Consider the following 72,089-nt stretch of genomic DNA (forward strand, 5'->3'; position numbering starts at 1 on the left):
GAAACGGAATCTAAAGGTGAATGCAGGGAAGAGTAAAGTGATGGTCTTTGAGAGAGGTGAAGGCAGTGAATGTACAGTGAGGTTGGATGGTGAGGAAATGGAAAATGTGAGTACGTTTAAGTACTTGGGTAGTGTGATGAGTAAAGATGGAAGTTTGGAGGGTGAAGTGCTTGAAAAGGTACAACTAGGAAGAAAGGTTGCTGGTTCCTTGAAAGCAGTGATAAGAAACAGGGAAGTGAGCATGAAAGTGAAAAATTTACTACATGACAGTATTGTGATACCAACTCTAACGTATGGAAGTGAAGCTTGGACGTTGTTGGAAGGACACAAGTCAAGAGTGAGAGCAGTGGAAATGAGTAATTTAAGAGGAGCCTGTGGAGTCACGTGGGGAGACAGGCTGACAAATGAGGATATAAAGGAGCGTTGTGGTGTGGATGTGGATGTGATAGGAAGCATTAGGAGGAACACACTAAGGTGGTTTGGCCATGTGGAGAGGATGAAGGGTGAGAGACTGATGAGGAGAGTGTATGTGAGTGAGGTGGAGGGGGGGAGAGGGAGGGAGAGGCCGAGGATGAGATGGAGGAATGGTGTGAATAGGTATATGAGAGAGGGGGGTGTGAGTTGGGAGCAGGGGAGTGAAATGGCGGGGGACAGGACGACGTGGAGGCGATTTGTTTGTGGCCATCCCGTACGGGATTGAGGCGTCTGGCAATATATATATATATATATATATATATATATATATATATATATATATATATATATATATATACACACACACATTCTCCACAACAGAGGTTCCTGTGGGGAATCTTATAATGCAGAGCCAGCCAAGAAGAGGAAAAACAATGAAAAGCTTCATAATATATTAAAGGTGACTAGTTTCAGGAAAAGGATCCCTTCTTGAGACCTTAAAGTTAAAATAAATCACTAAAATTATACCAGAAGCCAAATATTAACGTGGATAGAACATCACGCTATCATTTACGAAAGAAAAGGTATGTTACGAAAGTGAGTCTCCAGCGAGGACTGAATTCAGTGAACAAAAAGTCTTTAGCAAAAGTAAGACATGGAATCAAAAAGCTTGAAAAGAATCGTATATTGGTTAATTTCAAACAGTAAAACTAAGTATCTGTTAGCTATTATGAGAACAAAGAATAATGAATAGCTATGCAGATGATTCGTAGTTATTTAATGAAGGATTAATTTTATGGATGTACAACGTCTCTGATATTCGCAGATCCTTTCATTGTTGCTGTTTATAAAGCTGAATTCGTCCACACTGCGAGTATAACCTATATAAGAAGAGAGATTCCTGATCTCTGACATGGTTTGATTTCTATCTGTCTATTGCCAGACGCCCATATCCCGTAAGGGGTGGCCACAAACAAATCGTCTCCATGTCGCCCTGCCCCCCGCCATTTCACTGCCAAGCTCCCAACTCACACTCCTACCTTTCTCATATACCTCTCCACTCCATCCCTCCATCTCATCCTTGGCCTCCCCCTCCCTCTTCCCCTTCCATCTCACTCACATACACTCTCCTTGTCAGTTTCTTGCTCTCCATCCTCTCCACATGGCCAAACCACCTTAGTGTGTTTCTCCTAACGATTCCTATCACATTCACATCCAGACCGCAACGCTCCTTTGCTTCCTCATTTGTCAGTCTGTCTCTCCATGTCACTGCACATGCTCCTCTCAAATCACTCATTTCCACTGCTCTCACTCTTAACTTGTGTCCCTTCAACAAGGTCCAATCTTCACTTCCATACATAGGAGTTAGTATCACAATACACTCATTCAGTAACTTTTTCACTTCCATGCACACTTCCCTGTTTCTTAACACTGATTTCAAAGAACCAGCAACCTTACTTCCTTGTTGTACCCTTTCAAGCACTTCACCCTCTAAACAATCATCCTTACTCATCACACTACCCAAGCACTTAAACGCACTCACATTTTACATTTCCTCCTCATCCAACCTCACTGTACATTCAGTGACTTCATTTCTCTCGAAGACCATAACTTTACTCTTCCCTACATTCGCCTTTAGATTGCGTTCCCTACACACTCTCCCGGACTCATTCATCAAGCCTTGGAACTCCTTTTCATCTTCAGTTAAAAAAACAGTATCATCTGCAAACAACAGTACAGGGAGTTTCCAAACACTGTCCTCTCTCATTAGGGCCACTCCAACATCCACTGCCCTATCTTGTATCTCTTTTATAACCCTGTCCATATACAGATTGAACAACCATGGAGACATGTCAGATCCGTTTCATTCCAACCTTCAAATAGAAAAATTCACTCAGTTCACCATCCACACGCACTGCAGCCTTAGCACCCTCATACATACTCTTCACGGTATTCAACAACTTCCCATCAACTCCATATACTCTTAATACTTTCCACAATCCTTGTCTATCCACCCTGTCATATGCTTTCTCCAAATCCATGAAAGCTGCATACAATTTCTTTTCCATCTCTAGAAACTATTTCACTAAAGACCTAAGAATGAATATCTGATCTACACAACCTCATCCCTTCCTAAATCGTTCCTGTTCTTCTCCAACTAATTCATTTGTTATTTTTCTAACTCTGTCAATAAGTATCCTACCATATACTTTTCCCTATGATTAAAATACATTTCTTTTTCCCCTTTTCCTTTGTACAGGGGAATAATTATACCTGACTTCCAATCCTCTGGGACTTTACCTTCCTTCCAGGCCAATCTGCAAATCTGCCATGTCCATTCTATTATTTCTCCCCCATGCTTCAGTATTTCACCACAGACTCCATCAATTCCTGGGGCATTCCCCATTTTGACTTTCTTCATTGCTTCCACAACTTCCATCCTACTGATTTCTTCCTCTCTTCTCACATCCCTTCTTCTCCCAGCCATTCCCCAGCCACATGTACTCGCATTGCTTTCATTCTCTATGTTCAACAATTTCTTAAAGTGTTCTCTCCATCTTCTCACATTTTCTCCCTTATTCACTAGTAATCTACCATTTTTATCTTTCACTCCCAGACTAGCTTCTTTAATACCGTGTTTAACTCTCTTTACCTAATTCCAGAACATATTCTTACATTCCCTTCACTTTACACTCAATATCCTTCCAAATTCCTCATCAACTCTCTTCTTATTAATTTTTTCACTTCCCCCTTCCTCACTACATGTAACTCTTTCTTCTGTCCCTCAACTTCCTTCACACCTCTGTTTCTCATCCACTCACTATATGCTTTCTTCATATTTGCTACAGCCTGTCTCCTCTCCATTCCACCATGCTGTTCCTTGCATCCCCTTTCATCTTCTCTTCATCCACTCACCACCTCACATGCTGCACAGTTTTCTTCCTTGAGTATCTTGCACAAACTTCCCACGCCCCCCATCTGCTCCAAATTATATTTACCCAATCGCTCCTCCACTTCTATCTTATATTCTGCCTTTTTTTCCCATCCTCCTATAACCTTTCCACCCTCCTACCCTTCCCTTCTTTTTTTCCTCCACTTCATTTGAACCACCAAGTTGTGGTCAGAGAGTCAACTCCCTCAACCTCTATAAGCTCTTGCATCCATTACACTCCTTCTCATTCTTTCACTCATACACACATAATCAATCACTGCTTTCCGTTCATTCATTTCACCACCTACCCTTCTCATCACTTGCCACGTATACCTGTGGATCATTTATTGGTTGACGATGGTATTGGCTATCATCAACCCTCTCTCGGCACAAATATCCACTAGAGCACTGCCATTCTCATCTACTTCTGCAGACACACCCCACTCACCCACTACTCCATCCATCTTCACATTTCCGACTTTTCTATTCATATCCCCAATCAAAAACAGTCTCTCATTCCTTTCAAACTTTTCCATGCACTTTTCCACATTTGTCCAGAATTCTTCTTTCAGAGCATGCACAATATTGCATTACACACACACACACACACACACAATCGCCCACATTTGTAGTCCAACTTTCAATCTTACCCACACAATTCTTGAGCCAGCTGATCACTATTCTCTTATATTCTCCTTCCATCTCTTGCACACAACAATACACACTCCTTCTTTTGCCCTCTCATTCTCACCTACTCCCACGCACATACCCCATCCATACTCCCATTCTCTCACACTGTCACCTCTCCATTTAGTATCAGTTAATCCACATACTTCCACTTTTGGACCCTAAAGCACGTGGACAATCTCTCTCTCTCTCTTTCACCTCATCATTTGCATTCTGACATTCCATGTCGCAATCCTTGCCATGTCCCTTGTTCCGTCCGTAGTCGTCACCTGTTGGTCAGTCTTGGTCCGAGGTTTCTTGCTCGTATTTTTAGTCAGTTGTTTTCCGGGGAGGGACACTAACCCTCCGCCAATCCACTTGTCACATAGGGAACACGTATTGGTTAATTATAAGGTTACCACCCGGCGTTGTAAATGATTTCCTGGTTTACAGGAAATCATTTGGCTTGCCACACAGTGTAGACTTACCCTTAAAACAGAGTATTGTACCGCAACACTAATTGGGTGGATGGTAGGCGTGCCCACCTACCAATTAAAAGCCAAATAGTTGGTAGTGCCCTTGTGTTCGGACACTTGAATTTTGAGGTACCTAACTGACCTCCTAATGAATCCAGCTGTACAGCGAGAACAATGGAACAAATATACAATGGTCAAACACGGCGGCTTTTATATTTCATCATTTCATTGAAGAAATTAACCAACAGCAATAAATTATTAACAAGGTCAAACTTAAGACATGAGGGTAGACTTAGTTCATTATTTTCAAAAGACGACTTTATCATTATAATTAACACGACCACAGAAGGGGAACCTAATGTATTAACTGTTCTTAGCTACAGTTGCCATTTGTCTTGAGCATCAAAACTTCTGGTTTAAGATTTCTTTCACCATCATATGAAACAACATACTAGGATAATTGTTACTAGCAAAAAAATCTATTGTGGAAGCAAATTTCACCATGAAGAGATCTCCACGTTAAATAAAAAGCACAAATAGACAAATGGAAATTGAACTCAGTGAAGACTTTACATCGATGACATGCTGCTGTTTACCATGGATAATATTTATCGCAATATACCGTAATCTAAAGTACAGTTGTTTCTATGAAATTACATAAATCTAGGCTTACAAAGTCATTCAAGAATATAGACATTTTTCTAGCAAAATCTGTAATTTTTGTGGCCTCACTGTTTATGAGATATATGAGATATCATATTATTCATATTCCTCACTGCCGCTAAATATAACCTATACTGCATTTTTCCAAGTATTTATTTTTTAAAGGTGTAAATAATGAAATGATGCCTGAATTCAAATTTTTGTTCATTAGATGAACAGTAAAAATTGACCATTAAGTCTTAATGTAATAATGATTAATGATAATAAACGAAAAACAAGTCATGGCAGTAAATGTTTCTGGAACCATGAATAGTACTCAAACAACAAACAGGGTAAAATTCTTAAGCAATTAAATAAACGGCCTTTTTGGATTTTGCGATGCTGGGGGGAGAGAAGGACAGTGTCACGGGAATACTGAGTAAGTGAAAAAGTTAAATGTTGAAGCCACCGCGGTTTTTTCAACAGGCAACACAGTCTCCTCCCAATTGTTTATTTTTATTTATTTTTTTTTTTTTTACTATCTACAACCTTACCTGTTGATTAGACCACTACAAAGCCTCCTGTACCATTCTTGCATATTTTGTCCATGAAACCATCAGCTCTTTCGCCGCCATCATTGATAACCACTCTTCTCCCTGGCTTATCTTCTGCTGTATACCAGCAGCTTTTGAGTTTACTGCAAATCTTCTGGCCTCACTCCAAGTACCTAAACAGTTAATGGAGACTGGCGCAGTAGGCAAACACCAATCTGTTTTTGGTAGAAGAACCATCTCCTACTACCATTTAATCACTGTTGGTGCCCTTGATAATAATGTCAGAGCCAGAGAAGATACAGCATCAAAGAAACGTTGGGTGCGATAATTTAGCTGTGTTCTTAAGATTAACTGTGTCCTTAAGAGGTGACACAAGCATCTCTTGCACTGACAGAAGCAGGAACACCTCACTTGAGACAGTCTTAAGAACTAAAGTTAAAAAGGATGTTTGCATTCCTATCACACAAGGAGCTTTCTCAGTGGGGCTTTTGCTATGCTGCAAACCACATGCTAAAACAAAGAAACATCCTTTGTGTATCCAACCCTTCAGTAAATGATGTTGGTTTTCATTAAAATGACAACCTATCAAAAGGCAGGATAATAGCTTCCAGCAACAGGTATGTCTGTCAAATCTCAACTATCATTAGGATCAACTTCAGTAATTCTTTGGGTTAAGAATAGTCAGGAAAGTACAAGTACCAGGTTCTTGTCTGATATTCTTTAGGGCATATTAACATGGTTCCGGACATTCTCAGGGTAAGAAACCTATGCCCGTGCTTACTGGTATTGCCTGGACTGTGGGAGGCTACCCACCTGTGGGAGACAACATCTGAGGTCCTATTTTACCCATTGCACCTATGTTCCCCTGTGGGCTCATTTCATTAGGGATATCTTCACCTGGACCTATTATTACCAAGGACCTATTTATCCCATGGAACTAATCATCATGGACCAATTTTCCCATTACCTAACTCACCCATCCACACTGCACCATCATACCCAACCACAGCCACCCACCACATTCACTATCTCGTTTCCTTGTCCTCTCAGCCCAACCCATCTGCTTACCAAGCTTCATCATGTTAACTTCATACAGCTGCTTTTAAGTTCAAATCAGTGGTATAGTTTTAGAAGGAAATCAGAAACTCAGTAGCAATTGGCCACCAACTCTACCATGTTGGCCAGATTAATTCTACTCTTGGCAAGCAGAGCTACCACTTAAGCAGCTTTAATTCACACCATTAATTATTTCGTAAAAAGTTACCTCAGTAAAACTGCATTATAGCCCTCTAGATGGTTCCCCTTTAATTTATGTAAAGGTCAAGCAACAAAGACACAATAAAAAATATACGTTAGACGAGAAGAGGATGCACTTTCAGTCAGTTAATATATGACTCCTCAGAAAGTCCCCTATCAGCAGTAAGAGTGGATGAGCAGTACTTAGTCACAGCATTCAGAGAACAAAATACACAACCACCCATTGAGCCGTCATTAACCCATTCATTGTACTGACGCATTGTATTTTGCTTTCCTTGCCACCACCAATTTACTTTACTTACTATAAAAAAAGACGTTTCCATATAAAGAGGTTTAACAAAATCTTCATTAACTCCTACAGTGTAATGTTCCACCACAACTGCTGAATTACATTAGATATCGTTGTAGAAGTAAGTATGTAATAGATATGACGGACTCTGGCTCAAGAGCCGATCCCCTGTCCATGAATGTAAGACACAATTAGGATGATCGACAGTGCAAGCACCACGCGGTACAAACGCTCTGAAGGATGAACTGAAGCACCTTCCCTTAATCTGATCAACTGTTTATGGCGTGATTCGTCACCATGCTCCAAAACTTATAAACGGAGTGTGCAGACACGACAGGTGTGTTTGACTGTTGGGGTCATAAGGCTGACCATTTGATCATTCCCTGTGCCCTGATTTCTGAGAGATTTCTATCAAAATCACTTCATCCATATTAAATTCTTATTCATCCACCAAGTTTGGGCTGAGTTGAATCAAGACTGCTGAAGTTGACCTTACCCTATGACCTATATACCCTCTAACTTATTATTCTGAAACTTGAATACTTCATCCTCGATATCAAAACCTTCTACTAAGATTTATCCAAGTGAATTAAACACCGACTTTTTTACCTTTCTTTCGGCCTTTACTTTCCACCAATTGTTTTCAAAACTAGAGCATTTAATTCTCGCTAACCTGCCAAGCCTTTAAACAAATTTGGTGAAAACCAGATCAAATCTCTTAAGTTGATCTGATCCTTGGCCAATGACCTATCACTCTTTTCACCCAGTAATCAGCCACCCTTTCCTGTGATGGTCCTCAGCTGCTATTCCATTCAATAGCTAACAGAAGACAAACAGGCAAACAGAACCAAACACAAAATCCCCTCGTGCTGGATGCTGGAGTGTAATAATCTGTTATGATATACAGACATAAACTACAGCAGCTGCTCTTCAATTTGACCTGCTGTAAGTTGTCAGTGCAGTTGAAGCGTCTTAATGTAAAGAAATCGCAGTCCCTTCATTATCAGATGATATGCCATCTAGCTGCAACTGAATAATGTAGCTGATATATGAATAGAAAGGCTTAAGTCGTTTCGTTCTCGTTTCGTTTCGTTTTTAAAGGCTCCAACATGCTTGCATGTGTCGGCCTTGGTCACCTAATGGCGGCTCTCCACGCTGCACGATCCATTGCAGCCTCCCTGTTCAGTCCCTTAACCCTAAGGTCACACTTAATGACCTCGTCCCATGTCTTTCTCGGTCTACCCCTCATAACCCCACCCCCAATATTAACACTTCTCACCTTCCTCACCCAATTATCATCCCCCATCCTCTCCACATGTCCAAACCACCTCAATCTACCTCTCCTCATCACAACACCAATACACTCCAGTCCAATCCTACCTCTCAACTCTTCCATTGTAAACCCAGCCCCTCCAGGCCTTGGATGCAGGGACGCACTGCACATCCACCTAATCATTGTCATTTCTGTACGTCTGAGCTGGCGAATGTCTTCCTCCTTCACTGACCAGGTCTCACTGCCATACAGCATTACACTCCTAACACATGCTGCATACAAAGACCCCTTAGCACGTAGGGAGAGCCCTCTCAATGTCAGGAGAGGCAAGAGCTCCCTGAACTTCTTCCAACCACTTCTCACCCTAGCCACAGAGCTAGCTCCAGCCCCACCTCAGGCACACAACATGTCTCCCAAATAACAAAACTCTTCCACACACTCAAGAGATTCACCAGCAAGTTCAATCCCTTCACGTCTGACGATCTCCACCTGCTCACCCCGGCACGCCATACATATAAAATCAGCATTATCTCGCAGTCTACCTCTGATACCACTACATCTCTTATGCACCCATTTATCACACACACCGCACAAGATGGAATTACTTCCCACGCCCTTGTGGCAAACTGCACATGGCCACTCTCCCTCGTCTTTGACAGTACCGCCACCAACCCTAGATATCATCACTTTTGTTTTATCTGCATTTACCCATAAACCCTTTTGCCCCATACCATCTCTCCACTTCCTAAACCTTTCCTCCGCCTCCCTTTCATTCTCTGCAATCAACACCAAATCATCAGCATACAACAACTCCCACGGGAGTCCGTTTCTAAAGTCACGTGAAAGGGCTTCAAGTACCATGATAAACAACATGGGACTCAAGACTGACCCCTGATGCACACCAACATTCACGGAAAACTCATCACTCAAATCTCCATTCACTCTCACCTGGGTGTGAGCACCCACATACATGGCCATAACCACCCTAACCAGCCACTCCTCCAAGCCAAGCTTTCTCATTGCCCACTTCACCACCTCTCTAGGGACTCTGTCAAAGGCCTTTTCCAAATCAACAAAAACAAAATAAAGATCCCTTCTCCTACCAATATATTTTTCCTGAAGCTGTCGAATAATGAATATGGCATCAGTGGTCCCCCTACCTGGCATAAACCCAAACTGCATCTCATCAATATTCACTCTTTCTCTAATCATACCTTCTAAAACTCTCTCCATTACCTTCATTATCTGATCTAAAAGCTTTATACCACTATAATTTCCTCTTTCCAGGGCATCACCCTTCCCTTTATACACATTTACAATTACACTCTTCAGCCAATCATCTGGGACAACACACTCATAAATAATCCTATTTATCAGGTCAGTGGCTAAACTCACTCCTATATCGCCTGAGGCTTTCAACATTTCGGCAGTCAACCCAGACACACCTGCTGCCTTCCCCACCCTCATCCTGCCTATTGCCTCACTCACAGCAGCAGTATCAATCAAAGGCCAAGGGCCAGACACTGGATCTGCTGGCTCCAAACCTTCCCTGTCCCAGTCAAACTCCTCATTCAACAACTGATTATAATATTCTCTCCATGCATCTTTAATATCCTCACTGTTCACCACTACCCTTCCTTCATCATCCTTCACACACTGCTTACCTATGATATCCCGATTATCCCTCTTCACCTGACCTGCCACCCTAAATATATTTTTCCTTTCCCCATGATTTAGGTTATCAAGTAATTGTCTCTGTGACTCAGACTTTGCCCAGTATACCTCTCTCCTAGCCCTACGCTTGGCAGCCAAATATTCCTCTTTGCTACCACCCTTCTTCCATTCCCGGAGAAGCCTTCTTTTCTCCTTAATTGCAGCTTCTACACCCTCATCCCACCACCAAGTTACTTTATGTCTTGGTGGTCCTCTTGTCCAGCCGCATGTTACATCAGTAACTCCCAAGAAATTGTTCTTGAGGGCTCTGTACTGTTCATTAACGCCTCTGTCTACAGCTCCTTGTTCAGCCAACACTCTCCTCAACTCGTTATAGAAGGCATCCCTTACTACTTGGTTTTTCAGCTTCCATATTTTCCTCCTAGGTACATAAGTCCTCTTTTTCATCACTTGTTCTTTAAGCACCATATCACAAATCAATAGTTTGTGCTGCTGCACACACTCCTCACTTCCTATAACTTTAACATCCCTCACTAACCTCCTATCGGCCCTCCTAACCAGAAAATAATCTATCTGACTGCTATTTCCCCCAGACTCATACGTAATTAACCTACTGTCTCTTTTCCCAAAATATGTGTTGCACACAATCATGTCCGTTGCCTCCCCAAACTCGAGTATCCTTTCCCCTTCTGCATTCCTTAGACCATATGCACATCCCCCATGCACTCCTTCATAACCTTGTGCTGCTTCACCTACATGACCATTTAAGTCCCCTCCCAAAATCACTATCTCATCATCCCGCATATCACCCACTACACGTATTAAATCATCCCAAAATCTATCTTTCTCTGATTCATCCAATCCTGCCTGTGGAGCATATGCCAATATAATCACAGCTATCTTTCTTCCCAACAGAATTTTCACTACCAATATCCTATCGCTTACTCTCAAAACATTCATAACATATTCCACCCATTTCTCCCCAACCATCACACCAACACCTCCATATCCGTCTGTCCCCCCCCTGCCAAAACAACTTATAGCAACAGTTCTTCCCAACAATCTTTCTGGCTGATCCACCCCTGTACCGGACTTCCTGCAAACACGCCACATCCACCCACCTCCTACTGAATGCCTCAACGACTTCCCCTGCTCTTCCCCTCAAACTTCCCACATTCCATGAACCCACCCTCATCCCCATGGGTGATTTACTGTCCTCAGGCTTGCTTTGAAACCTTTTTTGTTTTGTCATCTTCAGTATTAATAAAAGGGGGCAGACACAGCACAGGTCCCACTCACTGCACAATCCCAGGTCCAGGCAATGGATCTGGGACCCCTAGCCCACCAGCTTACCAGTGGCTGTGGTAGTGGCCTCGGGGCACCCTGCCAGGACAGCTGCAGGGACACCCTCCAAGCGCGTCTTGGCACTGCAACTATCCCGCCATTATACACCCACTGATAGGGCAGCCTCCTGGGGCGCTACTCCGAGGTTCGGGCCCCTCTCTATTGGGCGGAAGCGGCAGCCTGGGAACCGCAATGCCCTGTACCCTCTAGCACAGGCACGAGCCCCATCTCGCCCTGGACCCATGATCTATGCCGGCGGAACCCCCGCCACGCCTCCCCCCAGAAGTCCGCCACTAGGTAGCAGGCGCAAAGATTTCTGGCCGCATGCCCTTGCTGGCGCCAACCCCTGTAACGTAGTGGGATACGTTGTGTGAAATATAAAGTGCATGTGGTGTAGTCCATAGATGGTTAGAGGAAATGTTTGGGAGAGTATGCTGGTCTACTCTCCATGTTACTGTCACACTGAAAAGGTCAGCAAAGGGGGATGGTTAGACTAGTGAAACAGGAGCTCCAGCTCTCCCTATCACCAGCATTCCCATTCCCCTCGGGAGTACTACCCTGTTCGGCCCGTGCTACGGCCTCCTCCTATGAGGAGTGCAGTGCAGCAGTTAGCTGCTGCTACAGCTAAAGTCAGATGATCATGCTGAGCTGCGAAAACCCGTTTACCCAAAATAATTAATGTTATTATCTAATATGAAACTATTAATATTTTAATGATATGTATCAGAATATCATGCTGTTATAACGGCAACATTATGTGAAATAACTGAACCTCCTTGGTAAATTCATCATTTACCCCCAGTTTCATCCACCGTCTAACCATTGTTTTTTCCATATCGCCACCCTCTTTTCACTCTCCCTCCCCAGCTGTAACTTGTCCATATGAAACGGTGTGGGTCATGCAGGTAGATTTCACCACAGTCTCATCGCTTCATTTGTCTGCAAGGTAACTAGCCACAGAACGGTGTGAACATCAGATGTCCTTGCTCCATTACGAACACAAAACACAGCTCAAACAACATATCCATATGCCTTTATTGTTATGCATCCCCCACCGCCAGTACACACTTTCCTCGTGCACCTTAATATTACAGAACAAATTTGAATATAACTTCTGCATAGAACGTTTTGGAATTCCCATCTGAAGAGGCCGGTTTTATTCAGTCGAGTAGGTTGACATCCAGATGAGTCCAAGGCCATAGCAAAAATGTCAGCAGCAAAAGCAACAGCAGCGACAGCATTAACCCCTACACCGCGGGCTTGTTTACCAATGACTTGCGTGTCCCGTGGGGTTATTTGGGCTCCGACAGACTCTCAAAAAATATTTGCCAAAAATCAGTTATTAGTCCTAGAATAATAAAATTATATATGCTTATTACACATACCTTCAGCTATCTCCTGGAATGATTGTTGAGCCTTCGTCAGCTTCCATAGGACTTGTGGAGACCTCTGAAGTAGGGTAACTAAGTCTCCACTTTACACTTCCCGACAACCAGTAATATGATTACCACAGCCAGATACAAACACTATAAACACTATTCTACCATTTTCAAGTAGTTTGGGATCCATACTAAAAAAAAAAACACTGTGAAAGCAATGGAAATTACGAGCGCGTCTGATCGCCGCACTTGCGCTAGTTCGCTCTAGGCACTCTGTCATTTATTATTCATAAGACTCCTCACACTTTATATTTCTATTACTATATCACTCTTATATATATCTGGAGTCTTTCTCCATAAGTTACCTTCAGTCGTATTATTTTATTGTCACTGAAGTCATTCAATTTTTCAGTCAGTAAAATACGTAGAGAGCCACGGATTCACTCTCACTGTTATAACATAAATTATTTGTACTCATATTCTTATATTACTAATTACTTACATTACTATTTACATTTTCTATTCTATTTTCAATATTTACCCTTCTATTTTACTTACAATATGTTATTCACTGTCACTTTCAGTAAGATAAAACTATAATACACTGTTCAATCATATGAACTGAAAATCCATTGCTTTCACCTGCTATTTACACATTATTTACACATTATTTCCAAACAATTCTGCTTCCACACTTGCACAGTTAGAACTGCTTCTGGCTGTGATAATCGAAGAAGCAGGTTACACAGAGGGGAACCTGGCATTCAGCGTACTGCCAAGAGGTGCGTTTATGCTCAGGTGTGCGGCGTGTGGTATGCGCACATACCTGACACCTGCGAATTGCAGCCTTCCATTTCCCTGTGGCAGGCATTAGCTCAAGTCTGTGCCGATCCATATACGCCCTCTGCTCAAGTCGGTCGGGAAGTGTAACTGGATGGCGCCTTGGAGTTGCTGCTTGCACCCTACCATATTTTTCCAGCAGCTGCTGGACACAAGTCCTGGCAAACAACCTCAGGGAGAAGGACTTGGGTGGCTTTACCTTCATCTTGTACAGGATGAAGGCGTTCAGCATCGTCATATCTATGAGATGCAGAAAAACTTTCCTGTACCACCTAGTATTCTTCCTGAGGCAGTCGATCTCACCAATCATCATGTCGGACTTGTCCACCAGCCACATGTTGATATTATAGTCCAACACAGCATCAGGTTTCATCACAGGTTCGCCTGTCCTACGGTCGACCTTCCCACTGTCTTTCATTTCCCCCTTATGTACGGTGGTGAGCATGTGCACGACTCTCTTGTCATGCCACCGTATTGCCAGCATCTTCTCACACTTGCATAGGTGCACGTCTCCTCGCTGCAAGTTTCCCGCCTCTGGGAATTTGGGGAAGTTGGCACGATTACTTTTCACAGTGCCACAGGAGCCAATGCCGTGCTCAGAAAGGTATTTGGCAAATTTCGGTGCTGTATAGTAGTTGTCTGTATACAGCACATGATTCCCACCAAAATACTTTTCTACGAGCACTTTCACTACAGAGCCTGAGAAGCCAAGGGGGTGAGTTTTATCGAGATCGACAGTGCTGGCTGAATATATGACGAAGTCAAGGATGTACCCCGTCTTACAGTCGCACAGTACAAAGAACTTAATTCCAAAGCGATGGCGTTTGCTTGGAATGTACTGAACAAACCGAAGACGTCCTCTGAACAAAACCAAGGATTCATCAATGACAACCTTCTGAAATAGGTGGAAGAATGACATGAACTTATCCTTCATTCTGTTCAGAATCTCCCGGATCTTCCAGAGTGGGTCGGTTTGGGAAGGTACATCATTATCGGCAAAGTGCAGGTTTCCCATGATGTTCCGGAAGCGATCTCTGGCCATGTACTTATTGAAGGTCGGTGAGGGTAGTAAGGGGTCCATGGACCAATATTCTTCCAACTCATGCTTCTTGGAGTGTGGCATAAGAAGCATGAGGGCAAAGAACACATACAGCTCCTGCACTCCCAGCATGGTCCACTGTTGCATCTTGGCTGCACCTGTACCACTAGCAGCACGTTGTGATTCATACCTGTTGGTCTCATCACATATGTGCTGCATGACTTCGTCATCTAGGAAGGCCAAAAGGTAGTCGACACACTCAGCATTTTCGTCCATAGTGAAGGCAGGCTGAACTCCTGACGAGCTCTCATCGAAAACCAGGTTTTCGGGGACAAAATCTGACCCTTCCGTCCGCGCGAAGGCGTCCAGGATTCCCTGGCGTGGTGGTGGAGGGATGGTGGTGGTGGTGGTGGTGGTGGAGGTTGGCTGAGAGGGAGGCTTATCTCTGTCAAGGTCACTCTCACTGACCCTAGGTTGCCGTACAGCACTAGCAGCCCTTACCCTACTAGCTACACTACTTTTCACTCTCTTAGATCTACCTCTACCTCTACGGCCGGCCTTCACTGTTGATGCTGGTGGTGACTCCGACGACGAAGACTCCGGAGATAACTCAGCCGACGATGATGACGAGATGAGTAAAGCGGGGCTTGGGGAACAGGGAGGTGAATGCACTCGTGACTCATGGCGGTCTGGGTCACATGGGGGCATTGTTCTAGGGCTAACACGCCGCCTTTTCACTCCCTTCCCAAATTCTTGTCCTTCCTGCACTAAAGGCTCCTTTCCCTTGGAGCTAGACACTAATTCACTGGTAGAAGCACTTGTTGTCGCTGTTTCTGGCGCGATAACCTCACCCGGCTCATCACACGATTCACCCAAATCGTCAAAGTCACTGTCCATCATTATCATGGACAATTCTGCAAGTTCTCGTGCCACTGCAGAGTCACTGAGGCCTTTCCTGCTTGCCTCAACAGTTTTCTTTGGCGTAGAGGTCACGGGGCCCTTTGCAATGGGAGCAGAAGCGGCAGGAATGGCGGGGCGCGAGTGCGACATGTTGTCTCTGCAGTGGAGGACAAGGAACTAAATGCCGCGGCTTATCTGAGAAGGGAAGGGTTGACAATGACACTTTAGGCTGACTGCTGCTAACTTACAGGCTAATTTTTTATAGGTAGAAAATCTCAGCAATAAATAAAGAAATAGGTAGTTCCAGGTGAATGTAAATGTCAATTAGGAATCTCCCTTCCTTTCTGATATATATTTTTATTACAGACATCGATTACAAGGCATAAATCAAAGGGGATTTTTTTTTTTTTATGCGAGGAAGAAGGAACCAAAGGCCATGAGCCCGCAGTAACAGTTCCCTCCAAGAGAAAAACAAAATACAATAGAGAGCCAAATTCAAGATCCGATCATTTTAAGATGCCTGGACACACTACGTTTGAAAGACTGGAGATCATAGGCAGCAGGAAATACAGACAGAGGGAGACAGTTCCAGAGCTGACCTGTTGCATAAATGAAAGACTGGGAGTAACGGTTAACTCTTGCATTAGAGAGTTGGACAGAAAAGGGATGAGAATTTGCTGCCAGACGGGTGCTACATGCCCGTTGTAGAGGTGGAGGAATGCAAGCAGACAGTTCAGAGGAGCAGTGACCATTAAAGTAGCGATAGAAAAGAGATAAAGATGCAACAGTGCGGCGAAGAGACAGAGGTTGAAGGGAGTCAGTAAGAAGAGGAGAGTTAATGAGATAAAAAGCCTTTGACTCCACCCTATTGAGAAGAGCTGTATGTGGGGAGCCTCCCCACACATGAGAGTTGTACTCCACACAGGGGCGGATAAAACCCCTGTATAGAGTCAACAATTGTGCAGGGGTAAAGAAAGAGCGGAGTCGGCTTAGCACACCCAATCTCTTGGAACCAGATTTTACAAGAGATGTAATATGATCTTTCCAAGACAAGTCCCGAGTAAATGAAACCCCAAGCATGTTCAAGGATGATGCAGGATTAAGCTGAATATTATTAAACATTAGTGGGTATACCTTTGGAAGATTTTGTCGGGTTGATAGGTGTAGGAACTGAGTCTTAGATGCATTAAAGACAACCATATTATTTTTACCCCAGTCAGAGATATGAGCCAAGTCAGACATTAGGTGTGCCATAGCCTCATCCCTTGTTTCTTGAAGTAAATGTTGAAATGGGCGTTGCACGAACTGAATGGAAAGGTGAAGGGTGGAGTCATCAGCGTATGAGTGGATAGGGTTAGATGTACAACTTAGCTCATTGATGAATAAAAGGAAGAGAGTTGGTGATAGGACAGAGCCCTGAGGAACACCACTGTTGATAGATCTAGGAGAAGAACGATGGCCGTCTACAACAGCGGCTATAGAACGACCAGAAAGGAAGCTAGCGATGAAGGCACAGATAGAAGGATAGAAACCATAGGAGGGCAGTTTAGAAATTAAAGATTTATGCCAGACTCGATCGAAAGCCTTTGAGATGTCAAGTGCAATGGCAAAGCTTTCACCAAAGTCCCGAAAGGAGGATGACCAGGAGTCTGAAAGGTAGGCGAGAAGATCGCCAGTGGAGCGTCCCTGACGGAACCCATACTGACGATCGGAAAGAAGGTTGTGATAGGAAAGATGCCTTAAAATTTTTCTATTAAGAATTGACTCGAAAACTTTTGAAATACAGGACGTTAAAGCAATTGGACGATAGTTGGAGGGTTGGGAGTGGTCACCCTTCTTTGGGACTGGCTGAATGAGAGCAAACTTCCAGCAAGAAGGAAAGGTACAAGTTGACAGACAAAGGCGAAAATAGTTTGCCTAGGCAGGGTGTAAGCACAGAAGCAGAGTTCTTGAGAACAACAGGAGGGACCCCATCAGGCCCATATGCCTTGTTAGTACTGAGGCCAGTGATGGCAGAAAATACATCAACTGAAGAAATTTTAATGTCAGCCATGAGGAAGTCAGAGGGGGGGAAGTGATGGAGGAACAGCACCGGAATCGTCTAAGGTGGAATTGTAGGAGAAAGTCTGTGCGAAGAGATCTGCTTTATCAGTAGAAGAAATAGCTACAGAACCATCAGAGCAGAAAAGAGGAGGGAAGGATGATGAGGTAAAGTTGTTAGAAAGATTTTTGGCAAGGTGCCAGGAGGAGCGGGAAGAATTCGAGTTGGAGAGTTGAGAGCATTTAGTATGGATGAAATTATTTTTAGTAGAGCGAAGAGCAGACTTAGCATGATTCCGGGCAGAAACGTAAAGATGATGTGATTCAGGGGTGGGTTGGCTCCGGTACCTTTTGTAGGCCTTCTCCTTGTTGCGGACAGCATTAGAACAAGCGTGATTAAACCAAGGCTTTCTTGCGTTAGTCAAAGGATATGAGAAAGGAATGTATGCTTCCATGCCCGAGAGTGGTAATGTAGCGAATGAATGCACATGAGGTTTTGTCAGGTGATAATTAGCCAATTTCTGGAGTATAACACTATCACTTACCTGTTTTTTTTTTTGGTATATATTATTGGGTAAAAATATAGGGCATAGGGCTTATTTCAATGGATGAAGTCTGTGGAAAAAGAAGGGGGAAATTTCCGTAGCGCAGCGCGGCGTGGGAGGTGAGAGGAGAGGGTAATGGAGGGCAGGTAGGGAGGGGAGTCACGAAGGGGGTAAATTATCTGAGGAGGGAAGGGTTGACAATGACACTTTAGGCTTACTGCTGCTAACTTAGAGGCTAATTTTTTATTGGTAGAAAATCTCGGCAATAAATAAAGAAATAGGTTGTTCCAAGTGAATGTAAATGTCAATTAGGATTCTCCCTTCCTTTCTGATATATATTTTTATTACAGACATCGATTACAAGGCATAAATCAAAGGGGAAATTACCGTGGTAATGTAGCGAATGAATGCATGTGAGGTGTTGTCAGGTGATAATTAGCCAATTTCTGGAGTATAACACTATCACTTACCTGTTTTTTTTTGGTATATATTATTGGGTAAAAATATAGGGCATAGGGCTTATTTCAATGGATGAAATCTGTGGAAAAAGAAGGGGGAAATTTCCGTAGCGCAGTGCGGCGTGGGAGGTGAGAGGAGAGGGTAATGGAGGGCAGGTAGGGAGGGGAGTCACGAAGGGGGTAAAATAGCTAAAATGTCAACAATGGATGGGAGTACAGATGGGATTTGGAGTGCTGACTAGTGTTGGACATTGGCAGTACTGATAGATGATACAAGCCACCACTTGAGAGCCCGGGATAATTCAAAATAACACAGAATCACAAAAGTGACGCCCCGCGGTATGATCCATTGTAGCCGAGCGTCACGAAAGTGACGCCCCGCGGTTAAGGGGTTAAAGAAGCTGCATCAGCAGCAGCGACAACACCAGCTGCAGACACAGCGAGAAAAGTAGCTGCAGCATCAGTGAGAACAGCAGCCACAGCAACAGCTACAGCAGAAGCGACAGTAATACCTGCAGCAGCAGCAGCAACAACAACAGCAGAAACAGAAGCAGCAGCACAAGCAGCAGAAGCAGCAGCAGCAACAACATCAACAAACAACAAGAACAATAAAATGCAGCAGCAGCAACAACATCAACAAACAACAAGAACAATAAAATGCAGCAGCAGCAACAATAGCATGAGGAACAGCTGCTGCAGCAGCAGCACAAGCACCAGTAACTGATGCAGTAGCAGAAAAAGCAGGAATAGCAATAGCAGCAGCGACAGCAGCAACAACATGAAAAGCAACAGCTAAAACAGCAGCAATAGTTGCACCAGAATCATCATCATCATCATCATCATCAGCAGCAGCAGCAGCAGCAGCATCACTTGCAACATCAGCTGCAAGAGTATCAGCTTCAGCAGCAGCAACAGACACTGCAGCAGCAGCAACAGCAGCTGCAGCAATTACATCAAAAGGAGCTATTATGTCAATAACAGCATCAAGAGCAGGAACAGCAGCTGCTGCACCAGCAGCAAGTGAAGCAACATCAACAGTAGCAGTTGTGGCAGCAGCAACTGCAGCAGAAGCAACAGCAGCAGCTGCAGCAATGGTAATAGCAGGAGCTGCAATAAAAGCAGCAGCTACAGGAGAAGCTACAGAAGCAGCTGCAACAGCAGCAAAAGCAGTAGAAGTAGTTGCAGAAATAGCAGCAACAGCAGCAGCTGCCGCACCAACATCAGCACCTGCAGTACCAACAGCACGAACAACAACAGCAGCAGCAGCAGCAGCAGCAGCAGCAGCAGTTGCAGCAGCAGTAGCAGTTTCAACAGCAGCAGCAGCAGTTGCAGCAACTGCTGCAGCTGAAGCAACAACACCTGCTGCAGCACCACCTGCAACATGAGCAACAACAGTGGCAACTGCAATAACAGAACCAACAGCATTAGCTTCAGCAACAGCAGCAGCACCAAAACCAGTAGCGGCAGCAGCAGTACCAGTTGCAGTGGCAGAACCTGCAGCTACACCATCAGGTTTAGCAGCAACAGCAGCAGGAGCTGCAGCAGAAACATCAGTAGTTGCTGCGGTAGTCACAACAGGTGCAGAGGCAACAGTTATAGCAGCAGCAAATGCATCAGCAACAGCACTAGGTCCAGCAGCAGCTGTAGTAAGAGCAACAGCAGGAGAAGTAACGGCAGCAGCAACAACAAAGGCAGCATCATCAGCAATAGTACCAGTAGCAGCAGCCAACAGTTTGAAGCAACAACAACATCAACAGCAGCAGCAGTAACATCATGAGCAGAAGCAGCCATCACAGCAGCAACAGCATCAGCTACAGCAACAGCACCAGCAGTAGCAATAGCAGCATAAGAAGCAGCAACAGCAAGAACATCAACAGTAGCAGCAAATCAGCAACTACAGGAGCAACAGCAACAACAGCAGAAGCAATAGCAATTGCAACGGCAACCGAAACAGAAACTGGAACAGCAACAGAAACAGAAACAGGCACAACGGTAATAGGCACTGCAACAGCATTAGCAGCAGCAACATAAACACCGGCAGCAGAGCAGCACCAGTGGCAGTAACAGCAACAGAAGTAGCAATGGCAACTACAGCATAAACAGCTACTGCAGCAGCAACAGCAACAGAAGCAGCAGCAGCAGCAGCAACTCTAACAACAGCAGCAGCAGCTGCAGCAGCAGGAATAGCAACAACTGCAGCAGCAGCAGCAACAGCATTACATCCAAAAGGAGCAACAGCAGCACCTGCAAAATCCGCCACAGTAACTCCTCCAAAAGAAGCAACAGCGACACTAGCAAAAGCAGAAACAGCACCTGCAACATTAGCAGCTACTGCAGTAGTAACAATAGCAACAGCTGCAACAGCAGCAGTAAAAACGTAAGCAGGAAGAGTTGCAGCAACAGCAGTAGCAACAACAGCAGCAAAACTAAGAGCAACAACAGAATCAATTGCAGCAGCAGTAGAAACAGCAGCAACAGCAGCAGCAGCAGGTGGAGTAGAACAAGAACAACAGCAACTGCAGCAACACCTACACCATCAGCAAATACAGCAAGAGCAGCACTACCAGCAACAACAGTAGTAGCACCTACAACACCATCAACAACGGCAGCAGTCGCAGTGGTTGCAACAGCAGCAGTAGGTCCAGCAGCAACAGCAGCAAAGCAACAGCTGCTGCAAGAACAGTGGCAGCAGCAGCAACAAAAACAGCAGCAGCAATAGCAATATCAGGAGCAGCAGCAGCAGCAGCAGTGTTAGCAGTACTAGCAACAGCAGCAACAGCTGCAGCAGCAATAACAGCAACACCTGCAGCGGCAATAACAGCAACACCTACAGCGGCAACAACAACAGCAGCTGCAGCAGTTACAAAAGCTGCTCCTCCAGCAATAGCAACTGCAACAGATGCAGCATCAGCAACAACAGAAGCAGGAACATCAGCAGCAGCAGTAGCAACACCAGCAGCAGTAGCAGCAGCAGCAGCAGCAGCAGCAGCAGCAGCAATAACAGCAGCAGTAGCAGCAACAGCAGCAGTAGCAGCAGCAGCAACAGCAGCAGCAGCAACAGCAAAAGCAAAAAATGCAGCAATAGTAGCAGTAACAGCAGCAGCTGAAGAGGTAGCTGCAATAACAGGAACAGCAGCAGCTATCACAGCAGCAGCAGATGCAGCAGGACCAACAGCAGCAGCAGTAGTACAAACAACAACTGCAGCATAAGCAACAGCAGCAATAACAACAACAACTCCAACAGCAGCAACAATAGCAGCTGCACAGAAACAACAAGATCATCAACAGCAGCAAAAACAGTAACAAGAGCAGAAATGGCAACAGCAACAGCAGCAAAAAAGGCATGAGAAAAAGAAGCACCAACAGCAACAGCAGTGGCAGCAGTAACGGCAGCAGCTGCAACAGCTGTAACAGCAGCAGGTGAAGCAGTAGTAAGACCAGCAGCAACGGCAGCAATAACTGCAGCAACATCTAAGGCAGCAATAACAGCAGCAGCAGCAGTGGCAGCAACTACAGCAACATCAGCACTAGTAGCAACAGCAGTAGCAATACCAGAAAAAGCAGCAGCAGCAGCAGCAGCTGCTGCAGCAGTTGATGCAGCCATAGGAGCAGCAACAATAGTAGTAAGAGCAGATGCAACAGCAGCAGCAACAGCAGCAGCAACAACAGCAGCTGCCGTTGCAACTCCAACAGCAGCAGCAGGAGCAACACCAACAGCAGTCACAGCAGCAGGATCAACAACAGAAACAGCAGAAGTTAAAACAGAATCTACAGCAGCAACTGCAACACTACTGCAGCAGCAACAGAAGCAGGAAAAGCAGCAGCAGCAGCAACCACAACGGTAGCAGGAGTACCACCAGCAGCAACAGAATCAACTGCAACAGGAGCAATAGCAGCAGCAGTAATAGCAGCACATCAGCACCATCAACTTCAGCAGCCACAGCAGCAATTGCAGGAGCCACAATAGCAAGAGCAGCAGCTACCGAAGCAGCAGCACATACAGCACAAGCAGAAGCTGCATAAAAAGCAACTGCATCAGCAACAGCAGCAACAATAGCAGCAGCAGCAACAACAGCAGCTTCTGAAGCAGCAACAACAGCAGCTGCTGCATAATCAGGTACACGCGGAAACCACGATCTCAAGCAACCGCGTCGGGGCCGGAGATTACAACAGGGGCCTTTCTGGGTGGGCGGCGCACTCTATCACGGGGCAACACACGCACGTACACACTTTATGAACCAATCGAGGCTCTGACTCTCAGACTGTCATGTTTATCTTGCAAGAGTCAATGCTAAGGAATCATATAATGGCTGCATAGATGACAGTTATGTCTTAGTTTATTGCATTTATTCCTTGCAATATCTTCATGAAACATGGACACGCCAGAAGAATCCCATAGCTTTTAAGAAAATAGGAATCAAACGAAGTACTTCCCAACCACCCAGTGAATCCACAGAATGGTTTCAGTATGTGTGTGTGTGTGTGTGTGTGTGTGTGTGTACTAGCCAGATAAGTTACTTGTAATCTTGTGTGTGCTTGAATCACCATGCATCATCCGAAGAAGTTGTGATTAGATGCATATTATACCTTATTTAATTGACTTATGCACCCGAGCTGCATGGGAGAGTAGGGTGTGCTTGATTCGTGGCTGCTGATTGCCCGCCGATGACGTCACTGAAACAGATGCCATATGATCGATAATATTTAGTTTTAACTACTTTCCTCTTCTGTCCCTGGGAGTAAAATACTCAAATGTTTATCAAAACACGAAAAATATATTTAATATGTTCTGTTAAGCAAGATAATGGCCTGTACGCTTTAACTGTTATATATACAGGGTGTAACGCGACGTATGACAAAAACCTACACCAATGATCGGTCATGTAATTTTGAGTATATTTTGTTCTATAACATATACTCTCTGCGACCCCAGTTCAATACCCAGCATTCGGCTGTTTAGCCTAAGTGTAAAAGCTTCTTGGCTGGCAAGTGCCATTGGGTGAGCGCTTCGCAAGGCGACGGAGACGAGTATTATTAGCTTATACTGTACTGGACATGAAAATCCCATATCCTATCAGTGCATTCAAGTTTTAAGAAGAAACTTTACGTAGTCTATATTTTATTCTTTAACATCAGGTCATGCATTCATGCAATTCTTTTGCACGAATCGACTGTAATTAAGGATTAAATTCAAATTTTATGGATTCCAAGGGAGTAGGGAGGGAGGGAAGGAGGGAGGAGAGGCTGGTGTGTTGTTGCCAGTTATGAAGTGTTTGGTTTGTAGGATATTGCTACCAGCATTATCATAACACCCACAGCTCATTCAGTGAAAAAAAAAATTACCGTACTGAGTGACTAGCATCCCTTTAAGTCAAGAATATTATTATTCATTAAAATTTTTCTGCTGCAAGTAAACGTGGTACCATTTTTTTCATATGATGTTGACTTAAGAACAGTGACACAGGATTGCCAATGTGGCGACTATGCAGGTAGACCTATTTTTTGCTTCTACCTACCGGCACTATTTAACATCTGGCAACATGATATCTAGCTACATTCTGGATATTTTTGTCATTTTTAGGTGATATTCTAGAGATTGAATAACATTTTCTAGCGATGTTTTGCATTGTTTACTATCTAGTGCCATTCTAGCAAGTTTTCAGGACTAAACTAGCGATATTGATGATAAGGACTTTGCAACCCTGCGTCCACTGTCATTTGAACATGAACATTTGTAAGGGAGAGTCACACACTTCAAATACTGTTCTCCACGTTCAGTTGTTCACTGGGTTCAGCTTCACATGTTCATGAAACAGCATGCCAGTACGTACAGCAATGAAGAATATACAGATATTGTCTATTTTTTTACGGATTCTGCGATGGTAATGCCAGTGCTGCAGAGAGGAATATAGGTGGAAATACCCTATGGCACCACGTTTACTTGCAGCAGAAAAATTGTAATAAATAATATTCTTCCTGACTTAAAGTGAGACTAATCTCCCTTTAGAATAACGTTTTTTCACTGAATGAGCTGTGGGTGTTATGATAATGCTGGTTGTAATAGCCTACAAACCAAACACTTCATAACTGGCAACAACACACCAGCCTCTCCTCCCTCCCTCCCTACTCCCTTGCAAGCTATAAAATTTGAATTTAATCCTTAATTACAGTCGATTTGTGCAAAAGAATTGCATGAATGCATGACCTGATGTTAAAGAATAAAATATAGACTACGTAAAGTTTCTTCTTAAAACTCAAATGTACTGATAGGATATGGGATTTTCATGTCCAGTACAGTATAAGCCAATAATACTCGTCTCCGTCGCCCTGCGAAGCGCTCACCCAATGGCACTTGCCAGCCAAGAAGCTTTTACACGTACAGTAAACAGCCGAATGCTGGGTACTGAACTGGGGTCACAGAGAGTATATGTTTATGGAACAAAATATACTCATAATTACATGATGGATCGTTGGTGTAAGCTTTTGTCATGCTTCGCGTTACCCCCTGTAAAAGGAAAGAGCGCTTGCCTAGACGGTAAGTGGCTAAGTGTTCACATTTTTATGTCGATGGTAATGCTCAAATCCCTGTGAAGGATAATAAGAACACGACTTCCCCCCCCCCTCTCTCTCTCTCTGGGAAGCGTTTGGTAATATGGCAAGATTAAGGAAATAATAAAAGAAAAAATATCCCTAGGGCAGGGGCGCAGCCAGAAATATAATTCGTGGGGGAGGGGCACAATGACGAACCATGAGAAATATAAAAACTGATTCTCCTGAAATGGCCACCTGCTGCCGAGTGCTGGACGACCAGCCGACAAATACGAGATATGAATCGCAGAAAAGGTGCTGTTAAATAGCCAGTTAAATCTAACTCCTGGCACTGGCACTCCCCTACTTACTATTTTTAAAAAGTTAATATTGAACGGGGTGAGTTGGGACAGGTAAGTATATATTTTGTTCCCCAGCAAAAACTATAAAATATATTTGTTTCATATTGCAGTATGAGTACCTCCATATAACACAGATTTATCATACCAAGTTTCAATGTTTCAGGCTGAACATATTTTGTACACTGTTAGCGACAGTACTTTTGGCTCACCCCTGACATGATGGGGTGAGTTGAGACAGTTTTGGGATATAGTTGGCTGCGCTGGGACACCACTTTTTACCTTACTGTTTCATTTAAAGTAAAGAGCCACTAATTTCAGTGTATTAGCTGATATATAATGTAGCACAAAAGTTAATTTCTATTATCTTGTATAAAATCCAATATCATAATTAAATGAGCATTATTGCTCAAAAAATGTAAATAGAAACTTACATTCATCCAGTTAATGAATTTGAAATTCGTTTAGTTTTAGTTTCTTTTTTAAAGGCTCCAACATGCTTGATCCGTCGGCCTTGGTCACCTAATGGCGGCTCTCCATGCTGCTCGATCTCTGGCAGCTTACCTATTTAGTCCCTTCTCCCTAAGGTTACACTCAGTGACCCTGTCCCGGGTCCCTTTCGGTCAAATTCTTCCAACCCTGCCCGTAACATTAGCACTTATCAATTTCTGCACCCCATTATCATCCCTCATCCTCTCCACATGCTCAGAGCATCTCAATCTACCGCTCCTCATCACAACACCAATGCATTCCAATCCCATCCTACCTCACAACTCTTCCTTCATAAACCTAGCCCCCCCCCAGACACACCTCGCACTTGGACGCACTGCACTATACATATTTCGTAGTTAAGAGTTCCTCTAAGTTGCCTGTAGCTATTTATGCTGAAAAATTTCATAGAGAAATATATTTTTTATAATCACGAAAGGCTTTGTCCACCTCTTGCATCGTAAAAAGTACAGTTCCTACTAATAAGACAGGTCCAGCAATGATATACTGTACTGTAGAAAACCATCATCAGTATATCATCACAAACAGGCCAGTTGCACTTTTCAATTCCTCTCCTTTCCAAAAATTTCATTGTACAACTCTTTTTCCCTACTTTTAACACTATACCAATATATGCTTTTTTGCCATAATCGTACATTACAGTATTTTCTCTCTTTAGGGCATGCATGCAACCTGAAATGAGAAATATCTACTTGTTGACACCCCAAACCACCATAAATACAACAAACTATAATTTACAGTCGTATATAATGCATGAAAAGTAGGTTTTTCCTTGCAAAAGTCACAAATGAAATTGTCCCAACTCACCATGGGTAAAAAAAAAAAAAAAATGGTGGACGAGTCGGGACAATTGCCTATTAATCCTTCAGCACTGCTCTGCTGTAAAAATGCACTTTCTGGATAAATCACAAAAAAAAATAGAACACTTGAAGATTTCATCCATCCATCCATCCATCCTTTCGTCCAATCCAACGCTGCCCCATGAGGAGCGTATGAGCCCTGGGCTAGGCAAGTTGGTCCTGACATTTAAGATGAGAGTGACCAGCCTCACTCATCCCTGAGTGGCATTACGTGAGCAATACACCCCAACCCTCCCTTGGATAAAAACCTTCACCGGCTCAATCCGATTGGAGTGCCGTAATTACCCACTATGCATTTGCTAAACATAAACTGACCTTTTACAACTTGAACTCATTAAGTCCAATATACTTGATTGCTGCAGCTGCTTCCGTTTCATAAAGTGATCCAGGGAGACCCATAGAATATCTCTTTTCACTTCTTGTCACACTACAGCGTGCAGGTAGCATAATTAGCAAGTTGTATGGACTGGTCACTGGTGCAACATGATCTGATGAGAGTTGACTGATGGCGCAGGCGGTTGATGAACGAGTGACACTCAGCTGATGGCCGGTAAACGTTGCCAATTATGCCAAATGTAGGGCTACTTGCCCACAGGTACTCCTAACTAGTTAATTACATAAACCTACTAGTAGCGGAGTTTCCCGTTTTGAAGATGTGTCATAAGATACTGTTACATAGCCTATGATTTCATCATCCTTTGTGTAATTCTAACGTACAGTATGCTGCATGTTTGATCACGAGCGTGTTCTACCTCAATCCCCCCTTCTACCCTTATAGTAGAGTAAGTCGTTCTTTCTGTTGTTCAGAGCAGGATTGTCAACTCTTTGTACCCTATGGCTTCATTTGTGCGTCCTTCTTACAAGTTGTATCAAGCTCTGCCGGCCCCTATATAATGAGCTCAGTCTCTACATTAATTGCCACTTAGATCTACTCCTCATTTTGTTCACATCTCTGTCCTCCCCTGTACAGTTGTTATTATTGTGAGTGCTCAGGAAGTCTCCAACCATCTAGCAGCTGTGTAATTTGAGTATAAGTGTTATTACATTTTGTTCTTGTACTGTATAGCATAAGGTGTTGATTCGTAGGTCTAGTAAAGTTTTTGTAATTCATATTGTCAGCCAGTGGTAATAATATTTTGTATCTGTAATAATATATCTTGCATTCACTGAGTATCATCTGGTTTTCTTATTTTATCAGGGCTGACTTAGATAAATTTACTCTTGCTAATTTCGTGTTAATAGAGGCTATTGCAGTTAACCATATATTTAACCTGTTTTTTGCCATTACATTATCCTTATGAGTCCTGAATGTTTAGTTGTTAGTTTGAGCATTAAACTTTAACTTGTAATTTTACCTAACTCTTTTGTTTTGAACCTGGAACTTTGCGGGACAGTTTTCTCTGTTCTGTAACAATACATTAAAAAAAAAATGAAAATTTTGCAGAGTGGCACACGTTTCTTGCTTCCTTACCTGCCTCCTCTCAGTGGCGCAGCCAGGGGGAGGCCACGGGGATCGCCCCCCCTCCCCCGAAATTTCTACGTGTGTTCGAAAATAGACTGTGAATCTTAAATGTCGAATACTTGTTTAATCCAGGGTGTAATACTCGGTATGTCACATATCTGGAGAACTGAAAAAAATGTGCAATTCTGGGTAGAAAGTCTTGTAAACACATATACTTTGTAAGACTTACGTTACTTTAGGTGGGAGACAGATAGCCTATTCAAATTTACCCACGGGGAGCCGATGGCGTCCGGACAGGTGAGGAGAGGAGGCAGGAAAGGAAGCAAGAAACGTGTGCCGCTCTGCGAAACTTTCAATTTTTTTTTTTATGTACTTTATGACACATCCGGGCGACATCGGCTCCCCGCGCGTAAATTAGAATATGTCTCCCACCTAAAGTAAAGTAAGTCTTACAAAGTACATGTGTTTACAAGACATTGTACTCAGAATTGCACATTTTTTTCAGTTCTCCAAATATGTGACATACCGAGTATTACACCCTGGATTAAACAAGTATTCGACATTTAAGATTCGCAGTCTATTCTCCAACACACATAGAAATTTCGGGGGGGGGGGCCGTGCCCCCCCCCTGGCTGCGCCACTGCCCTAGGGTGTGTTCAACAAATGGAATGAGATTATCACCATAGCAAGGGAAAGTCACGTAGGTATAAAGGTGAGCAGGTCAAATAACAAACAGTTTTCATTGAACTTGGCAGAAAGCATCACAAAAATAAGAGTAGGCTACATATAACAGAGGATATTATTTATTAGTCTTTCCACAGTTGTACCTATTACAACTCCCATTATTTCATCACTGCTGTTTATTTTCACTGTTAATTCTTAAATAAGGTGTTTTCGTTTCATAACTTTTTTTTTCCCCCTGTAACCAACGCAGTGCATTTTGTCTCCTTAGAATCTATTACTAATAATCTCTGCTGTCCACTACAACTTTTCCTTTCGTACAGTGAATTTCAGGGACAGTTAATGTTTGTTCCTACAAGAAAGATAATCCTGCAAACTACCATTGTTTTTATTAAGCTAACATACCTTACTGCCACTCTCGCACAGACATTTTCGAACAAGGGGCAGCCACTCATTTCGCTTGGGTAAGCATAGGGTTTTATCAATCCTTGCAATTTATACATGCATTATCACACGAATAAAGCAAACGAATATAAGCACTTCGTGATATAATAAAACATTCAAAAAATCGTAATATTTTGAACACTTCTTGGCGACTGTGGCCAACAACATAAATGTGACCATTTATTTCTCACGGGAAGTAAGCTTTGCTTATTTATAGTGATTAAAGCATTCAAACCGTGATCTTGTTAAACGGAAAAACAGATTAAATATATTTTTCGTCTTTTTGTTGAACATCTGAGTATTGTACTCCCAAGAGCACAAAGTATTTAGACTAAATATTATCGATCATCTGGCGTCTGGTGCGATGACATCATCGGCGGCCAATGTGCAGCCGTGAATCAAACGCACCCTACTCGCCCCATAATCTCGAGTGCATAAGTCAATCAAATAGGGTATAATGCGTGTACAAAACGGTTCGTCCATTCACCGATCTGAACATGGTGACTGAAAACAATGCTTCCACCACACCACATAGACCTACTGTACTGTATATACCTCTTGTTTCCCTTCATCTGTGAAACTATGTGTGAAAATACAAATTTAATGTTACCATATGTTTCAGAAACGTTACATTATAATTAGGATCGATCATTATTAGTTGAAACACTATAATGTAATACTTGAACCAACCCACCTCTGAATACAGAGGCACATAGGAAGTCTCACATGCAACAAACGCACGAACACATGAGTTATAAACCCTTAGATTCTTCGCTATCAGTGTCAGGTTATGCTCACTTTCCTAAGTAAGACAAAGTTTTTTGCATAATATTCCATGTTTTACCCTACACTTATCTCTGTAAAGCATAAAAAGAAAGGAATGAGTGTAATTTCAACACTAAGATTCCAAGAAGCCTCTCAGCATCAGTCAACGCATCACACAACGTTACACTGTGTGTGTGTGTGTGTGTGTGTGTGTGTGTGGAGAGGGGGAGGCGAAACAAGAGCTATCATACTCTTATAACGTCATTGTGTGTGTGTGTGTGTGTGTGTGTGTGTGTGTGTGTGTGTGTGTGTGTGTGTGGAGAGGGGGAGGCGAAACGAGCTATCATACTCTTATAACGTCATTGTGTGTGTGTGTGTGTGTGTGTGTGTGTGTGTGTGTGTGTGTGTGTGTGTGTGTGTGGAGGGGGCAGGCGAAACGAGAGCTATCATACTCATATGACATCACTGTGTGTGTGTGTGTGTGTGTGTGTGTGTGTGTGGAGGGGGCAGGCGAAACGAGAGCTATCATACTCATATGACATCACTGTGTGTGTGTGTGTGTGTGTGTGTGTGTGTGTGTGTGTGTGTGTTCTATAACATCAAGCTTCATCCTCATCAATTGCTTCATGAGAACAACTTATCATTTATCATCAGAGACAGTTCACCCATTCCTCATTGTCAGTGTCGTACCAGAGCACATTGTTTCCCTGACAGCCATGATTCATCTTTATTTCCAAGAAAGAAAGATGATAAATACACTTTGAGGACCCGTATCTACTCTGAAACGACAGGCCTACCCTCGACACCAGGTAACTCACCTGTATGGCAGTGCTTCGGATCTTTATGTCATAACTCCAGTGTGTGGAAGTGTTCCGTCACGTCCAGTTGCTGCTGTATGACAATACTTTAAAAGGCATGCAGTTAACCCGTCACGTCCCGAGGTTTTCCGCACCTCTGACATCCCCCAGTCCCGAGGTATTTTCGAAAAAAAAAATTTTGGCTAAAACCTTCGCTCTTGGTGAGAAACATCGAAAATTCATAGAGAAATCGCTCACCTGAGGTTTAAAATACCCAATCCAGGTAGGAGTTCCTTCTTACCTGATTGGGTTTTCTAACATGCTGGCACCAAAGAAAACGAGTTCTATGGGAGGGTAACTATTTTATCCACTCATAAACGGTATTTATTTATTTACTTGGTACGAATGTATATGCAGTATGAGAGTATATTGGTTTTCAAGCAGTAATAAAGGCATTATAAGCATTGTTTCACTCACTAACTAATCACCATACCTGACCTTTTTTTGCCACATTACCTGATCATTATTTCTGGCCATTTCTTCTTCTAATGCTATGTAAACATTGTCCTCCACATTGTCATCGATTGGGGAATCACTCTGGCCCTGAACATCTTTATTAGCCAGGTCACTGGTAACAAGTCCTTTGCCAAGACAATGGCGTGAGGGGGGGAGGGGGAGGTTATGCGGTGTAAGGCATTGTCCCTGCTTGGCATCTTGTAGAGGAATAGAGGAAGGTATCCCATGTATACATACGAAAAATCACGCACGAAAATTGGAAATTGTGCAAATTAGGGACCTTGCAATTGCACGACGTACTGGTACGTCACCGGGACTGGCAAATCCAAATTGTTGCAACGTACCCATACGTCTACGGGACGGGGCGGGTTAAAAGAATAGAGTTGCCATTCTCTGAACCGTCAAAATATCTGACGCCTCCACTGAAACCCATGCTCCCTCCGCCCCCACAACACACACTTTGGGCCTTTGACGTTATGAAACTTTGATATATATATATATATATATATATATATATATATATATATATATATATATATAAATATATATATATATATATATATATATATATACAGTAGTAGGGGTAGGCAGCCCTGCCCATGGAAGTACTACCACCAAGGTTACGGGAGCCTCAAGGAATAGCCTTGATTCCATTTTCTCTCCTAGGCCTTGGTAGCTGGTTACACATCTTTCTGCCTCACACGCCGGAGGGTATCAGGCTGCCCTCTTTACACAATACACACATCCACATCATATTACATTACCTTAAACCAGCTATCCTCTCTCCAAAAAACGCCGATCTTGTCATTACATATCATACCCATTCCACAACACATCCCTGTTCTCCCCCCCATAAAAAGAACCATGGCTGCTGCTATACTGCGAATCGGTGCGGTGGTTTCTCGGGTAACCACCACCGGCAGGGCTGGGTCGTTTGCACAGGGCCCTTCCGGTCGACATCAAGCGACTGTGCCACCTCCAGTGTTGCGGCGCCCTAAATCTGCTCATCAGTGCAGTAAAATTTTCTTTTGCAATATTAGGGGACTTCACTCCAACATCAACTCTGTTCAAAGTTTCCTCCAGTTTGAATCACCTGATCTGTTATTTCTGACAAAGACACAAGTAAGCTCCACCTCTGATTTAGCTAGATTTAATTTTCCTGGTTATATCTTGATTCAAAATTTCAGACCCAAAGGAGGCGTATGTTGCCTTGCTAAATCAGAAATTGCCCTGGAGGAGATTACTAAATTTAATTGTCCTTTTTTCGACTATTCCATATACAAATTAAATTCTTTTGGTAAAATTAAGTATTTCTGTTGTGTTTATCATTCCCCTAATGCTCCTTCAGAGCCGAGTTTATTTGACTCTCTGTCTTCACAACTAAGTGTCCTCAACATTAATACTGCATCAGAAATTACTATTCTGGGTGATTTTAATGTCCATAATGTCGAATGGCTCACTTATTCACCCAGAACTGACGACTCTGGTGTCTTGAATGTGAGCTATTTGCAGACTCATTTAATTTCACCCAGTTAGTCAGTCAACCCACCCGTGTAGCAGACAACCCCGATCAAAATTCCCACCTATTGGACTTGCTTCTAACAACCAATTCAGATAATTATATCAAAGTGAAGTCCCCCTCGGATCATTGTCTGATTCAAGCCACCAGTTTCACACCTACCACACACTCCTGCTCTGAACCTGTCGGGATGACTAAATGGCACTACGACAGGGCAGACTGGGAGGGACTTCAAAATTTTCTCATGGATGTTCCTTGGACCTTTTTCTCCCATGATGCAAATTCCACATTGGGCCACATACAGGATTTCATTAAAGTCGGCATGGAAACATTCATTCCCCATCATAGTTACAGAAAAAGATGTAATTCTCCTAAATGGTTTGACCACAATTGTGCTAGGGTAACAGAACATAAAACAATAGCCTATAACACTTATACAAGGACCAAAACCAAAGAAGCCTTTAACTATTATAAAAATATCAGAATCTATGCCAAAACTATTATCTATCTTTCTAAATCAAACACTCTACATAGACAAGCTAACAAACTACTAAACAATCCAAATGATAACAAAATATTCTGGTCAACCCTTAATTCATTTAAAACTAACTTCACTACCACCTCTTCCATTCCATTGTTACAGTTCCCCAATGGAAATCTAGTAAGTGACCCACGTGGAAAAGCCAATCTTCTTGTTGACATTTTTTCAACAAACTCAACCCTAAATTCAGAAAATAATAATATTCCTGTACTTGATTTTGATTCCCCTCAAATATCTCCTTTCATGATTCACACCAGCCACGTACAAGCAGTATTACAGAATCTATCAGCAGACAAAGCCACTGGTCCAGATGAAATTCCTTCAATGGTACTTAAAAATTGCTCCTCAGTGTTGGCTCCTGTATTAGCAAAATTTTTCCGCTTATGCATCCGTACCTCAATTTTTCCAGCTCCTTGGAAAGAAGCAAATATCCATCCCGTTCCTAATACGGGGGCAACTTCTGATCCTTCAAACTATAGATCAATTGCAATAACTTCCGTTCTCGGTAAAGTTTTTGAGACACTAATTAACCTGCGCCATCCCGGTGACGTGAATTAATGCGGCAACATTGCAAGGTCCCTAATTTGCACAATTTTCAATTTTCGCGAGTGATTTCGCGAGTGGTTTTTGGCACGTATACACGGGACACCTTCCTCTATCCCTCTACAAGATGCCAAACAGGAACAGTGCCTTACATCGCATAACCTCTTCCCCTCCCCACTGCACGCCATTGTCTCGGCAATTCACCTGTTACAAGTGACCTGGCCAATAAAGACATTCAGGGCCAGAGTGATTCCCCAATCGATGACAATGTGGAGGGCAAAGTTTACATAGCATTAGTGGAAGAAACAGTCACAAATGATGATCAGGTAATGTGGAAAAAAAAAGGTCATGAATGGTGATGAGTTAGTGAGTGAAACAACGCTTATAATGTCTATATTACTGTTTGAAAACCAATATACTCTTGTACTACATATAAATTCGTACCAAGTAAATAAATATACTGTTTATGAGTGGATAAAATAGTTACCCTCCCATAGAACTCGTTTTCTTTGATGCCAGCCTGTTAGAAAACCCAGTCAGGAAAGGAAGTACTCGCAGCTAAATCCGGTATTTTAAACCTCAGGTGAGTGATTTTTCTATGAATTTTCGATGTTTCTCACCAAAAGCGGATGTTTGAGCCAAAAAAAAAAAAGGTCCAAAAACGTCGGGATGGGGCGGGTTAACAAACACATAGTCAAGCATCTAGAAATCAATAAATTGATCAATGATTGGCAATATGAATTTAGACAGGAACGTTCAACTGTAGATATTCTTTGACTTCTTACCCATCAGATTAACAAAACAATAGACCAACATGGTGAAACACACACAGTAGCACTTGATATTTCAAAAGCATTTGACAGAGTATGGCACCAGGCCTTATTGTCTAAGATGTCACACTATGGCCTTGCATCACTGGTTCCTCTAATTTCTTCTTACCTTCATAGTAGAAAAATATGGGTCATGGTATATGGAATTGATTCTCAGTTTCATTCCATAAATGCTGGCGTACCTCAGGGATCAGTTTTGGCGCCAACCCTCTTTCTCATACATATAAATGACCTCCTATCTGTCACACACAACCAAGTACACTCTTATTCTGGTGACTCGACCCTCCATAGTTCTTTTACATTTAGTACCTCCTTTACACAATTTGATATTATAAATTCCCAAATAAACACAGCAATTTCTCTGAACCAGGACCTTTCTAAAGTTAATCAATGGGGACAAAAAAATCTGGTCTCATTTAATGGTCAGAAAACTAAATACATTAATTTCTCCAATAGAAAGAATCCGTCAGACTCTCACATAATTTTATATCATGTCAGTATTCCCATATCCACTACAATTGATATCCTGGGTGCTACTCTAAACCTCAACCTAAGCTGGACAGCTTATGTTAAATCCCTTGCTAAAAATACTTCTAAAAAACTGGGACTTATGTACAGAGTGTGTGAGTTCTTCACTGACGAGCAGATGACCATAATAGACAAAAGTCATGTGTGTTCTCATATCAAATACTGTTCACCACTGTGGAGTGGATGTGGAGCGGTTGCATTGAGGCAGTTGGACAAAATTCAAAATAAAGCCATTAGATTAATCAATAATCCTGCTATAATGCAGGACCTTCCTCGGTTATCAGTACGTAGAGATGTTGCCTCTTTAGCATTATTTTATCCATATTTTTACCGTAAATGGTCTAACAAACTGGCTTCAATTGTGCCTCCCCTTCACATTTTCTCCCGAAATACTCGGGCAACTGTGAGCGCCCATGAACTCACACTCTCTCCTCCACAATGCAGAACCTCTGCTTATCAAAATTCATTTTATCCCCAGAACTACTACTCTCTGGAATTCACTTCCTGGAAGTTGCTTCCCACATACATTTAATCCTCTCAATTTTAAATCCAGTTGTTAAAGTATTTTATGAATAGAGGATGCCTTTAGGCACATGGACTTGTTTTTCTTCCCTTTGTTTTTCTTTCCTCCATTCATTATAAAATATATATATATATATATGTAGGAGTAGACTGTAGCGCCAGTCGAGCGGGGCAGTACTCCCAAGGTGGATGGAAAGGTGATGACAGGGAGAGCTGGAGCTCCCGTTTCATCAGCCCTCGGGACTAGGTCCCGACCATCCCCCTTTGCTGAACATTTTCAGTGTCTCAGTAACACAGAGAGTAGACCAGCATGCTCTCCAATACAAGTTTCTCCAACTATCAACACCAAACTACATGTACAGTACACACCACACTTCCTTTTCAAAATTTTCAAAACATGGCGTTAAATAACATAGCCTCGGAGTCCCCGGGAGGCGGACCATAAATGCCCCCACCTTCAGCTCCTCTCCCGGTGATGGCTCAAGGTGCCTGGAACCACTGTCTGACTCTCTTCTTCTTCATTTCTGCAACATTCGTGGCCTTTCCTCAAACTTTTGCTCTGTTGAGCACCACCTCTCCTTATCTAAACCTCAACTTCTTTTCCTAACTGAGACGCAGCTGTCTGAGGCAACTGACAGCAAACCCTTTTCTGTATCCTCCTACTTTCTCTATACTCATTTCAAAGCCAAAGGTGGCTGTTGTGAATATATACGCAACAACTTATCTTGCTCTTGTGTTCTTGAATTCGATTCTTCTAAATTCTCTACACTCTGGCTTCGGCTTTCCTGTCATTCTCTGACTAAATATATCTGTGCTGTTTACTTATCTCCTAATTCTACTGACTATCAAAAATTCTTTGACTATCTTACTTCTACGATGGAACACATTCTATCCATTTCTCCTTTCTCTGAAATCTCCATTCTTGGAGATTTCAATATTCACCACCACCTTTGGCTCTCCTCTCCTTTCACTGATCCACCTGGTGAACAAGCATACACCTTTTCTATCCTTAATGACCTAGAGCAGCTTGTACAGCACCCTACCCATATCCCTGACTGCCTTGGAGAGAGCTCCAACATACTTGATCTCTTCCTTACAACTAATCCTTCTGCTTACACTGTTAATCTTTTCTCTCCGTTGGGCTCCTCCGATCACAACCTCATCACCTTAACCTGTCTTATCGCTCCAGTACGGCCTGCGGACCCTCCAAAAAAACGTCATCTCTGGCACTTTGGAGCTGTGGATTGGGACGCCCTCAGGCAGTACTTCTTTGATTTTCCTTGGAATGACTATTGCTTTCATGACCGGGAGCCATCTGGGTGTGCCTTGCGCATTATGGAGGTTATTCTTTCGGGCATGGAAGCATACATTCCTTTCTCATATCCCTTGACTAACGCAAGAAAGCCTTGGTTTAATCACGCTTGTTCTAATGCTGTCCGCAACAAGGAGAGGGCCTATAAAAGGTACCAGAGCCAACCCACCCCTGAATCACATCTTTTACACATTTCTGCCCGGAATCATGCTAAGTCTGTTCTTCGCTCTTCTAAAGATAATATCATCTGTACAAAATGCTCTCAACCCTCCAACTCAAACTCTTCCCGCTCCTTCTGGCACCTTGCCAAAAACCTTTCTAACAACTTTACCTCATCATCCTTCCCTCCTCTTTTCTACTCTGATGGCTCTGTAGCTATTTCTTCTACTGATAAAGCAGATCTCTTTGCTCAGACTTTCTCCTCCAATTCCACCTTAGACGATTCCGGTGCTGTTCCTCCATCACTTCCCCCCTCTGACTTCCTCATGGCTAACATTAAAATTTCTTCAGCTGATGTATTTTCTGCCATTGCTGGCTTCAGTACTAATAAGGCATATGGGCCTGATGGAGTCCCTCCTGTTGTTCTCAAGAATTGTGCTTCTGTGCTTACACCCTCCCTAGGCAAACTCTTTCGCCTATGTCTTTCAACTTGTACCTTTTGTTCTTGCTGGAAGTTTGCTCTCATTCAGCCAGTCCCAAAGAAGGGTGACCATTCCCAACCCTCTAACTATCGTCCAGTTGCTTTAACATCCTGTATCTCAAAAGTTTTTTAGTCTATTCTTAATAGAAAAATTTTAAAGCATCTTTCCTATCACAACCTTCTTTCTGATCATCAGTATGGGTTCCGTCAGGGACGCTCCACAGGCGATCTTCTCACCTACCTTTCAGACTCCTGGTCATCCTACTTTCGGGACTTTGGCGAAAGCTTTGCCATTGCACTTGACATCTCAAAGGCTTTCGATCGAGTCTGGCATAAATCTTTAATATCCAAACTGCCCTCTTATGGTTTCTATCCTTCTTTCTGTGCCTTCAACTCTAGCTTCCTTTCTGGTCGTTCTATAGCCACTGTTGTAGACGGCTATCGTTCTTCTCCTAGATCTACTAACAGTGGTGTTCCTCAGGGCTCTGTCCTATCACCAACTCTCTTCCTTTTATTCATCAATGACCTTCTAAGCTGTACATCTATCCCTATCCACTCATACGCTGATGACTCCACCCTTCAACTTTCCATTCGATTCCCACAACGTCCATCTCAGCAGTTACTTCAACAGGCAAGGGATGAGGCTATGGCACACCTAATGTCTGACTTGGCTCGTATCTCTGACTGGGGTAAAAATAATCTGGTTGTTTTTAATGCATCAAAGACTCAGTTTTTGGACCTATCAACCCGACAAAATCTACCACAGGTATACCCTCTTCTGTTTAATAATATTCAACTTAATCCTGCATCATCATCGAACATGCTTGGGGTTTCATTTGCTCGGGACTTGTCTTGGAAAGATCATATTACATCTCTTGTAAAATCTGCTTCCAAGCGATAGGGTGTGCTAAGCCGACTCTGTTCCTTCTTTGCCCCTGCACAATTGTTGACTCTATACAGAGGTTTTATCCGCCCCTGTGTGGAGTACAACTCTCATGTGTGGGAAGACTCCCCACATACAGCTCTTTTCATTAGGGTGGAATCAAAGGCTTTTCGTCTCATTAACTCTCCCCCTCTTACTGACTCCCTTCAACCTCTGTGTCTTTGCCGCAGTGTTGCATCTCTATCTCTTTTCTATCGCTACTTCAATGGTCACTGTTCCTCTGAACACTCTGCATGCATTCCTCCACTTCTACGATGGGCGCGTAGCACCCGTCTAGCAGCAAACTCTCACCCCTTTTCTGTCCAACTCTCTAATGCAAGAGTTAACCGTTACTCCCAGTCCTTCATTTATGCAACAGGTCATCTCTGGAACTGTCTCCCTCTGTCTGTATATCCTGCTTCCTATGATCTCCAGTCTTTCAAACGCAGTGTGTCCAGGCATCTCGAAATGAATGGATCTTGAATTTGGCTCTCTCTTGCATTTTGTTTTTCTCTTGGAAGGAACAGTTTTGCGGGCTCATGGCCTTTGGTTCCTTCTTCCTCACATTAATATATATATATATATATATATATATATATATATATATATATATATCTATCTATATATATATATATATATATATATATATATGTATGCACACACTAGTACTGCTGTACTGTATCATAAACTTTCATCTTTTTTCAATACAGCATAATGAAAAACAGGCAAGGTACAAAATTGGCTAGATTATGACTGAAAAATGCTAAAGCGCCTTAGGTGTATGATAAGATCATAAGAACAACAAATGCTTGTGTAAAAATGAATACTAAGCCAATAATTATATGAAGTTTTCATGTATTTTTTGGCTATAACAGCGCTGTGGAAAGAATTAAAAAAAAAAAAAAAAAAAGCTCGTGGCTGAACAACAGGAAAAGGCAGGACATTCTAGCTAGCTGCTAGCACTAAACCAGCCATGCTGGCAACACTTAACAGCTGAAAAAAACAACGAAAGCCTCTCTCTCTCTCTCTCTCTCTCTCTCTCTCTCTCTCTCTCTCTCGTTATTAGAGTGTAATGGTATATTGAATTTTTCGAGAAAAAGTGTTGGAAGCTGAAATTCCAGACCTTTGGAGAATTTTTAAAATTCCTCCCAGACTAAGATTTTGACACCTTAACCCCTTAACCGTGGGGCGTCACTTTCGTGACGCTCGGCTACAATGGATCATACCGCGGGGCGTCACTTTTGTGATTCTGTGTTATTTTGAATTATCCCGGGCTCTCAAGTGGTGGCTTGTATCATATATCAGTACTGCCAATGTCCAACACTAGTCAGCACTCCAAATCTCATCTGTACTCCCATCCATTGTTGACATTTTAGCTATTTTAACCCCTTCCTGACTCCCCTCCCTACCTGCCCTCCATTACCCTCTCCTCTCACCTCCCACGCCGCGCTGCGCTACGGAAATTTCCCCCTTCTCTTTCCACAGATTTCATCCATTGAAATAAGCCCTATGCCCTATATTTTTACCCAATAATATTTACCAAAAAAAAAAAGGTAAGTGATAGTGTTATACTCCAGAAATTGCCTAATTATCACCTGACAACACCTCACGTGCATTCATTCACTACATTACCACGGTAATTTCCCCTTTGATTTATGCCTTGTAATCGATGTCTGTAATAAAAATATATATCAGAAAGGAAGGGAGAATCCTAATTGACATTTACATTCACCTGGAACTACCTATTTCTATATTTATTGCCGAGATTTTCTACCTATAAAAAATTAGCATGTAAGTTAGCAGCAGTAAGCCTAAAGTGTCATTGTCAACCCTTCCCTTCTCAGATAATTTACCCCCTTCTTGACTCCCCTCCCTACTTGCCCTCCATTACCCTCTCCTCTCACCACTCACGCCGCGCTGTGCTACGGAAATTTCCCTCTTCTTTTTCCACAGATTTCATCCATTGAAATAAGCCCTATGCCCAATATTTTTACCCAATAATATATACCAAAAAAAAAACAGGTAAGTGATAGTGTTATACTCCTGAAATTGCCCAATTATCACCTGACAAAACCTCACGTGCATTCATTCGCTACATTACCACGGTAATTTCCCCTTTGATTTATGCCTTGTAATCGATGTCTGTAATAAAAATATATATCAGAAAGGAAGGGAGAATCCTAATTGACATTTACATTCACCTGGAAGTACCTATTTCTTTATTTATTGCCGAGATTTTCTACCTATAAAAAATTAGCCTGTAAGTTAGCAGCAGTCAGCCTAAAGTGTCATTGTCAACCCTTCCCTTCTCAGATAAGCCGCGGCATTTAGTTCCTTGTCCTCCACTGCAGAGACAACATGTCGCACTCGCGCCCCGCCATTCCTGCCGCTTCTGCGCCCATTGCAAAGGGCCCCGTGACCTCTACCCCCAAGAAAAGTGTTGAGGCAAGCAGGAAAGGCCTCAGTGACTCTGCAGTGGCACGAGAACTTGCTGAATTGTCGATGATAATAATGGACAGCGATTTTGACGATTCCGGTGAATCGTGTGATGAGCCGGGTGAACTTATCGCGCCAGAAACAGCGACAACAAGTGCTCCTACCAGTGAATCTGTGTGTAGCTCCAAGGGAAAGGAGCCTTTAGTGCAGGAAGGAAAAGAATTTGGGAAGGGAGTGAAAAGGCGGCGTGATAGCCCCAGAACAATGCCCCCACGTGACCCAGCCCGCCATGAGTCACGAGATCATTCACCTCCCCGTTCCCCAAGCCCCGCTTTACTCATCTCGTCATCATCGTCGGCTGAGTTATCTCCGGAGTCTTCGTCGTCGGAGTCACCACCAGCATCAACAGTGAAGGCCGGCCGTAGAGGTAGAGGTAGATCTAAGAGAGTGAGAAGTAGTGTAGGTAGTAGGGTAAGGGCTGCTAGTGCTGTACGGCAACCTAGGGTCAGTGCGAGTGACCTTGACCGTGATAAGCCTCCCTCTCAGCCAACCTCCACCACCACCACCACCACCATCCCTCCACCGCCACGCCAGGGAATCCTGGACGCCTTCGCGTGGACGGAAGGGTCAGATTTTGTCCCCGAAAACCTGGTTTTTGATGAGAGCTCGTCAGGAGTTCAGCCTGCCTTCACTATGGACGAAAATCCTGAGTGTGTCGACTACCTTTTGGCCTTCCTAGATGACGAAGTCATGCAGCACATATGTGATGAGACTAACAGGTTCGAATCACAACGTGCTGCTAGTGGTACAGGTGCAGCCAAGATGCAACAGTGGACCATGCTGGGAGTGCAGGAGCTGTATGTGTTCTTTGCCCTCATACTTCTTATGCCACACTCCAAGAAGCATGAGTTGGAAGAATACTGGTCCATGGACCCCTTACTATCCTCACCGACCTTCAACAAGTACATGGCCAGAGATTGCTTCCGGAACATCATGGGAAACCTGCACTTTGCCGATAATGATGTACCTTCCCAAACCGACCCACTCTGGAAGATCCGGGAGATTCTGAACAGAATGAAGGATAAGTTCATGTCATTCTTCCACCCATTTCAGAAGGTTGTCATTGATGAGTCCTTGGTTCTGTTCAGAGGACGTCTTCGGTTTGCCCAGTACATTCCAAGCAAATGCCATCGCTTTGGAATTAAGTTCTTTGTACTGTGCGACTGTAAGACGGGGTACATCCTTGACTTCGTCATCTATTCAGCCAGCACTGTCGATCTCGATAAAACACACCCCCTTGGCTTCTCAGGCTGTGTAGTGAAAGTGCTCCTAGAAAAGTATTTTGGTGGGAATCATGTGCTGTATACAGACAACTACTATACAGCACCGAAACTTGCCAAATACCTTTCTGAGCACGGCATTGGCTCCTGCGGCACTATCAAAAGTAATCGTGCCAACTTCCCCAAATTCCCAGAGGCAGGAAACTCGCAGCGAGGAGACGTGCACCTACGCAAGTCTGAGAAGATGTTGGCAATACGGTGGCATGACAAGAGAGTCGTGCACATGCTCACCACCGTACATAAGGGGGAGATGAGAGACAGTGGGAAGGTCGACCGTAGGACAGGCGAACCTGTGATGAAACCTGATGCTGTGTTGGACTATAATATAAACATGCGGCTGGTGGACAAGTCCGACATGATGATTGGTGAGATCGACTGCCTCAGGAAGAATACTAGGTGGTACAGGAAAGTTTTTCTGCATCTCATAGATATGACGATGCTGAACGCCTTCATCCTGTACAAGATGAAGGTAAAGCCACCCAAGTCCTTCTCCCTGAGGTTGTTCGCCAGGACTTGTGTCCAGCAGCTGCTGGAAAAATATGGTAAGGTGCAAGCAGCAACTCCAAGGCGCCATCCAGTTACACTTCCCGACCGACTTGAGCAGAGGGCGTATATGGATCGGCACAGACTTGAGCTAATGCCTGCCACAGGGAAAAGGAAGGCTGCGATTCGCAGGTGTCAGGTATGTGCGCATACCACACGCCGCACACCTGAGCATAAACGCACCTCTTGGCAGTGCGCTGAATGCCAGGTTCCCCTCTGTGTAACCTGCTTCTTCGATTATCACAGCCAGAAGCAGTTCTAACAGTGCAAGTGTGGAAGCAGAATTATTTGGAAATAATGTGTAAATAATGCGTAAATAATGTGTAAATAGCAGGTGAAAGCAATGGATGTTCAGTTCATATGATTGAACAGTGTACTATAGTTTCATCTTACTGAAAGTGACAGTGAATAACATATTGTAAGTAAAATAGAAGGGTAAATATTGAAAATAGAATAGAAAATGTAAATAGTAATGTAAGTAATTAGTAATATAAGAATATGAGTACAAATAATTTATGTTATAACAGTGAGAGTGAATCCGTGGCTCTCTACGTATTTTACTGACTGAAAAATAGAATGACTTCAGTGACAATAAAATAATATGACTGAATGAAACTTATGGAGAAAGACTCCAGATATATATAAGTGTGATATAGTAATAGAAATATAAAGTGTGAGGGGTTTTATGAATAATAAATGACAGAGTGCCTAGAGCGAACTAGCGCAAGTGCGGCGATCAGACGCGCTCGTAATTTCCATTGCTTTCACACTGTTTTTTTTTTTATTATGGATCCCAAACTACTTGAAAATGGTAGAATAGTGTTTATAGTGTTTGTATCTGGCTGTGGTAATCATATAACGGGTTGTCGGGAAGTGTAAAGTGGAGACTTAGTTACCCTACTTCAGAGGTCTCCACAAGTCCTACGGAAACTGACGAAGGCTCAACAATCATTCCAGGAGAAAGCTGAAGGTATGTGCTATAAGCATATATAATTTTATTATTCTAGGACTAATAACTGCTTTTTAGCAAATATTTTTTGAGAGTCTGTCGGAGCCCAAATAACCCCGCGGGACACGCAAGTAATTGGTAAACAAGCCCGCGGTGTAGGGGTTAATGCAGGACATGTCCAGGAAAATCCGGACGTATGGCAACCCTAAAAAAGAAGCATCATATTAATATATAGTCGCCTCTGTATCTATACTTTGGTTACCATGATACAGAGAGAGAGAAAAAAAAGCAGAACATGAAACAGATAGCAAAGCTTCGAAGGATTCATAACTTGCGTGTACGTGCGTGTATTGTCTTGTGATAGAGTAGGCCACCGTCCAGAAAGGACGCCGTCCTAAGCTCCGCCACATGACCCGGGTGGGCTAGAGATTGTGGTTTCTGAGTATACAGTAGCAGCTGCAGCACCAGCAACAGCAGCAGCAACAACAGCAACAGCTAAAGAATCAGCTATAGTAACAGCTGGAGCACCAGCAACAGCAGCAGGTACTGTAACAGCAGCAACATTACCAGCTGCAGAAGCAGAAGCAACGGCAACTGCAGCAGCAACATCAGCTGAGACAGCAGCAGTAGTGGTAGCCACTGCAGCAACAAGAACAGAAGCAGCTTTAGGAACAGCAACAGCTGTAAGAGAAGAGCAACAACAGAAGTAGCAGCAGCAAATGCAGCAGGAAAGGCAAAAGCACCAGCAGTAGCAGCAACAACAACAACAACAGCTGCAGCAGCAACAGCAGCAGCAGCAAAAGCAGAGCAGCAACAACAGTACCAGCAGCTGCAGCAGCAACAGCACCAGCAGCAACAGCACCAGCAGCAACAGCACCAGCAGCAACAGCAGTCAATACAACAACAGTAATGGTGCTCACTGCAGGAAAAAGATCAGAAGCAGCTTTAGGAGCAGCAGGGGCAGCAACAGGCAAAACAGAAGTGCAACAACAGCAGTAGCAGCAGCAATGACAGCAGGAAAGGCACCAGCATTAGCACCAGTAGCAAAGGCATCAGGAAAGACGGCAGCATCAAAGGCAGCAAACACCAACGGCCGCAGCAGTAGCACCAACAGCACCAGTAGCGGCAACAGCAGGAACAGCAACACCTGTAGAAGCAACAACAACAGCAACACATGCAGCAGCAGCAGCAGAAACAACAGTATCTGCAGCAACAACAACATCAGCTGTTGCAGCAGCAGCAGCAGCAGCAGCAGCAACAGCGCATGCAGCAGAATCAGCAAATGCAACAACAGAATCATCTCCTGACCACCCCTTTTTGCCGAATTTTTTCAGTGTTTCAGTAACACAGAGAGTTGGCCACAATGGCCAGCATGATCTCCAGTACAAGTTCCATTGATTGTCAGCACCAAACTATATGAACATTAAACACTTCACTTAATCAAAATGTTACAAAAAAAAGAAAAATCTAATAACCAAGCCTCGGAGTCCCGAGGGGGGGGGGGGATCAAAGCCCCCGCCATCCATCCCTCACCCGGTGTGAGCACAGCGAGATGCCTGGAACCACCGTCTGACTCACTTCTTCATTTCTGCAACATTCACAGCTTTCCTCTAACTTTCTGTTGAGCACCTCTTTACTCCTCTAAACCACACCTCTTCCTAACAGAGGCACAGCTGTCTGAGGCAACTGCCAGCAAACCCTTCTCTGTATCCTCCTACTTTCTCTACACTCATTTCAACGACAGATTTTGCTATCGTGTTCCTGAACTTGAATCTTTTGAATCCTCTACTCTCTGGCTTCGGCTTTCCTGTCATTATCTGACTAAATATATCTGTGCAGTTTACTTATCTCCCAATTCTACTGTGAAAACTTTTTCGAGAGTCTTCTAAGATGGAACACTTCCAATCAATGTCTCCTCTCTCTAATGTCTCCGTTTAGAGAGATTTCAGTGTTCACCACCACCATTGCTTCTCCTCTCCTTTAAAAGATCCACCTGGTGAACAAGCCTACATCTTTTCTATCCTTAACCCATGGGCTGCTGCTAGGAGTCGTGCAAACATCCCCCATGGTGAAGTTTTAGTCACTCTTACAGATATCCATGATTTGTGTATCTGTGGCAAGGAATTTGCAGTGTGAAGCAACCCATGGATTTTTGTTTTTCTTTTTAATTCGGCTTAGTTTTGGAGAAATAATTGTCAGAAACTACATTTCTGGCAGGAACATGAAAATTATGCAGAGAGAGAGAGAGAGAGAGAGAGAGAGAGAGAGGGAGGGAGGGAGAGTAATGCGTATTGGGGCACAGACAGGCTAATTTTGACAGGCTGTCACCAGTCTTCCCGCTCACCAGATGGGTTGTCAGCTCGCTCCACACGCTTCAATATAAGCTTAGGGCACTACTTTTACACCCATTATTTACTGTCCTACTTTTGTTCCATTACCTCCTGTTGATCTTCCATTAGATTTTATGTTATTCTAAAAATTTTTTGTGGTAGGTGGGGACGCTCACCATCCACTCATTCGATGTAGTTTTTTTTTTTTTTTAATGCGAGGAAGAAGGAACCAAAGGCCATGAGCCCGCAGTAACAGTTCCCTCCAAGAGAAAAACAAAATACAATATAGAGCCAAATTCAAGATCCGATCATTTTGAGATGCCTGAAAACACTGCGTTTGAAAGACTGGAGGTCATAGGCAGCAGGAAATACAGACAGAGGGAGACAGTTCCAGAGCTGACCTGTTGCATAAATGAAAGACTAGGGGTAACGGTTAACTCTTGCATTAGAGAGTTGGACAGAAAAAGGATGAGAGTTTGCTGCCAGACGGGTGCTACGCGCCCGTCGTAGAGGTGGAGGAATGCAAGCAGACAGTTCAGAGGAGCAGTGACCATTAAAGTAGCGATAGAAAAGAGATATAAGATGCAACAGTGCGGCGAAGAGACAAAGGTTGAAGGGAGTCAGTAAGAGGAGGAGAGTTAATGAGACGAAAAGCCTTTGACTCCACCCTATTGAGAAGAGCTGTATGAGGGGAGCCTCCCCACACATGAGAGTTGTACTCCACACAGGGGCGGATAAAACCCCTGTATAGAGTCAACAATTGCGCAGGGGTAAAGAAAGAGCGGAGTCGGCTTAGCACACCCAATCTCTTGGAAGCAGATTTTACAAGACATGTAATATGATCTTTCCAAGATAAGTCCCGAGTAAATGAAACCCCAAGCATGTTCAAGGATGATGCAGGATTAAGTTGAATATTATTAAACATTAGTGGGTATACCTGTGGAAGATTTTGTCGGGTTGAAAGGTGTAAGAACTGAGTCTTAGATGCATTAAAGACAACCATATTATTTTTACCCCAGTCAGAGATACGAGCCAAGTCAGACATTAGGTATGCCATAGCCTCATCCCTTGTTTCTTGAAGTAACTGTTGAGATGGGCGTTGCGGGAACCGAATGGAAAGGTGAAGGGTGGAGTCATCAGCGTATGAGTGGATAGGGTTAGATGTACAGCTTAGAAGATCATTGATGAATAAAAGGAAGAGAGTTGGTGATAGGACAGAGCCCTGAGGAACACCACTGTTGATAGATCTAGGAGAAGAACGATGGCCGTCTACAACAGCGGCTATAGAACAACCAGAAAGGAAGCTAGCGATGAAGGCACAGATAGAAGGATAGAAACCGTAGGAGGGCAGTTTGGAAATTAAAGATTTATGCCAGACTCGATCGAAAGCCTTTGAGATGTCAAGTGCAATGACAAAGCCTTCGCCAAAGTCCCGAAAGGAGAATGACCAGGAGTCTGAAAGGTAGGTGAGAAGATCGCAAGTGGAGCGTCCCTGACGGAACCCATACTGACGATCGGAAAGAAGGTTGTGATAGGAAAGATGCCTTAAAATTTTTCTATTAAGAATTGACTCGAAAACTTTTGAAATACAGGACGTTAAAGCAATTGGACGATAGTTGGAGGGTTGGGAGTGGTCACCCTTCTTTGGGACTGGCTGAATGAGAGCAAACTTCCAGCAAGAAGGAAAGGTACAAGTTGACAGACAAAGACGAAAGAGTTTGCCTAGGCAGGGTGTAAGCACAGAAGCACAGTTCTTGAGAACAACAGGAGGGACCCCATGAGGCCCATATGCCTTGTTAGTACTGAGGCCAGTGATGGCAGAAAATACATCAACTGAAGAAATTTTAATGTCAGCCATGAGGAAGTCAGAGGGGGGAAGTGATGGAGGAACAGCACCAGAATCGTCTAAGGTAGAATTGGAGGAGAAAGTCTGTGCGAAGAGATCTGCTTTATCAGTAGAAGAAATAGCTACAGAACCATCAGAGTAGAAAAGAGGAGGGAAGGATGATGAGGTAAAGTTGTTAGAAAGATTTTTGGCAAGATGCCAGAAGGAGCGGGAAGAATTCGAGTTGGAGAGTTGAGAGCATTTAGTATGGATGAAATTTTTTTAGTAGAGCGAAGAACAGACTTAGCACGATTCCGGGCAGAAACGTAAAGATGATGTGATTCAGGGGTGGGTTGGCTCCGGTACCTTTTGTAGGCCCTCTCCTTGTTGCGGAGAGCATTAGAACAAGCGTGATTAAACCAAGTCTTTCTTGTGTTAGTCAAAGGATATGAGAAAGGTATGTATGCTTCCATGCCCGAGAGAATAACCTCCGTAATGCGCAAGGCACACTCAGATGGCTCACGGCCATGGAAGCAATAATCATTCCAGGGAAATCAAAGAAGTACTGCCTGAGGGCCTCCCAGTGCTGCTCTCAGGTGTCTGCCCTTTCCTCTCCTCCATCCTTCTTTCCTTCCATGTTCTCCTGTCTTTCTTCCCTTTATTCTTTCCTTATCCTTCTGCCTACAGGTGATTTTACACTCCCTCTTTTGTCTTTCTTTCCTTCATTGTTTCCCCTTCCTTCTGCCTGTGGGTAACTCTACACTGAGTGACAAGCCAAATGGTTTCCTGTACACCAGGAAACCATTTACTACTCTGGGTGGTAACCATATAACCAAATTTGGCGCCTGCTGGTTTAGTGGGTAATTATTGCGCTCCAGTCGGATTGAGCCGGTGAAGGTTTATATCCAAGGGGTGGTTGGGGTTGATTGCTCATGTAATGCCACTCAGGGATGAGCGAGGCTGGTCACTCTCTTCTTAAATGTCGAGACCAACTGCCTAGCCCCGGGCTCCTACGCTCCTCTTGGGGCAATGAAGGATTGGATGATGGATGGATGAACTAAACAATTTTGACCCATGACTGCCTTTCCTGGGGTGATAATACTGCGAGAAATGCATTACAAAGTGGTATTTTTGGATCATCATTGCTGCTGCAACTTAGCAATTGGGTCCAAGATAGGGGGGCAGGAATGAGGGCTACCAGTTATCCTGATACCCCATAAATTTTGTGTCACGCTGATCCCTCTAGAACCTTTGTGGTGCATTGTTGAAAATCTCGCTCATAAGTGGTACGTTGCGGCTTTCTGGGACACCCCCATATGAGGTATGTTGCAGTCTACGGGTTAATGGCCAAGAGTAGCTTGAGCAGCACCCTACCCATATTCCTGGCTGCCTTGGAGAGAGTTTCAACAAACTTAACCTCTTCCTTACAACTAATCCTTCTACTTATGCCGTTAGTCTTTCCTCTCTGTTGGACTCCTCCCATCACAACCTTATCACCTTAACCTGACCTATCACTCTAGTAAGACCTGTGGATCTTCCAAAGAAGTGTTGGTTGTGGGACTTTGGAGGTGCTGATTGGGAGGCCCGCAGGCTGTACTTATATGATTATCCCTGGAGTGATTATTGCTTCCATGGCCGAGAACCATCTGAGTGTGTCTTACGCATTAAGGAGGTTATTGTCCCGGGCGTGGAAGCTTACATTCCTTTCTCATATCCTTTGACTAATGCAAAAAAAAAAAAAACTAGGCTTGATCACACTTGTTCTAGTGATGTCCACGACAAGGAGCCAGTCTGCTCTTGAATCTCACCTCTTTTATGTTCTGCCCGGAATTGTGGTAAGTCCATTCTATGCTCTGCTAAGAATAAGTTTATTCGTACTAAAGGCTCTGAACTCTCCAACTTGAATTCTTCCCACTCCTTCAAGCACCTTGCCGAAAGCTTTTCTAACAACTTAACCTCATCGTCCTTCCCACTCTTTTCTACTCTGAGGGCTCTGTAGCTATCACTTCTACTGATAAAGCAGAACTCTTCGATCAGAATTTCTCCTCCAGTTCCAGGTCTGATGATTCCAGTGCTGTTCCTCCATCACTTTCTCCTCTCTGACTTCCTCATGGCTGACATTACAATTTCTTCAACTGATGTATTTTCTGCCATCACTGGCCTCAATACTAATAACGCTTGTGGGCTTAATGAGGTCTCTCCTGATGTCCCAAAGAACCGTGCTTCTATGATTACATCCTGCCTAGGTAAACTCTTTTGCCTTTGTCTGTCAACTTGTATCATTATCTCATGCTGGAAGTTTGCCCTCATGCAGCCAGTCCAAAGAAGGGTGGCCATTTTCATCCCTGTAACTATCCCAGTTGCATTAACATCCTGTGTCTCAAAAGTTTTCAAGTCTATTCTTAACCAAAAATTTTTATAGCATTTTTCCTAACACAACCTCCTTTCTGATCATCGGTATGGGTACCATCAGGGACGCTCCACTGGCGATCATTTTACCTACCTTTCAGACTCCTGGTGATCCTCCTTGCAGGACTTTGGCGAAAGCTTTGCCGTTGCACTTGACATCTGAAAGGCTTTCGATCGATTCTGGCATAAATCTTTAATCTCGAAATTGTCTTCTTACTGTGTCTGTCCTAACTGTGTCTTCAACTCTAGCTTCCTTTCTGGTCGTTCTGTAGCTGCTGTTGTCGACGGCTACAGTTCTTTTCCTACAGCTATCAATAATGGTGCTCCACAGGGCTCTGTCCTATTACTAACTCTTCCATTTATTCGTCAATAACCTTCTAAACTGTTCATCTAATCCTAACCACTCATATGCTGATGACTCCATCCTTCACTTTTCCATCCACTTCTCGTAGCATCCATCTCACCAGTTACTTCAACAAACAAGGGATAAGGTTATGGCACACCTAATGACCGACTTAGCTCATATCTCTGATTGGAATAAAACTAACCTTGCTGTATTTAATGCACTAAAAACTCAGTTTTTACATTTATCAACCCAACAAAATCTTTTACAGGGGTACCCTCTAATTTTTATCAATATCCAGGTCATTCCTGCATTATCTTTAATCATTCTTGGAGTTTCACTCTCGATTTTTTTTTTTTTTTTTTTTTTTTTTTGAAGAACATATTACCTCTCTTGGAAAATATGCTTCCAAGAGATTGGGGTGCGCTAAACAGGCTCTGTAGGGGGTACTGTGTCTAGTTGTTACACGTCAACTTGTTACACCCTCAGTATCTCCATATTTAGTCCATAGATGAGGGAGTGGTCGTCGCCATGTTATGCAGCTTTCATGCACAGGTAGAGCCAGAAGTGGCAACTTGAAGGCGTTTCTTGAGTAGGAGCTAAGGGAAAAAGTAGATATTTTAACTGTCAATTTTTTTTTTTTCCGTGCTCAAAGTTATTTTGATATATCAATGTCACCTGTTGATGCAGCTGAGCCACCTGGTGTGTGGGACCAGATATGTGAAAAGGCTATGAAATTAGGAAAGGTTTACGGTGGTGGCGTCATTTTTATAAATATAAAATGGCCAAGTGTGCAGAACACCAGTGCTGGGTTTTGTTGTTACGGGTTAGTTGTTACAGTATCAGTTTACCCTATTCGAGAACAACTGCACTAAATTATCCCAATATTTTCAGGTAATCACTTCAACCATGCGTGGAATTACCCACGGCAATAGAATGTCATGGAGGCAGCAGTGAAACGATTTATGGATAATAATCATATAAAACTGTTGCAGATCAGTACAGTGTAATGTAAAAGTAACATATTGGTTAATGAACGGTGATGGTAATCTTATGTAGATCTAGGTGGTATCTGTGTTTATCTGCCAGTTTATCTGTCAGCCAATCTATCTATCTGTCTATCTACCTAATATATCTATCCATATCTATCTGTCTGTCTCAAACTATCAATTTATTCCTTCATCTATATGTCTATATCAGTCAATCAGTCAGTTTATATAAATGAAGCTATTTATATCTATCTCTGCCTATCTACTGTATAAATAGTAAAAATGGAACAAGTGAGTGATTCAGTGAGTGCTGGTGACGGTGGGGGAGTAATTGAATGATAGCAGCTGCACAACTGAATGCTTCAGTTACTGACAGAGGTTGTGACGAGTAACTGGATGCATGATAGTGATATAATTTAATTTTACTTAAACTACATCCAGTATGCCACTACGCCTGTATTCACATGTTAATGCCAGTAGCATAATTATGGGACATATTTGGGTTCTATTAACATACACATCAATTTACCCCAGGGTGCGTAACAAGTTGCTCCGTGTCTGGGGTAAATTGTGACGAATGACATGCCACCATTAACATTAAATAACCATATGACAAAAACGTCTTCGTTAATTTTGTCTGTATTTATAACAAAAGGACATATTTTCCACACAAAAAATCATTATATTATACGATTAACTTAAGATGCAGTGAGGAAAAAAAATGTCACAACTAGACCCGGCCTTCCCTACCTTTTTTACCCCTGCACAGTTGTTGAATTTATATATGGGTTAATTCGCCCTTGTATAGTGTACAACTCTCATGTGTGGGGAGGCTCCCCACATATAGCTTTCCTCAGCAGTGTGGAATCAAAGGCTTTTTGTCTCATTAATTCTCCTCCTCATACTGTCTCCCTTCAACCTCGGTCTCTTCGCTGCACTGGTGCATTTTTATCTCTTTTCTATTGTTATTTCAGTGGCTACTGCTCCTATGAACTGTCTGCTTGCATCCCTCCACCACTGCGGCGGGTGCATAGCATTCATCTAGCAACAAACTCTCATCCCCTTTGTGTCCAACTCTCTAATGCAAGAGTTAACCATTACTCCCAGTTCATCATGTATGCAACATGTCATCTCTGGAACTGTCTCCCTTTCTTTGTATTTCCTACTGCCTATGGTCTCCCGTCTTTCAAATGCAATGTGTCCAGGCATCTCAAATTAAACAGATCTTGAATTTGGCTCTCTGTTAACTTTTCGTTGTTGTTGTTGTTGTTGTAGGGAACAGTTTGCATGCTCCTGGCATTTGGTTCAGTTTTCCCTGCATTAAAAAAAAAAAATCATCAGCAGCAGCAGAAACAACTCCATTATCCGCATTAGCAGAAGCAGCAACAGTAGGCACTACAACAACAGCAGCAACAACGGTAATATCACCAGCCACAACAGTAGCAACAGCAGCAATACCACCACCACCACCAATACCACTAGCAACAGCAGCAGCAACAACAGCAACAGCAGTAGCACCAGCACCAAAAGCAGCAACAGCAACAGAAAAAGTAGCAGCTGGCAGCATTAACAGCAATAGATGCTGCAGTAACAACACTAGCAGCAACAGCAACAACACCAACAGCAGACACAACAGCAACAGCAGCCCTAACAACAACGACAGCAGCAGCAACAGCAGAAGCAACAACAGCAGCAATAGCAACAGGAAAGGCAGCAGCAAAGGCAGCAGCAGCAACAGCAGTAACAGTATACTGTACAGTATGTACGCAACAATTTATCTTGCTCTCATGTATCTGAACTTGATTCTTCTGAATTCTCTACTCTCTGGCTTCGGCTTTCTTGTCATTCTCTGACTAAATGCATCTGTGCTGTTTACTTATCCCCTAATTCTATTGACTATCAAAAATTCTTCGACTATCTTACTTTTACGATGGAACACATTCTATCCATTTCTCCTTTCTCTGAAATCTCCATTCTTCGTGATTTCATTGTTCATCACCACCTTTGGCTCCCCTCTCCTTTCACTGATCACCTGGTGAACAAGCCTACATCTTTTCTATCCTTAATGACCTAGAGCAGCTTGTACAGCACCCTACCCGTATCCCTGACCGCCTTGGAAAGAGCTCCAACATACTTTATCTCTTCCTTACAACTAATCCTTGTGCTTACACTGTTAATCATTCCACTCCGTTGGGCTCCTACGAACACAACCTTATTACCTTAACCTGTCCTATCGTTCCGGTACGGCCTGTGGACACTCCAAATAAACGTCATCTGTGGCACTTTGGAGCTGCAGACTGGGAGGCCCTCAGACAATACTTGTTTGATTTTCCATGGAATGATTATTGCTTCCATGCCCAGGAACCATCTGAGTGTGCCTTGCACATTACAGAAGTTATTCTCTCAGGCATGGAAGCATACACTCCTTTCTCATATCCTTTGCTTAATGCAAGAAAGCCTTGGTTTAATCACACTTGTTCTAATGCTGTCTGCAACAAGGAGAGGGCCTATAAAAGGTACCAGAGCCAACACACCCCTGAATCACATCTTGCTTATGTTTCTGCCCGGATCGTGCTAAGTCTGTTCTTCGCTCTGCTAAAAATAATTCATCCATATGAAGTGCTCTCAACTCTCCAACTCAAATTCTTTCTGCTCCTTCTGGCACCTTGCCAAAAACCTTTCTAACAACTTTACCTCATCATCCTTCCCTCCTCTTTTCTATTCTGATGGCTCTGTAGCTATTTCTTCTACTGATAAAGCAGATCTCTTTGCTCAGATTTTCTCCTCCAATTCCACCTTAGACTATTCCGGTGCTGTTCCTCCCTCACTTCCTCCCCTCTGACTTCCTCATGGCTGACATTAAAATTTCTCCAGCTGATGTGTTTTCTGCCATCACTGGCCTCAGTACTAATAAGGCATATGGGCCTGATGGAGTCCCTCCTGTTGTCCTCAAGAACTGAGCTTCAGTGCTTACACCCTGCCTTGGTGAACTCTTTCGCCTTTGTCTGTCAACATGTACCTTTCCTTCTTGCTGGAAGTTTGCTCTCATTCAGCCAGTCCCAAAGAAGGGTGACCGTTCCCAACTGCTTTAATATCCTGTATTTCAAAAGTTTTCGAGTCAATTCTTAACAGCAAAATTTTAAAGCATCTTTCCTATCACAACCTTCTTTCTGATCGTCAGTATGGGTTCCGTCAGGGAAGCTCTACTGGCGATCTTCTCACCTACCTTTCAGACTCTTGGTCATCCTCCTTTCGGGACTTTGGCGAAAACTTTGCCTTTGCACTTGACATCTCAAAGGCTTTCGATCGAGTCTGGCATAAATGTTTTAATTTCCAAACTGCCCTCTTACGGTTTGTATCCTTCTATCTGTGCCTTCATCAATAGCTTCCTATCTGGTCGTTCTATAGCTGGTGTTGTAGACGGCCTTCGTTCTTCTCCCACATCAATCAACAGTGGCGTTCCTCAGGGCTATGTCCTATCACCAGCTCTCTTCCTTTTATTCATCAATGACCTTCTAAGCTGTACATCTAACCCTATCCACTCGTACGCTGATGATTCCACCCTTCACTTTTCCATTCGGTTTCCACAACGTCCATCTCAGCAGTTACTTTACCAAACAAGAGATGACGCTATGACACACTTAATGTCTAACTTGGCTCATATCTCTGACTGGGGTAAAAATAATCTTGTTTTTAATGCATCAAAACTCAGTTTTTACTCCTATCAACCCGACACAATCTTCCACAGGAGTACCCTCGAAGGTTTAATAATATCCAGCTCAATCCTGTATCATCCTTGAACATGCTTGGGGTTTCATTCACTCGGGACTTATCTTGGAAAAATCATATTGCATCTCTTGTAAAATCTGCTTCCAAGAGATTGGGTGTGCTAAGCCGACTCCGTACCTTCTTTACCCTTGCACAGTTGTTGACTTTATATACGAGTTTTATTCGCCCCTGTTTGGAGTTCAGCTCTCATGTGTGGGGTGGCTCCCCACAAACAGCTCTTCTTAACAGGGTGGAGTCAAAGGCTTTTCGTCTTATCAACTCTCCTCCTCTTACTGGCTCCCTTGATCCTCTGTCTCTTCGCCACACTGTTGCACCTTCATCTCTTTTCTATCGCTACTTCAATGGTCACTGCTCCACTGAAGTGTCTGCTTACATCCCTCCACCTCTATGACGAGTGAATAGCATCCGTCTAGCAACAAATTCTCCTCCCTTTTCTGTCCAACTCTTTAATCCAAGAGTTAACAATAACTCCCAGTCCTTCATTTATGTAACAGGTCAACTCTGGAACTGTCTGTCTGTATTTCCTACTTCCTATGATCTCCAGTCTTTCAAACGCGGTGTGCCGAGGCATCTCGAAATAAACGGACCTTGAATTTGGCTCTCTTTTGTATTGTTTTTGTTTCTTTATTCTTGGGAGAAACGGCTTGCGGGCTCCTGGCCTTTGGTTCCTTCTTCCTTGCATAAAAAAAGGCAGCAACTGAAGCAGCAAAAGTGGCTGCAACTACAAAAACAACAGCAACAAGCAGTAGCAGCAAAGCAACAGGTGCTGTAGCACTGGCAGCTGCTGCATCATCAGCTCCAGAGCAACTGCAGCAGCAACAACAACAGCAAAATCAACAGCAGCAGTGGTGGTAGCAGCTGCATTGACTGTAGCAGCAGCTGTAGCAGAAGCACCAACAGCATCAGCTGCATCAGCAGAAATAGCAGGAAGAGAAGAAGTAGCAACAACAAAACAACAGCGCAGCAAAGGCGGCAGAAAGCAGCAGCAACATCATCATCATCATCAGCAGCAGCAGCAGGAGCAACAGCACCAATAAAGGCAACAGCAAGAACACTAACAGCAACCGCAACAGTAACAGAACTAGTGGTCACAACGGCAACAACAGCAGTCAGAACAGAAACAACAGCAGCGCCACCACCACCACAACCAGCAACAGCAACAATAACAGCAGGGACAGCAGCAGCAGCCACAGTAGTAACAGCAGCACCACCAACACCAGCAGTAGCAGCAACAACAGCAGCTGATGCGTTTCATCAGAGGTAGCCACAACCTAAAACACTTCACATATCCAGCAATCATTAAAATCATCAAACATTTATTTTTCCCCGTGCCTGGAATTCTTTCCCATACCATCAGATTAAAAGTTCCCCTTCTAATAAATTTCAGACATGGATCACCATTGTATTTATCATCTGATGCTTAGGATGCACTTCCCCAGCATATTATGCTGTCCGTGAGAAGTGTTCTACTCTTTGCGAATAATACCATAATATCCCCCCTCCCACCTTAGTACTCTCATTTCCTTTGCATCTGAACCTTAGTTCACCTTCTCATTGGGCAGGATAGAGGGTTAAGACGATGAAGAGGATAAGGAATGACTTTCATAATGAAGGTGATAATGAATGCCATATCTAATGTCTCTAGGTCAAAAAGGCTCTCCTAAGCTGGAGCACATTGTCTGATGTAGGCAAGAAAAAATGTGCAAGTCTTCATGCTTGTGAAGAGGTTAATATCACCCCTGCATTATGTTTCCTTAATATCCTTAGTTGTGGTGTGTTGATGCAGGGTGCTAGCACAGAGGTGGGCAGTTCTATGCTGGTGCTGTTAATATCACTCTTGTTTTTACACTTGTCTAATGTGTTTCTTTGTGACGTATTGATGTAGGGTGCTGGAGTGGTGGCAGGCAGTTCTGTGCTGGTGCTCGGCTGTGGCTTTGGTGGTCTGGTGCTGCACCTGGCTCTCACTTGTGGTGCATTCGTCTTGGGTCTTGACCCGGTCATTGCTGCCTTTACCACCGCCATTTACCGCCAACACCGCCTCCCACACGAAGTAGCCCGCCTGGTCAGTCATACACGCACTAATCATTGTTTACAATGTTTGATCATATGTGCTATAATGGTTGAGTAGAGTGAAAGAAGTTGGGGGTAGCCTTGGGTTATGCGGTAGTCATTTTGTTTTAAATGTTTTTGTATCTATTTGTAAATTATGATCATTTTGGTAGAGGATCTTTGCCAAATATTAAGTCAGGATTTTGGAAATATGTGCAGAGATCATAATTCTAGAAAGGAATAGATAATTTGCACACAAATTTTCTTAACTGTTTTGTTTTCAAGTAATATTAATTTTAAATTACATGCATTCCCTGTACATCATTTTCGTGTAATATGATTTATCAAAAATTTTGGCAATAAAATAAGTGTTTGAATTTTACATAGCCACCTAATATCCGTTTATAAGATGCATTGTACGTGGAAATCACGTTCACTTCCAACTTGCATGTCTGTCGGATTCAGCGATGCTGAGAGAGGCAATATAGTAAATAGCATGATATTGAAATAGACTGCAGTTGAGTATGGTAGATGCAACTGACCAATTACAGTTCCTGCAGACTAATATGAACTGCACCAAACGCATGTCCAACAGATTCGTCAGTTTCATTAGATACAACACGGATGTCAGGCACCTTTACTCCGTTGAGCATCCTGTTTCCTTGAGTAAATAGTAGCAGGAACTTACAATACCTTTTAGAGGTGATTCGCTATGAGCCTTTGCTGTAAATTTCCTGACCGAGGCAATGGGCCCACTTTTAACAAACCACTCAACATTATGCCTATTCTTGTGGTATCATTTTCAGTGACTGATAAGCCTGCTTATTGTGAGACAACCATATATAACAAATTACCTCACAAGAACTTGTTCTCAGAGGATAATAACCCAAGCACTGTAATCGGTTGAAGAACGAGTCTTTGACCTTACTCTACTCCCTGGATCTTTGACTAACTGCTTTGAAAATGGAATTGCTCAATCCTTACCTGACCCTTAACTCATCCACCAATAAAGATTCAAATTAGAAAAAAAAAAAAAAAAAAGTTAACCTTACTGTCTGTCCTTAACCTTTTACCTTTTATTCTGAAAAAAAAAAAAAGTAGTCATCCTTGGCTACTTAAATCCCTCACAGACTTTGATCGAAATAGTCAAAATTAATTACGATAACAGAGAGATTCTTAAAACGTACTTTGTGACGTTTACCACTGCCAGTTGTATTTAATTTGAATCATTCCATTTTCTTTTCATTTCTTTTTTTTTTCATTCCATAAACCTTCTAGCATTTTTGTCCAAAATTAGATCAAAACTTTTTGACGTGGTTGCCCTTGACTTATATCCTACGACCTTACCTGGTGAAAATTTAATCACCTTTTTTTTTCTAATATTCTTCAATTATTATCCAAAATTTGGTGCAATTCCATCCTGTAGTCTTCCATGCAGTTGCTAGAAAGCAGACAGACACAGAGACAGACAGGCAGGAAGGCAGACAATATGGCTGGTACGCAAACTGAATAGAACAACCTCTACTTACTTTAGCGTGAAGGTATAATTAACAAGTACTGTATCATGTGGTTATGCAAATTTCAAAACCTTTTAACTCTTATGTTCCAAATGTCACTAATTACTCTCGAGGAAGGCACAAGTGGTAGATTGAAGTCATTCTTTAATGGCCGTATTTGACAGTTAAATCCCCCAGACAACCTGTACACATGCTGTGGGTTAGACGAAACTAATGTCTGAGAAAGCGACAAAAATTTAAGAAAAGGAAATTAATTAAACAAAACATTAAGAATGTCAGCGTTTAATTATTAGTCCACCTACGGTGGTAGAGAGAAGGACGTATGGCAAAGCATACTAATTGTACCTTCAGAGAAAGAAAACGGCAGGTGCACTGAAAGGAATGAGGTAAAAGGAATGTGGTTATGACAGAGAAAAAAGTCCAACTTGGTTGGGGATGTGACTACAGCGTTACGTGGAGTTTTTAAATCATGAACACATTTTTATGGTCTTGAAATACCTTTTGAAGAAAACAGAAGGGAAAGTTTGAGGATCTTTGACCATAAAAAGCGAGTGGAAAATAAGTTATTAACTTTGTGGATGTACGCATTTCGGTGCCTTCTTGTAGTGTGTAATGTGAGGAAGGGTTGTGGTTGGTTATGAACATATGTTTGGGGGACTTTCATACAAAATCCTTCACACAGAATTAGGACAGAGATATGTATTTGGTAATTTTATATCATTTTTCACCCTAAAGTAGAGTTGTGCCGAAAGTAGAGTTGTATTACGCAAGATTGGGTTGGCCAGAGCGAAAACAAAACAGTCCTGTGGCAGAATGTATGGGTGATGGAAGTGGTAAAATGTTGTGAAAAGGATGAAGAATGGCAGCACTGAAAAGGAAGATGTGATAAAGTATATGCAGAAATTATGTCAATAATGTAGTGGAAATAGTTAAATAAGTTGATGTGTGAAAAGTTGCGATTGACTGGAGTTGACAGCCGTGGAATGGAATAAAAATGAACGTCACCGTCATCATCGTTATCATCATCATTCAAACCCACTATTATACGGAATAGAGGGATCCAGAAGCAGACACGGGAAGCCATACAAATAGAATTAATAGGAGTGTCTAATGAAACAGGTCATACATGTGTTCTTTCATCATTCCAGCCATCAGTAGTAAAGTCTTGTAAACGGATATATTGCCTATTTCACTAAGCCAATAAAATAAATCTAATAAACTGTAATTTAATGTATGCGGCTGTGCTTGTGTGCATGTATGTGCGTGAGTGCATATGTGTGTGCATGTGTGCGAGTGTGTGCATGTCCAAATGTGTGTGCATGTGTGCTTGTGTCCATGTGTGTATGTGCACGTGTGTGTGTGTGCATGTGCGTCCATATTTGCGTGTGTGCATGTTCTTACCTAATTGTTCTTACCTAATTGAATCTTTACAGGAATGAGTCAAGCTCGTACTGTCCCGTGTCTTAAACCATATTTATCATACATATCCTTAAATTTGTGAATTGTTTTGGCACACACTATTTCATTCGGTAGTGCATTCCATTGATCAATTGCTCTGTTTGGGAAACTGAATTTCCTTACGTCTTTATCACCTCTCTTCTTATGCAGTTTTTTGCAGTATCCTCTTGCTGATGCTTCCCCATATGTTAAGTAATCATTTATGTCTATTTTCTCCTTCCCTGATATGCATTTATATAGCATTATCATGTCACCTTTTTTCCTTCGCTCCTGTAGTGTTGGTAGATTCAGTTTATTTAGTCTTTCTTCGTAGCTTAGGTCCCTTAAGCTTGGTATCCATCTTTTAGCGTCCCTTTGAACTTTTCCAATCTTGTCTATGTGTTTTTTGAGATGAGGACTCCAGACTACTGATGCATACTCCAGGGTAGGTCTAATGAATGATGTTATTATCCTTCTTAGCATGTCTTCATTTATGTACGTGAATGCTATTCTCATATTTGCAAGCAGTGTATACATGTTCCGTACCTTCTCACTTATGTGGTCAGCCGGAGATAGTCTGTTATTGATCATCACACCTAGGTCCTTCTCTCTTTCTGATGTGTGTAGGGTTTTATTTCCTAACTTATAATCCCAGTCAGGGCTTTTTCCACTTTTACCAAACTTGATTACATGACATTTGTCCACATTGAATTCCATTTGCCATGTATTACTCCATTCATGGAGTTTATTTAATTCTTCTTGTAGCTCTTTACAAGAGTCTGTGTTAGTAATTCTCCTTTGTATTTTTGCATCATCTGCAATTATATTCAGATAGCTTTCATTTCCAGTGTTACTGTTTATATCATTTATATACACTAAAAACATGATTGGTGCCAGCACTGAACCCTGTGGTACTCCACTAGTCACTTCTTTCCATGATGAGTAGTTTCCCCTTAGTAGTGTTCTCATTTCTCTTTTTATGAGAAAATCTTGCATCCAACAAAACAGTTTGCCTAGAATTCCTCCTTGATGGTACGGTTTCCATAAAAGTCTTTGGTGTGGTACTGTGTCAAATGCTTTCTTGAAATCTAAATAGATACTGTCCACCCATCCTTCTCTTTCCTGTATTGTGTTTGTTACTCTGTCATAGTAGCTCAACAGATTAGTAACACATGATTTTCCTTTTCTGAAACCAAACTGTCTTTCTGTTATCATACTGTGTTCTTCTATATGATATACTCAAGTTTTTCTTATAAGCTTTTCTAATACCTTGCTTACAACACTGGTCAGTGATACTGGTCGGTAGTCGAGTGGATTTTGTCTATTTCCTTTCTTGAATAAGGGGACAATATTTGCTTTCTTCCAAATATCAGGTAGTTTACCTTGACTCAAGGATTTCTTGAAAATTAAAAATAATGGTTTCCTTAACTCCTTTGCACATTCTCGTAGTACCCAACATGAAATTTCATCAGGACCACTTGCTTTTCCTCTGTCTAATTTCCTTAACTCCTCCTGTATTACTTTTTCTGATATTTGTATATCTGGTAGTATGTGTGGACATGCACGCTCCACACAGCCCCCCCTCAAAATCCTTCTCATCTGTAAAAACTAATTGGAAATTCTTATTTAGCGCTTCACAAATATCTTTCTCTTGTGTATAGGTCATTCCCTCGTCCGTAATGGATTGTATTATATCTTTTACTTTGGTTTTGCTTCTGATGTAGATGTAAAATAGCTTTGGTTGATCACTACTTTTATTTATTATATCCTCCTCAAACTGTTTTTGGGCTTCCCTCCTTATTCTTGTATAATCGTTTCTTGCCTGTTTGTAATTATTATACGCCCTTTCACTATTGTGTCTTCCGTATCTATTCCACAACAAAATCTCTTCTTTCTTTTGATTTTTTACATTCTGAATTGAACCATTTCTGTATTTTCTTATCCGTTTCTTTTTGCTGTGGGATGTACTTCTGGACTCCTATTTTATAAAATTCACAGAATTTTTTATATGAAGCATTTAAATGTTGTCCTCTAAGCTCATTTTCCCAATCAACTTCTAAGAAATACTTTTTTAGGTCTTGATAATTTCCCTTTTTATAGTTTAGGCTCTTTTTGTAACTTTCATTGCTGTTAACTATGTCATATGCTATCCTGAAGTTGTAATTTAGTACTGCATGATCGCTTTTTCTGAGTGGAGGGTGATATATTAAACTGTCAGTGTCATTTTCTTGCCTTGTAAATATTAGATCTAGCATTGAAAGTACATCGAGTCCCCTTTTTCTGGTGGTTTCCCTCACATGTTGCGTTAGGAAAAACTCTTACACGAGATCCAGGAGCTTTTGGTCCCAACAGCTTTCTTGGCTAATTATATCTAGAGTATTCCAATTTATATTTGTATTAAAATCTCCAGTTAGTATAATTCTTTCCGATTTCTCTTCCATTTTATGTAGTAACGATCTTAAACTCTGAATTGTACTCTCTGCCAGGTCCTCATATTCGTCTCTTTCCCATGTGTTTGATCTGGGTGGCATGTACAAATTGGCTACAATTACTTTCCCTTCAGATGTGTTGATCTCTACTGCAATCAGTTCTACTTGTGATGGTCTATCTAGTTTTATTTCATTGACTTTTAGATTTTTCTTAGTTAATATTATAATTCCTCCTCCCTTTTTTAAATTTCTGTCTCTTCTCCATATATTGTATTCCTCTAAGTTTAGTATGTCATTGGAGATCCTTGGTGTTAATTTTGTTTCAGTTAGGCATATTATATGTGGTTCATTTTCTCTGACATAATCATTCATCTCTAGTAATTTAGATACCATTCCATCCACATTTGAGTACATCAACTTTATCATCTTGTTTATATACTTGTCTTGACATGGTTCTACTACCTTCCTCCTTTTTATTCCCTCCTGTTTGTTTACCACTTTCGTACCTGCAATCCTATTACTTTGTAAAATAAAAAATGTGTTCTTCTCCTCTTCTGATCTTCCCTCATTTTTTGTTTTTGCTTCCTCCCTCTTCTCTTTCAGTAATTCCAGTTCCTCTTGTGTTAGGCATCTTTTTATCCATACATTTTTGAACTCCTCTTTTTCCATAAGATTCTTTGCATTTTTTAGTATCTCTTCCACAGTGTTTACACTCTGGAAAGTCACCTTTAGAGGTCTTGTCTTGCTTTTCTCATATTTCCCTAACCTTTTGTGTTCCTCTATATCTTTACTACATATTTCCTCCGTTATTTCTTTCAGTAAGCTCAATACATTTGCCATCTCTTTTTTGTCTCTTGTGATCTTGTTTTTTACTTCTTCCTCTTCTATACCAGTGATTACTATAGATGTGTTGATATCTACTGAATCTCAGACTAACTTTGGATTGTTTTGGATTATTCTTTTGACTTCCTTTTTAATGCTTTTTTCCTCCACCCTTGTTTCTAAGTCTTTCTTTACTTTCACCAGTTCAGCATACGTGGTTTCCACATCATGTTTGTAGCTTTGCACAGCTTCATTCACCTGTGTTATCTTCTCCTCAATATCACTGCTCTGGTCTATTAGACTGCTTACTTCCATAACACTTTCATGATTGACTACTGTACTTGCCATTTCACTCATTTTCTTCCTAAGTGTACTCAATTCCACTGTTAGTTCACTGATGGTTGTCTTCTTGTTGGCCTCCCTTCCTAGTTTTTCCATTTCTTCCTTTTGCAAGTGCATCTGCTTCTTTATTTCATCAGTTTCATTTTTGAAAGCCATCTCCAGTTTGTAAACACGTTCAACCAGTCTATGTTTTTTTTTTTTTTTTTTTTTTTATGTGTTCGACTCTGGGCATAGGCTTCACAGCCTGCTATCAAGGCCCAACAGTCCTCCTACATACCATACACCTCTTCATGTCAGCACTTCGGCGCTAACACCCACCGTCCATATTGAATACATGCCAGGGCTGTCTCATACAGGACTGGTGTGTTGGTATTAGCGGGGGTATTTTTACGACATGTCGGCGGGTCTTCTGGTAGATCAGTAAAGCCTGATTTAATGAAATTCAAATCCTTAAACTGTTCCCTGCCCCAGCGGGGATTTGAACCTGGGTCCATTAGAACGGCAGGCCACGTCTCTACCGATTGAGCCACATACACCTATGCATGTATGTGCATAGGTGTATGTGCGTGTGTATATCCATGTGTACGTACATGCATGTGTAAGTGCGCATGTGTAAGAGCGTGCATGCCTGTATGCGGACGTGCATTTGTATGTGTGTGTCCGTGCAAATGTGTGTGTGTGTGTGTGTGTGTGTGTGTGTGTGTGTGTGTGTGTGTGTGTGTGTGTGTGTGTGTGTGATAGAGAGAGAGAGAGAGAGAGTAGCCTACGCAAGTGTGTGTTCGTGAGTGCATGAGCATATGTATATATGTATGTATACACGTTTGCATGGATGCATGTGCGTATATTTGTGTGTGTATTTGTATGTGTACGTGTGTGCGTGCATGTGCATGAATGTGATGGTGTATGTGTTTTAATTATTTGTTTGTGTCTGTATGTATGTACGCATGTACAGTATGCATAGGTGTATCAGTGTGTGTGTGTGTGTGTGTGTGTGTGTGTGTGTGTGTGTGTGTGTGTGTGTGTGTGTGTGTGTGTGTTTTGTATGTACATGTGTATGTGTATGTGAAACTGTTTGTGTATGTGTGTATGAGATGTGTGTATGTGAGTCTTTTATTGTAAATATGCATGCTCTTCTGCATATATGTATATGTGCATGTGTATATAGATGTGTAAGTGTATGTGCATCTCTGCATATGAATGTACAGTACATGTGTATGTGTATTTCTGTGTAACTGCTTACATGTATATGTGTGTATTTTTTTTTTTTTTTATGCGAGGAAGAAGGAACCAAAGGCCATGAGCCCGCAGTAACAGTTCCCTCCAAGAGAAAAACAAAATACAATAGAGAGCCAAATTCAAGATCCGATCATTTGGAGATGGCTGGACACACTGCGCTTGAAAGACTGGAGATCATAGGCAGCAGGAAATACAGATAGAGGGAGACAGTTCCAGAGCTGACCTGTTGCATAAATGAAAGACTGGGAGTAACGGTTAACTCTTGCATTAGAGAGTTGGACAGAAAAGGGATGAGAGTTTGCTGCCAGACGGGTGCTACGCGCCCGTCGTAGAGGTGGAGGAATGCAAGCAGACAGTTCAGAGGAGCAGTGACCATTAAAGTAGCGATAGAAAAGAGATAAAGATGCAACAGTGCGGCGAAGAGACAGAGGTTGAAGGGAGTCAGTAAGAGGAGGAGAGTTGATGAGACGAAAAGCTTTTGACTCCACCCTATTGAGAAGAGCTGTATGTGGGGAGCCTCCCCACACATGAGAGTTGTACTCCACACAGGGGCGGATAAAACCTCTGAATAGAGTCAACAATTGTGCAGGGGTAAAGAAAGAGCGGAGACGGCTTAGCACACCCAATCTCTTGGAAGCAGATTTTACAAGAGATGTAATATGATCTTTCCAAGATAAGTCCCGAGTAAATGAAACCGCAAGCATGTTCAAGGATGATGCAGGATTAAGCTGAATATTATTAAACATTAATGGGTATACCTGTGGAAGATTTTGTCTGGTTGATAGGTGTAAGAACTGAGTCTTAGATGCATTAAAGACAACCATATTATTTTTACCCCAGTCAGAGATACGAGCCAAGTCAGACATTAGGTGTGCCATAGCCTCATCCCTTGTTTCTTGAAGTAACTGTTGAGATGGGCGTTGGGGAACCGAATGGAAAGGTGAAGGGTGGAGTCATCCGCGTATGAGTGGATAGGGTTAGATGTACAGCTTAGAAGATCATTGATGAATAAAAGGAAGAGAGTTGGTGATAGGACAGAGCCCTGAGGAACACCACTGTTGATAGATCTAGGAGAAAAACGATGGCCGTCTACAACAGCGGCTATAGAACGACCAGAAAGGAAGCTAGCGATGAAGGCACAGATAGAAGGATAGAAACCGTAGGAGGGCAGTTTAGAAATTAAAGATTTATGCCAGACTCGATCGAAAGCCTTTGAGATGTCAAGTGCAATGGCAAAGCTTTCGCCAAAGTCCTGAAAGGAGGATGACCAGGAGTCTGAAAGGTAGGTGAGAAGATCGCCAGTGGAGCGTCCCTGACGGAACCCATACTGACGATCGGAAAGAAGGTTGTGATAGGAAAGATGCCTTAAAATTTTTCTATTAAGAATTGACTCGAAAACTTTTGAAATACAGGACGTTAAAGCAATTGGACGATAGTTGGAGGGTTGGGAGTGGTCACCCTTCTTTGGGACTGGCTGAATGAGAGCAAACTTCCAGCAAGAAGGAAAGGTACAAGTTGACAGACAAAGGCGAAAGAGTTTGCCTAGGCAGGGTGTAAGCACAGAAGCACAGTTCTTGAGAACAACAGGAGGGACCCCATCAGGCCCATATGCCTTGTTAGTACTGAGGCCAGTGATGGCAGAAAATACATCAACTGAAGAAATTTTAATGTCAGCCATGAGGAAGTCAGAGGGGGGAAGTGATGGAGGAACAGGACCGGAATCGTCTAAGGTGGAATTGGAGGAGAAAGTCTGTGCGAAGAGAGCTGCTTTATCAGTAGAAGAAATAGCTACAGAACCATCAGAGTAGAAAAGAGGAGGGAAGGATGATGAGGTAAAGTTGTTAGAAAGATTTTTGGCAAGGTGCCAGAAGGAGCGGGAAGAATTCGAGTTGGAGAGTTGAGAGCATTTAGTATGGATGAAATTATTTTTAGTAGAGCGAAGAACAGACTTAGCACGATTCCGGGCAGAAACGTAAAGATGATGTGATTCAGGGGTGGGTTGGCTCCGGTACCTTTTGTAGGCCCTCTCCTTGTTGCGGACAGCATTAGAACAAGCGTGATTAAACCAAGGCTTTCTTGCGTTAGTCAAAGGATATGAGAAAGTAATGTATGCTTCCATGCCCGAGAGAATAACCTCCGTAATGCGCAAGGCACACTCAGATGGCTCACGGCCATGGAAGCAATAATCATTCCAGGGAAAATCAAAGAAGTACAGCCTGAGGGCCTCCCAGTCCGCGGCTCCAAAATGCCACAGACGACGTTTCCCTGGAGGGTCCACAGGCCGTACCGGAGTGATAGGACAGGTTAAGGTAATAAGGTTGTGATCGGAGGTGCCCAACGGAGAGAAAAGATTAACAGAGTAAGCAGAAGGATTAGTTGTGAGGAAGAGGTCAAGTATGTTGGAGCTCTCTCCAAGGCGGTCAGGGATACGGGTAGGGTGCTGTACAAGCTGCTCTAGGTCATTAAGGATAGAAAAGATGTAGGCTTGTTCACCAGTATGTGTATGTGTATGTGTATGAGTATTATAGTATGTGAATGTGTGTATGTGTATATGCAAGTAAATCACCTACACATGATTCACAGTTATGCTGATATCCACAAGGAAAAGGGATATGTGAACTGTCCCAAGCGCTTTGTTTTATTCACATTTTCAGGGGAGATCAAAGTGAAGGAGGTGGAGTACGCCTGTCATTGTATACAGAATGAGGGAGAGGAAAGTGCCCAGGGGGCTTACCAAGTGGCTAACAACAAACAGTGTTCTAAACTTACTTCCTTATTCCTAGTGAACTAATACAAACAATGATATTACATACATTAAACATAATCCTTTAAAGATGTATTTAGGGATAACAAAGAATTATATACCATACGGTAAGCACAGGTCAATGGATTAGGGTTTGAAGACTATAGGGTGTGGTAGAGCTTATCAAACATGGCCTTACTGCCCTACCTTAGTAAACTCTGTATGTGTATATGTGTATGGGTGTAAATGTGTGTACGTGTTTATATGTTTGTATGTATGTGTATGTTTGTATGCATGTGTGTATGACATGTGTGTATGTGTGTGTATGTATATTTATGTGCATGTGTATTTGTGCATGAATGTGTATATGTGCATATTACTGTGTATGTATGTGTACTGTATGTGTTTACATGTGTGTACATGTGTATGTGCATGTGTGTGCCTGTCTTTGTATATGTGGGTATGTGTGTGTATGTGTATGATTTTGCATGTGTGTGCATGTCTGTGTATGAGTGTTTGTGTGTATGTATGTGAATATGTATGTATGTGCGTAAATGCGCGTATGTGTGTGTATATGCGTGTATGTGTATAGGTATGTGTTGTGTGAATGTATATGTATTTGTATGTGAATGTGTTTGTGTGTGTGTTTATTATGTATGCATGGATATGTGTTTGTACGTGTACATGTGTTCATTTATGTAAGTGCCTGGATATGTGAGTATGTATGTGTGTATGTGTATATGTGTAAATGTGTCTGTATATGTGCGTGTATCCATGTGTGTATGTGTATCTGTGCGTGTGTCTTGTGTATTTGTATTTGTGTGTGTGTATATATGTATATGTGCATATGTAGGTATATGTCTGTATATGTAAATTTGTGTATGTATGTGTTTTTCTGTGTTTATGTGAATTTGTGTCAGTTAATTTGTAAGTGTGTGTATGTGTGCATTTGTGTGTCTCATAGTATGTATACTGTATGTGTGTATGCACGTGTATTTGTGTGTGAGTGTGTGTGTGTGTGTGTGTGTGTGTGTGTGTGTGTGTGTGTGTGTGTGTGTGTGTGTGTGTACGTCTGTGTGTATGTATATCTATAATATAATATACATAATATATATAACAATGTGTATGCATGCATATATCTATGAATGAGGATGTGAATATATGTGCAGTTGCATGTAATATGTATGCATGAGTACAGAATGTGTGTGTGTATGTGTCAGTGTGTTTGTCTATATGTCAATGTGTCTGTGTCTGCATGTGTACTTTTTATGCGAGGAGGAAGGAATCAATGACTAGGAGCCTGCAAAATTGTTCCCTCTAAGAAAAATTACAAAGATTTGAGAGACCCTAGCTTAAGATCTGTTCATCTCACGATGCCTGGACACACTGTATTTAAAAGACTGGTCATTTGTAGTAGGAAGTACAGGCAGAGGAAGAGAGCACCAGAGTTGACCTGTTGCTTACATGAAGGACTGGGAATAGCAGTTAACTCTTGAATTATACAGTTAGACAGAAAAGCTTGAGAGTTTGCTACTAGATGGGTGCTACCCGCCTGCAGTTATGGTGCAGGGATGCAAGCAGACAGTTCAGTGGAACAGTGACCGTTGAAGTAGCGATATAATAGAGATAAAGATGATAAAGATCGAACAGTGTGGCAAAGAGACAAGGGTTAAGGGCACAAGTAAGAGGAGAATATGAGACAAAAAGCCTTTGGCCCCATCTGTTGAGAAGAGCTGCATGTGGGGAGCCTCCCTACATATGACAGTTGTACCTTAAAAAAAAAAAAGGCGAATAAAACTCGTGAACTGTGAGGTATTAGGAAGGCATTGAGTCGACTTAACTCAGCAAAGCCCATTCATTTATTTCTTGGAAAATATTTATGAAATTTTGATATGTTACTAGTGGTGGATGGGGGCGCCCATTATCCATTCACTTAATGCAGAGATGCTATATGATCCCTGCACTGAGTAACAAGCCAAATGGTTTCCTGTACCCAGGAAATCAGTTACTACGCTAGGTGATAACCACATAACCGGGGCCTTTGGCAGGGTTATGTGTCCCCCAGATTCCCCTATCCAAATGGCAGCCGTTTCAGAGAGCCTCGGAGGGCCCAGTACCTCCCCAGGGCCCCAACCAAATGGGCAGACTTGCACGGCCATGTGGAATGTGAGAGGCGTGAATGAGCAAAGCAAGAGGGTGAAAGTGGTGAATGTGTTCAAGACTGCGAGATATGCCGTGATGGCACTGTGTGAAACGAAGATGAAACGGTGTAAAGTGAAGGAGTGGGAAGGTGTGAAATGTGTAAGATTAGGAATGAATGGGAGAGAAAGATACAATGAAGGGGTTGCTTTTTTGATGAATGAGGTGTGGCAGAGTGATATGAAAGACTACAAATGTATCAGCACGAGGTGTATGTATGTCAAATTCATATTTGAGAAGGTGAAAGTGGCGGTGATTGTAGCGTCTGCACCGTGTGAGGACAGGAGAGAGAGAGAGAGAAAGACAGGTTTTGGGATGAGCTGGATGAATTAGTGAAAGAGCCAAGGACCTATAAAGTGATCGTAATGGGGGATGACATAATGGGTTGTTATGGAGTACCACCAGAAAATGATAATGGGAAGTGGATAATTGATATATGTCAAGAGAGGAGGTTGTGCATTTATAACTCGTATTTCAAACACAAAGATGCACATAAATATACATGGTATAGAGGGAACGGGGATCGTGTTGAGAGAAGCCTGATTGATTACATGCTTGTAGGGAGGTTGATGTCGGGAATGGTTGCTGATACGAGGACCGTGAGAGGACGATGTTGAGGCCTGTCAGATCATATGATCATGGCAGGCAAAATCAAGCTGAGAGGAGTGAGGCGAATCAGGAGAGAGAGGAGCAGTCAGGGAGAAAGGCTGAAAATTGAGAAGATGAGGATCAAAGAAATGGCAGATGATTACAGGACCAAAGTAGAGGAGTTAGAATAAGAGAATTGAAACTAAATGGATCTGGACAGCATGGGGAATGCATATAGGGATTGCTAAACCTGCGTGTGCTGTGGCAAGAGTAACAACAAAGAAGAAAGGTACGGCATGGTGGGATAATGAGATTATGAGAGGGGCGGAGGAAAAGAGGAGGAAATGGCTAAAGTGGTCACAGGAAAGGGGTTCAGTTGAAATAAAAACTTATTATACTGAGAGCAAGAAGCACGTAAAGAGACTAGAGAAGAGGAAAAACGAGGAAGTAAATGATGATCTAGGAAAAAATTTAATGCAAACTACTCTGAAAATAGAAAGTTATTCCGGAATGTGATGCAGAAATGTAGAAGTGAAAGCAGAAAGAAATGTCATGGTGTGAAGGATATAGGTAGTAGATTGTTAAGCCATGGGGATGAAGTAAGGACCAGATGGAAAGTATAGTCTGAAAGCCTGATGAATGGGAATAGAGAGAGTAGAGCGGCTGTAAACATGGCTGGTTTTGGGGGCGTGCAGAGAAGGAATGCAGTGCCAGGAGAAGTGACATTCGTACAGGTGAAGAGTGTTGTGAAGCGGCTGAAAAATGGGAAAGCA

The sequence above is a fragment of the Coenobita brevimanus genome, chromosome 73 (assembly GCF_032717465.1).
Source record: "Coenobita brevimanus isolate Jiangsu-jjx chromosome 73, ASM3271746v2, whole genome shotgun sequence".
Taxonomy (NCBI): Eukaryota; Metazoa; Arthropoda; class Malacostraca; order Decapoda; family Coenobitidae; genus Coenobita; species Coenobita brevimanus.